Here is a 72,089-nt window from a genome sequence, read left to right on the forward strand (position 1 = left end):
TGTTGAGGAATCCCCTAAGCAGTGTTTTCATCCCGATGAAAATCCTTAGGCTAGGTCCCTTAATTTAGATGTTTTAGGGACAGAAAGTGAGGATAACGGGAATGAGTAATCAAGTTGATTGATTTGATGAAATTAATAAACTTAATTATTGTGGGTTGAAAACCCTATGTGCTTACCAAACTCTCAAGCCTGACCCACTCAGTTTTTTGTATTACAGGTAGTGGTACAAGAGCATAGATGCGATGATCTGATGAAAGATTATGGATTATAGGCCAATAGAAATAAATAGAATGTTGTAAGGTCTATGTTGTTTGTGTTCATGCTTTTGATCTGTATTGACAATGACATCCCAAAGTTTTTAATATAATGAAAATACACTTCTTCAAAAATGTTTTGATAAGTTCTTTATCATATTTTTTAGAACAAATTCTACAACATATTTCTTCAAAAGTATACTATGATTTTCAAATCAAGCATAAACAAATCAGTCTTTTCTGACCATGAAAATGGGGATGTCACACAAATCAACATCCTTACCACTAACTTGGAAGTTTTTTTGTGTTATATTTGTTCAAACATTATATATAATGTATAACACTGATGACAATTATTATTATTATTATTATTATTATTATTATTATTATTATTATTATTATTATCATCATCATCAATCAATATAGAGCATTAAGGTAAAATAATCATTTTGCATCAGTCAGCACATTCAGTCATATGTACAATCAAACAACATGTTTTCTTACTCGGTCAGAATTTATTACTCAAACAGACATCTCAGTAGCACTTTCTCAGTCAGCAACTATTAAACGAGACCTAAAACTGTTAAAAAGATCCTCAATTAATCTAAAAAATATTATATACGGTGATTTAAATATTTAGACAATTAAATATCCCAAAGTTTTATGGTTATTTATTTATTTTATTAGGATATAGATAAATATTTAATTTTTAAAAGATAGATTTTTTTTTACAATTAAGGGTCTCCGCCTAGGTGCCGATCAATCCGCACCTAGACTGATTAGTCACTTAACCTCAGTCGATCGTTCGACCACCGCCTAACGACTTTTACAATATTAAAGGTCATTGTCGTTTTCTTTTCATTTTTTGTTTTTCTTTTTAACATAAATATCACTACATATATCATTGGTATAAAAAACCATCACACCCTATTGTAAAGTGTGACAAAAACTGTAAAAACTTATGTGACATATATATATATATATATATATATATATATATATATATATATATATATATATATATATATATATATATATATATATATATATATATATATATATATATATATATATATATATATAACATCATTTTACCATTAACAAAAATATCACCGCAAACAAGAAAAACTTAAAACTATCAAAAACTTAAATTTAAAAAGCACTATATCAATTCAATATCATATAATAGTTATAAGCCTTCTGTAGCTTTAAATATAATGATTTGTGTTTTTTTATATTGGTTCCAATAGTCAAACTTGTGAACCCCTTTCTATTAAATGAGTTATAAATTATCATGTACAAATCTTTGTGCATAGAGTACACCTGCTTCTAAAAGGTTGCCAACTACTGTTCACATGGCGAATTATTAAGCACATGACATAAGCCTTACATTTGAATTGACATCACCAACACATTGGCCAAAATTTCACATTGGAAAATCAAATGCCCAATTTGCATCTTTATAGCTTTCGCTGTCTCTATATGTTTGTCTATTCAATATGGTGTGCATAGTTTTTCATATTTCTTATAAAATAATAAAATATTACTTGTGCATATTTCATGGGCCCTACGTGTTACCACGTATTATTTAATTATGTAGAATCCTTTGAATAACAACACGCGTTATACTTTTCATCACCAATTTGTTTCATATGTAGAATTTCCATTTATGCATGAGGTCTCTTATCGAAAGTATTTTGTTCTTATGGTTTTATTGAAACCGACAATATGTTGGTATTTGTTGTTTAGAAATCATCAATTTTTTGTATGAAATAAAATTAATGGACTAAAATAATAGAAATAAAATATAAAACGACTAATTAATTAAATATATTTTATGATTTAGGATATTCAGAACCTGTTTTTATCCATAACAAATGACAACAATATACTTTAACTTATCTATTTATTATAAAATATTACTTTGATTCGTTCTCAATTTCATATTTAAATACACTATAAAGTTATAACAATGAATAACCGATTAAATTATCATAAAGAAATAAAATAACAATATAATGAATAAATTGACAAATATTATTATTTATTGTGTTTATTTTGGTCTCATATGCACCACTTTCTTTCTCTTACAAAGAGAACACAAATTAAAACACCCTCTACCCATATTTGCTATATATATCACCATCTAACTTCATTCATCTTCCAACTTTTATCACTCACTTCTCTATCTGCACCCCCTAATCTGTCTGCAATGGAAAGAACGCCTCATATAGCCATTGTACCAAGTCCAGGCATGGGTCATTTGATCCCTTTGGTTGAGTTTGCAAAGAGACTGATGAATAACCATAACATCTCTGCAACTTTCATCATCCCAAACGATGGACCTTTATCCAAATCACAAACCGCTTTTCTTGATTCACTCCCAAATGGATTAAACTACCTTCTTCTTCCTCCTGTCAATTTCGATGACTTACCCCAAGATACCCAAATGGAAACCCGAATCAGTCTTATGGTTACACGGTCTCTACCTTCCCTTCGCCAAGTCTTCAAGTCGTTAGTTGCAGAAAAACACATGGTGGCTCTGTTTATTGATCTTTTTGGTACAGATGCTTTTGATGTTGCTATTGAATTTGGAGTTTCTCCTTATGTGTTCTTCCCTTCAACTGCTATGGCTTTGTCTTTGTTTCTTCATTTGCCGAAGCTTGATCAAGAGGTTTCATGTGAGTACAGGGACTTGCCTGAACCGGTTCAGATCCCTGGGTGCATACCGGTTCGTGGACAGGACCTCCTTGATCCGGTTCAGGACAGAAAGAATGATGCATACAAATGGGTGCTTCATAACGCAAAGAGGTATATGATGGCTGAGGGTATAGCGGTAAATAGCTTCAAGGAGTTGGAGGGTGGAGCCCTCAAAGTCTTGCTACAGGAGGAGCCAGGTAAGCCAAAGGTTTATCCGGTTGGGCCATTAATACAACAGACCGGTTCAAGTAGTGATCTGGATGGTTCAGAGTGTTTGAGGTGGTTAGATGGTCAGCCATGTGGTTCAGTTTTGTATATATCTTTTGGTAGCGGTGGAACCCTCTCATCTAGTCAACTCAATGAGTTAGCCATGGGTTTGGAGCTAAGTGAACAAAGGTTCCTATGGGTGGTTAGAAGTCCAAACGACCAACCCAACGCCACATACTTTAATTCTTACGGCCATAACGACCCTTTAGGCTTCTTACCTCAAGGGTTCTTGGAAAGAACCAAGAATATTGGGTTTGTGGTCCCTTCCTGGGCCCCACAGGCCCAAATCCTAAGCCACAGTTCCACAGGTGGGTTTTTAACCCACTGTGGCTGGAACTCGATTCTTGAGACTGTGGTCCATGGTGTGCCGGTAATTGCTTGGCCGCTTTATGCAGAACAAAAGATGAATGCGGTATCTTTAAACGAGGATATGAAAGTGGCATTAAGGCCCAAAGTTGGAGAAAATGGCATTGTGGGACGTGTTGAGATCGCGAGGGTTGTAAAGGGTTTGTTGGAGGGAGAGGAAGGGAAAGGGATTAGGAGCCGTATTCGGGATCTTAAAGATGCAGCTACTAATGTTCTTAGTAAGGATGGGTGTTCTACAAAAACCTTAGCTCAGTTGGCTTCCAAATTGAAAAACAAAAGTTAAGTCTTTAGATTGTCAAGTATGTAAACACTATTTCTATTTTTTATTTCCTTTTGTGTAATAATCTGTTTTGTGAATTTTATTTGATGTATGATAATAATTCAAGTCCATATTATATCATGTGTTCATGACAAGCATACGCTAAACGAGTCGACTTTGATTAGTATTAGATCATCTTTATTGGTTATCAAATAAAATGTATAATTTTGCTAAAAATATAAGATATTATAGATAAAATAGCAATAATGTAATTATGCAAACAAGATTGGAAATACCAAAATAGTCAAAACAACTTTTTTCCACTGTCAACTTTGTTTTATTTCCTTTTTATTTTACATTAAAAAGTGAGAAATAAAATAAAACAACTATTACACTAAACTCAAGACAAAAGTCTAAATAAATGATTAGAAACTAGAGTTGAGCACTGGGCCCGGGCTTTCGGACCCGACCCATCCCATGGATCAAGCTTCACGAGATTTGTACAGTAAACAAACAGGCAAGTCAAGAAAGGCTTTCGGGTCTGTGCAAGCAAATAATCCGAAGGCATGCACGAGCTTTTGCTTGCCTTAATCCCGACCAAGCTTGCGGGGTGGAGCCGGTAGCGTGAAAATGGTTAGGCATTTAGCATCAAGTTATTTTTATTAATGCACGACTAAATTGCAAAATTGGTCCCGCACCTTTGGTTCAAAATCGAATTCTTTTTGTGGTTTTGGTCCCTAGAAAAGTTGAAATAACTTTTTTGCCCTTTTAATTTTATTTTTGAATTTCTTTATTCTTTTTTAACATTTAAGAAAATGAAAAATAAAAAAGAAAATGGTCCACCCTCACCATATGTACCCTCCTCTCTCTCTCTCTCTCTCTCTCTCTATATATATATATATATATATATATATATATATATATATATATATAGAGAGAGAGAGAGAGAGAGAGAGAGAGAATATATATATCTCTCTCTCTCTCTCTCTCTCTCTCTCTCTATATATATATATATATATATATATATATATATATATATATATATATATATATATATATATATATATATATATACATCCATCTTCCCCATCTATCCCGTTTTGTCTGCCCTGAATCCCCAATTTGGAACATGATACCCCGTCGTTCACTTCACCACTTCTTCACCTAATCACAAACCAAAACACATTGAAATCAGAACCAATAAGAAAAGTCGAGATTCCAGCACAGACCTATTTCGTTGTCCCCAAGGGATGTACATGCTGTAAATAAGGGAAGAGTCGGTGGTGTTTCCAAGGAGCATATAACAGAGGCAATCAATCGAAAAGAATATGGATCAAATGACGACTGACGAGAGCACGCAACTAGTAGGTATGTAGAGGCCGAAAACAAAGATTGTTTGTACTTTAGGAACTGCATCTTGATCAGTTCCAATTGTTGAGAAGTTGTTGACAAAAAACCTAATTTTGCTATTTTGGGTTTCTTGATTATGTTCATCAGAAGTGGGGCTTGCTTCAACTATAATCTTCGTCGAATAAATCTCATTTTTACCTGATTAGGTTTGGTGTCACATCTTCAATTTAGGGATCCTGAGGAACCAATTCTCTTCAGTTGGTTGTTGGTGTTTGGGTAACCAACAGCGGGAGAGTGAAGGTGGGAATGGAGGAGGCAGAGACATGAACAAGTTGGGGGATGGGAATCAGTTTTTTACCTCTTCCCTATTGTTTTGATACATCTTATAGTTTTTTTATGCTTCATGTCTCAGAGATCGATTTCTACCATTTTCCGGAGATGATGGCTAACTCTGAAAAATGTTATAGGTTGGTTTCTAGCATAGATGGTTTAGATTAACCTCTCACCACTCCATGATATTTTTATGTAGTCCTCGATCAATTAAATGTGTTGTAAAAGGGATTTTGCAAATCTGAGAGATAGAGAGAGAGATACAGGGAGGGTGGGTTTTTTTGAGTTGAAAATGTTTTTTGAGTTGCAGGTAGGTGTATCTACATGTGAAGTGTTTTGTTGTGTTTTAATATTTGACCAGTGGTTGTGAAGAACATGATGAACATAGGTAAGTTTTGTAGGTTAATGTGTTTAACATAGAGAAAGCGAAGGGATGAAGACAACAATAGCGGTGGTGGGAAGGAGAAGGGGAGAGAGAATCAAATAGATGAAGAATGTAAAAAAGAGGGGGTGGGAGTTACGGGTGGGTAGAATATTATTTACAGGTGTGGGTGGGCCTATTTCTTTTTTTCATTTTTTTAATGTTAAAAAAATAGTAAAGAAATTCAAAAATAAAAGTAAAAGGGCAAAAATGTCATTTCAACTTTTCTAGGGACCAAAACCACAAAAAGAATTCAATTTTGGACCAATGGTGCAAGTTGAAAAGATTTTGGACTCTATCCACATTTTTTTGATAACCACAGGGACCAAATTTGCAGCTTAGTCTTAGTGCACTATAGTTCTAGTTTTTTCCGTTATTATAAAATTATATTTCTAGATTATTATATTTTCATATTAGAGCATTGTATTTTCTTTTGTCACTTGGTTTCACATGAACACGTGTGGTTACTGTTGGGGAGTAATAAACTATGTAGGGTAATGATAGAGAACCGGATTCTTTGTGGATTGTGTAAGTTTACTTTCCGAACTGATGTTTTCGTCCTATGTATTAGTTGCATGAAATCCAGTCTAAGATAAACTAAAAAGACATTTGTGTATCTAGGCACTGAAACATAAGCCAAATCGTTAGAGAGTTCTGAGTTCGTTTGAGAAGAAGAAGAAATAAGAAGGGTTCTATGCGGCTCAAAAGAAAAGTCGTATATATACATGACAAATTAGGGGTTTTATCTTTTAAATTAGATATGAGAATCTCGAATTTAATGGCATAATCAAAGGTTTCCAAAACTAACAAGATTTTTCAATCTTACCATAATTACCCACTAGGATTTAGTTTTTCCATAATGAAACTAATTCAACTTTCTGAAGACCTTTTGGGGCGCTGCCCTTCGACCCTATCCGCTGAAAAGGAGCACAACCCCATTGACCCCCGTCATTCTCTCGTACTGACTTATAATTCGATCTTATAAATGTATGCACTTCACATTCACCAAACATATAATATATAGTACAAAAATAAGCTTTTTAGCTCACATGTTAGATCCAATTACATAAAATACCTGGTGACACTAAAATCACAAACGATTAGAGTTAGAATGCACCTGGTTTATACCGTAAGATAACCTACTATCAAGTTTTTCTAGGTTTTTTCATGTGAAACCACATCCTTATTATAGCATCCTACTATCAAGTTCACTGATTCACTTCTGGCTATAGGTGCACATAGGATGCTATAACAGGATTGGACATGAAGCAAAGTAGAATGCTTTAAAAATATGATGCATTATACATATGTTGTTATTACTTGAAAAAACACGAAACCTGGAATTTTTCCACTTGAAATGAAAGTGTAATGAAATAAAAAAAAAATTATAAGTATCATGCTATAATTGGAAGAAATGAAAGTAGAATGCTATAATGAACAAACCAATAAAAATATGTTGTCACTTAAAAAACATGGGAAAAATGCCCGAAAAAGCACGGGCTTTGGCCACAGTACTGCCCGACGTGGAACCTATCAAGCCAGTTTTCCAACTATAAGACTTGAGTCGGGCTTAATTATCAATACTCTTTTTATTTCCCATTATCAATACTCTTTTTAGAGTTAAAGTCACATTTAGTCACTTGGTAGAGGAATTACGGAGATGGGGTATCACCAATCGTAGTTGTAATGTCCCGGTTTTTAACTTAAATTTTTCGTTTTTATTTATTCAAATATATCAGAGTATAATTACATTATGTGGAAACATGTTACGAATGCGCATGTGTACAGTCAAACCTTGCCCTTCACATGAGTACATGAAAAACATTTATATTCAACTGGGTAAGCATGAAGCTGGTCCGCCCTTTTTGCCTTTAGCATAAAGTTGGTCCGCACCTTGGCCTTCAACATAAAGTTGGTCCGCCCAAGTCTATTCGCCTTCAGCCTGAGGTTGGGCTGCCCTCAACTCCCCACATATTATGTCAACACATATAAACAATACAACAAGCAATAATTCAAGATTACAGGCAACTAACAGAACTGCCTAATGGCATACTACATGGCAACTATATTCAGTGTTGTAGAAATCGGTCTTAACGACCAATTTATCGGTGATTAATCGTTTAGAGGCCTTGAACCGATTGCGATTTGGGTGCTTGACGGAAATTGAACAAAATCGGTCAAACTCAGGCTTGATGGTCCTCGACGGTCATAGGCGGGAAATATTTAAAAAATTCAAATTTTTTAATTTTCAAATATTACACCAAAATTTTAATTTTTCATATTTTTAAGCTTCCATGTTTTAAAACATTATACTAAAATTTTTCAAATTTTAAATTTTCAAATACTTATTTTTTTAGGATATATTAATTTTTTAAAATAATTTTATTAATAATTTAGAGTCCTCGATTAATCCCTGTCGAGTTCGATTAATTGCTTAACGTCAGTCGACCGTCGAGCTACCGCCGAACGATTTTCACAACCTTGACTATATCCTAACATACAAAAAATATATACTAGAATACATAGTATAATGAAAAAAAACTCACATGGAAAATTACTCGGACAATTGACAGCTATCTTGGTGATCCAACTGGCAGGTAACACGCCTAACAAGTATTAACCTATAATACTATAATTTATTAATTTCTATGACAATTTGGTAATGAAAGCTAGATCTTTTACTAATCCCGTTCTCGATATGTCGTGACACTATCCAACTACTGGAATTTCGATGTCAGATTGCTCTTGTCATCATCCTCATCGGGCCTGAAGACTCACGATCGACCCTTCGGTGGTCTTGAAGACGCACAACCATTATCCGACTGTACTTAAAGGAACTCAATCTTCATTCTTCCTCGGTATCTACTTATCATAAGATCTTTTCTATTTAAACTTTTGAGACTACAACCGATTAGAGGTCCTTAATATATGTCGTCGAAACACTAAAGTCTATTTGTCGTCCTAAAGTATCCTACGAATGTTGAACCTTCATCCTAGTTTTATATTAATTCTTACGCTTATTGTCTAAAGGAATAACTAAACCAAATATGTAGCTCGCCATGAAGACCAATGACACATATGCAGTTGCACTCGATGATCTATATAACATGGCTCTTAATTGAATGAACGTGTCTAGGAATTTATACTAATCGCTTACGATCCTTTTGTTTTCCCTATTGCCAACTGAAACCTTGCATCCTAAAAAATTGAACAGCTCCTCAACAATATCCTATTGTTTTGTTGCAGTTAACCTCAGAGGAAATCCTTAGATCTTTTCCTTGCATGTCTATCTTTCATTGACATCTAACGAGGCATCTTTACAGTTGATTCTCCAAAAACTACTACTGCTTACACAGTTTTAACACTAAGTCACTCCTAGAATTGAACTCTTGCCAATTTATGATGGGGACTCTTAGTTAATCTTAACTGCTAATGACAACATCAAGATCGTTTGTTTGAACCTGGATCAACAACTTGATCTATCATTCCTATTATGTATACTGCAGATACATCTGCAACCCTTAGAAATCACATCTCGAGCGATGCTCTTCTAGGTGCCTCTATACGCATATTTAGATGATGACTTGAAACGTTCGTACTATAGAAATGCCTTCTCCTTTGACATCGATCCTACGGTTGTCATCTTTTAGCATAGGGCAACTAAGTTCTTACTACGAGTTTAACTAATTTTTCTAATTCTGATATATCTCTTAAGTACTCAATGCTCTCTATGGAAAACTACACCACCTATTAAATTCTTGATCCTTTGGTGCGATGATATATCCTTTATCCGTGAAGGTGCGAACTTAAATGGTCCTCTTAACTATCTGAGTCGTACCTGGGAATTGGGCTACTTCCTAAATCCTGTCAGTAGCTTGGGAGGAAAAAACAAACTTTCCTTAAGAAGTATTCCAAGAAACTCATAGCCTATGATTATTCTAATAGAAGACTTCTTTCATCTGTTACTCACACGACTAAATTGAACCTAACAACATCTGCTTACTCATGTTGCTACTCTCCTGGACCTTAACATCAAAATTGAAAGTCGAACTACTTTTTGCATTTTCTCCTTAAGGGTCGGTTCTCCCCCACTTGGTTTCGACCCATCATCTATTGCTGCTCGTAACCAGCTGAAGTCTAAGTTGGCCTTTCCTACGTGATTTGCTCCTTTTGACTTTGAAGAAACTCATGTTTGTCATATTTGATGACCTTCAACATTACCATCGTAGTACTACTAATTGTACCTACTGTAAGGTGTCTTCTTACATAACATGACCAAAATAGGATAAGGTTCTAACAAGAACAACGTTGTCTAGAAACACATTAACACACACATAAATCGTATAAGGGGCATTGCTAACATAGTCGAACTACTAGCAACAACGACGATTGTTGAATTCACTCCATTCTTCTCACTTTTCTAGGACGATCACCTTGTTGTGTTCCAATTTTCCTTCTTCATTCTCATGACTAAAGTCGGTACTACATTCTGCTTCTCAAAACCATCTCACTTATACAATTCTACTTTACTCGGACTCGATCTTCTATGGCCACTTGGGCCCGAAGTTAGAGTCACACCATACCACAAGTAATGGCGGAAATAACGCAAAACGAATTTATAGGGATAGCCACACTATTTACCTAACTACTAGTATATTAGTAGCTTTGTTACTTGTAACAACCCGAAAATTCGTATCATTGCTTGTAACCCTTTTCGTAACTCATTTCGATAACCCAATCGCCGTTTCCAATTTCGTTTCCGATTTCCGTCAATTAATTAAGTCATTAATGTGTAATTTATATTATGACTTAATGGGTATCCTAATACCTTTAGAAATCTTTCTAACACGTCGTATTAGTGATCGGAACATTTCTAGAATTCAACCATATCGAGTTACGGCAACTTGATCGGGTGCGACTAAAAGCCCCGTCTAAAGCCGGTATCGGGTAGAATTTCACCGTGTCCAAATCCCGAACACTATTTAAAGTGTTCTAAGCCTTCATTTGAAGCTTTTGCTTCATCTCACTACTCTCTCTCTAACCTCTCTCCTCAACCAAAGATTCAAGGTCCAAAACATTGAATTAAGGCTCCAAATCTTTGAGGTAACATCCCCAACTTATTGTTTAACCTCTTAGGCCTTCAAATTCGTGTTTAATTTATCATTTTGGACCTGGAACATGTGTTTACGGCCAAGGAGCATGCTTGGGCCGTAAACACATAAAAACATGGGTTTTTGAGCAATTTAACCCTTCCAAACCATCATTGGGACTTAGATATGACCTTAAGGCTTGCAAAACCGGACTTAGAACACCCTAGACATGGATTTTGAGGGAAAAATAAGAGTTTACGTCCAAGGAGCATGCTTGGGCCATAAACTCCTCATTCATGGGGAGTAAACTCATTTAAACATGTTAGAAAGCCATACAACTACACCAAAAGCCTTGGAATAAATCCTAGAATCATCTAAAAATAGTTTGGGGACCTTAAACATGTCAAACACCCTCCAATTAGGTGTTTACGGCCAAGGCACCCCAAGAACATGTTCATGGGCCGTAAACTCCTTTATACATGTCAAATGATACCCTAAATTCATACCAAGGCTTGTAAAAAATTATTAGAATCATATGTGATTAATTTAGGGCCATTAAATCATTCATTCAAAAAGAGCATAGGAGTTTACGGCCATAAGCTCCATGCTAGGGCTGTAAACTCCCTTAGATGGTGTTATTGGTGATTTAAATTTCATCTCATGCCTTAGATAAAATTGTTCCAACTCTTCCCAAGTGATATTGACCATTTTAGCACCATAAAGCACCCAAACATGAGTTCACGGCCGTGAACTCATGTGGGTATGGTTTAAGAGGCCGAAAACTCATTAGGGATTTTACTCTTGAAGAGTAAACTCAAATCCCAAGTCCCACGCATCAATACACGTCCGTAGATGTCACCCGGGTCACTCCAAACACTTGTTTTGAAGTGTTTTCGCTCATTGGAGTGTAGTATCATATCTAATTAGAGTTTATAAATCTAATTAGATATATTTGTATACCATTTCATATTACATAGGAACCTCGCTCGTATTCAAGCCTCGATTCGACGTTTAGCATCCTAGTCCTCACATTCCGCGTCCGGTGAGTTCATACCCCTACCCTTTTTCAATGGTTTTTAAATGTTTTCAGAGGGGAATACAAGCAAAAGTACAAGAATATCTTGTATTTAAATTCATTATTTTACTTAAATGGTTTCATAATTCGCACACTTTTAAGAATTGAAAACCTACTAACAAACTTTTTAACTTGCAGAGTTGTTGTTTAAACGATTTCAATTCTTATTATATACTGTTATGTTTCACAATTGATTGTTCACACTTATATTGATAGAGATCATAAAACCTTTGTAATGTCTGTAATAAAACACCCTAGGCTCGAGTGTAAAGGATAGACACCATTAGAAAACATGAAACATTTGTAATGTCCTTAATAAAACACCTAGGCTCGAGTGTAAAGGACAGGCACCATTAGAACTTAGTTAGTCGTAGATACTACTTCCCTAGACACGAGAGTAAAGAGTAATCTTAAAGATTGGAGACACGTCCTCGGTGAACACTCCACAGAGATACGTGAGTGGAGAACCGCACCTGTAACCAGAATCTCTTAGATAGGGAGCGTGACTTGAGTGTATAGATCTATACGGGACTAACAATCCCACACCTGGCTGCTAGCTACAGCCGAACCGAAAGGTTCAAGGGTGACGAAAGTCATAAAAAGGATACTGGCCCCGACCCGAGTCATATCTGGTCTGAAGTATGGTTATCGAACTCGCAATCAAGATTATGAACACTTCACACTTAATTATTAGTTTTATGTACGTAATAAAACTAATGTACATTTAAGGATAATCGGACCTTCAGGAGACTTCACACACAGAATTGGTAATAGTACACACACACACATTCAGGAAAACATGGGGTTTTCTCGGGGATAACATTGAACATATTCGGAATCGGTAATAATTCGCACACACAGAATTGGTAACAGTTCACACACACACATTCAGGAAAATATGGGGTTTTCCTGGGGATAACATTGAACATAATCGGAACCAATAACAGTTCGCACACACATAATCGGTAACAGTTCACACACACACACATGTAGGAAAATATAGGATTTTCCTGAGTAACAGTAGTACGTAACCAGAAAAGTGTAACAAGATAGATAACTAAACTTTACAATTCATAAGAATAATCATGTTTTCAGTATACATCTTTTCCATTACATTTTGGATTTTTGGTAACCAACTTTTAAGAAAATATGGGATTTTCTTGGATAACCACTTTTTCAGGAAACCAAAGGAACTCGTACATTTTTCACAAAACAAAACCGCTTATGAACTCACCAGCTTTATGTTGATTTTCAAACCGCTTGTATTCTCAGGTTCGCATTAGACAGGTACCCGACGATCTCTTTTGGCGAAGACGAAGAGAATCGTCACATTTTGTTCATATATACTATGTATCACATGTATAACTTTACTCTTGAAACAAATGTAAACTTTTATATATGTAATGTAATGGTTGTTTACTTTGCTTACTATGTGCATTGGATTTGAAACTCAATGTGGAGTCCGCCCCGGAAATGTTTCCGCCTTCGGTTTTCGGGGTGTGACTTTACTCTTCCTAATCCAAGTGCCAGTCCTATGCTTCGGTAAGTATAGACCTCTACTACCTTTCACATCTACTCATACTTGTCCCAAGAATTGTCTAGCAGTTTCCAAGACACTTACAATAATACACACAATGACCGCTAAACATATATATATGTATGTGTCCCATGAGCACATACAATAGGTTTTCCTAAACTCTACTAGGGATTTGCATCTTTATCGATGCTCTATCTACGAATATATGCCCTATCAAGCATGTATTAAACTTCCTAGACTCTTGTTCTAGTATTCTTTTCCACCCTACCATACCATACTATTAGTTGAGGAAGAATTTCTACCAACATTGACTAATCATCGAACGAATACAATTGCATGCCGCAAAATCAAACAATCTATCAACTGAGAGATCTGAAACTACAATGGTTGGACTCAGATACGAGATATGTGATAGCACCAAATCAGGCAATCCAGAACTATTTAATTTTAGGATCATGCAACCTGAAATATTTGTCGAATAACTAATTTATATTAATATAAGTTCTAAGCAGCAAATAAAAAGAAAACTCCTAGGCTATAAGGCATCTTAAGTATCAGGTGATTCTAACTGACAATTTTTGAAAGATCCCTACCCTACATACCAGTATGCATTTCTAACATTTCACATATCAGCAATCATAACGAATATGGATATTTTGGAAATAACTTTCCTTTTTGAGCTTTGGCTGACTGCACTTTTCGCGTTCTTTCATTTTGTATTATTCTTTTTATGAGAAGATTTATTAATTACTCAGATCTTTATTTTGAGTCTGGAATCACACAAGTGTTCATCCAGTTCACACACACCACGACTCTGATTCCAACTTGTAAGATCCCAACTTTCAAACCAAACTTTTCATTTTATTTATTCAAATATATCAGAGTAGGATTACATTATATGGAAATATGGTGTGAATGCGCTTGTCTACAGTATAACCTTGCTCTTCACATGAGTACCTGAAAAACATTTATATTAAACTAGGTAAGCATGTATATTACTGAGTTCCCCAAAATACCATATATCACAATACATATATGATGCATACACATAATGGCCTTCAGCATAAAGTTGATCCTCCCTTGGCCTTCAACACAAAGCTGGTCCGCCCTTTTTGCCTTCAGCATAAAGCTAGTCTGCACCTTGGCCTTCAGCATAAATTTGTTCCGCCTGAGTCTATTGGCCTTCAACCCAGGGTTAAGCCGCCCTCAACCCCCCATATAATATAACAACACATATAAACAGTACAATAGGCAATAATCCAATACTACATGCAACTAACAAAACTAGCCTAATGGCATACTATAGGAAAACTATATCCTAACATATAGAGGATATATACTAGAACGCATAATATAGTGAGAAAACTCACATGGACAATTACTCAGACGATTGACAGTTATCTGGGTGATCCTACTGGCGATCCAACTGGCAGGTAACATGCCTAACAAGTATTAACTTATAATACTATAAATTACTATTTTTTTTATGAAAATCTGGTAATAAAATCTAGATATTTCACTAATCTCAATGAATACTGAGAGTTCTATCAAATAAGGATCAGCCAGGCCGAACAATTGGGAGGCAGGACCATTTCGACATTTAGCCTTTTCTAAAACCCAACAACCAAACCAATGTGACCATTCTAGACACATCTTCCGTAAGTAGATCAATCAGTATAGTAACTGGAATTACTGATAAATCTTATTTATATATTCATAACAACAACTATGAATATAATTAAAAGTTACACTTAAAGCGTGGTAAGTTTAGCCGAACTTATAGATATTTTCTAGTGAAAATTTGGAAAAGTCGTGGGCAGGACCTCGATATCGAGCATTTCTTTATGTCTGGCCATCTGCCTCAAAGCCTTGCTAGAATGAGATTCCTCAGAACCCAAAAAAATTGGACCCAAAGAATCATAGAGAGAGAGAGAGAGATGAGAGGGAAGGGTTTTGGTGTGTGAAGAAAGGAGCCAAAACAGCAAATTATAGACTTTGTAGGGGCCACATGCCGCACAAGTTGTCTGGGCGCGTCGTGCCCTTGGTCGGCCGTGTTGGCTGGAGCCTCTCGTACGTTGCCATGTGTCGATGCCAGATGGAGCCATGTCACCTTCTTCTAGAACATGCCACATGTCATGTTTTTTGTGGCGCCACATGTCGTAACCGTGTGGTGCCACGCCACCATGTCGGGTAAAGAGTCTGGCACTTCTTCTGCCATGTGTCGCACTCCGGTGCCGCCATATTATCACATCAGGTATTTTCTTGAAATCTTCGGACGACCATATCTTTCGCATACAAACTCCGTTTTCGACATTTTTTATATCCCCGGAATCCTCTCGACGAGCTCTACAACTTTCCTTAAGGTCTCAACAACTAATTCCCTCTCTAACTAAAATTCATATTTTGATCGGTTTAGACTGTTAAAGTCTATAAATTTCATAACTTCTTCATATGAACTTCGTTCTCGACTGTCTTTATATAAACGGGTTCATATTCACGAGATCTTCAACGCTCATTTAGATTGTTTCGGCTAACAATCAATCGATTTGGATTTCGATTTTATGCTCACACTGCTGCCTTGAAACTTCTAAAAATCATAACTTCGTCATATGATGTTAGATTTAGACGTTCTCTACATGTACGCTCTCGGTTTGACAATTACTACGACTCTTGTTTAGATTACTTAGACTAATAAGTAATCTATCTCTGATTCGTATTTTACTCTGCGCATAGTCGTGTCAGTTTAATCACGAAACTTCGGAGAAGCCTAAGTTCTTCAAACGAAGTCGGACTAAGACATTCTATATATCTACGAAAATCGTATTGATGTTTTCTACATTTTTATGATGATTACTTTGGCTAAAAAGTAATATATCTACTTCGAATTTTATTAACAATGGTTTATATTGAATTCTACGGAAAAGTGAAAATAAGGTGTTACAGTAATTATCATATCGGACAAAACTATCAATTTAAGTGATCTAATGGGCACAAATTTAATAATTAATTGACCAAAAATGGCATTAACCATTGTTTTTATATATAAGTTTGTTTGTACAAGTATTGGTAGCATTTGCAAATTTCACTTGGATCATGGAAAACATAAAATTGTTTTGTTTTGCTATCTAATTTATTTATTGTATTTTGTTGATGCAAGTGGCATAAATGATCTTTAACCATATTGCATGTCCGTTTTGTTGTGGTTATTGATAAACATAAAGTTATTTGTTATTAAAAAAAAAGTATAATTTTTGTTTTCTAGTATATTCTCTATAAAATGATGTTACAACAAATCAAATATTTAAGATACGAGTTCGGACACCACATTAGGATTTGTGTCGCCACCTGACCTGGATGGATTTGCTATATAACGAACAATGGTTTGGAACTTAGTGAAGATTTAATCCAAGTGGAATTTGTCGTCAAAGGGAAATGTTATTAACTTATTTGTAAACATGTTTTTTTTTAGACGGATGATATTATAAAAACGTTTTTTTATTAATATATATATATATATATATATATATATATATATATATATATATATATATATATATATATATATATATATATATATATATATATATATGAGATTCTTTTGGATATTTCCAAATGTTAACCCATTTCGACCAATGCAATGAAATGGACTCGAATGTCGTCAGAGATGGAAGCAAGATTTCACAATAGGGGTGTCACGGGAAAGTCATGGGTTACGTGATAGTAGAAAAAATAAAAATTTTGAAAAATTTTTCACTGCGTCCGAAAAAGTCAGGGGTTGCTGGCGCTACCATGGACCCACCCTAAAACCGCCCCCGAATGTCCTAAAATGATTTGTGGGCTTAACTTAATCAAAAGTAACAAAACCTAGTCTTGTATATGCATTTTGATAGGTCCTCAAATACTACTTGTGTTTCTGGATATCAATTTGACATTGACTTGAGTGTGTTCAAGACACTTGCACATTTGAGACTATCATCCAAGATCGTCTTCATATTGTGCTTGTAACCAAAACCATAATCTTCAAGCTTCTTGGAGCCCCATTTGGTTTCTGTCTTATGTTCTTCAAAGTACCTGAAACAAGAACCTCGTTACAAATTTTGAAGTTAATGCATGTTAGTGTCCCACATCAGCTAGTTACAGTATTATTTGTTATATATATGTTAGTCTCTCTCTCAAGGCTCTTTTGGAGGGCGGATATCGGGAGCTCTATATATATCCTATAGTACCAATCTAACAATTTCAACCAAACTACAATACAATTCCAATTATGAAGATCAACTTACTCGTGTTTCAAATGAAGCTGTGGGTAGTTTTCCTGAAAATACTTGGCGATTTCTGCAGTTGATATGTAAGAGCTAGAGCATAAGAATCTTCCATTAACCAATGGAGTCTCAGCACAAAAGATATGTGCTCGACAAGTGTCCTCAATATGCAAAATCGGGATTTTTCCTAACAATTCTTCCAAGTACTTTAGTGACTGGTAATGAGTCGAAGGATTGATAATTTGTGATATCAACACCAACAAACTGTCTGGAGCATATGGTAGATGACCTCTCCCTCCCACCAATCCACAGCTTAATGTCACCACCTCTAGTTCACTTGCTTTCTCTTCCCCAATTTTCAACATCTCTTGCTCGGCTTTTGTTTTCGCTTCTGTGTACTCCTAAAGAGAATCCCACAAACAAATTGGAAACTTTGTAACATATAATATAACCCTAATCAATCAAAAAAATGTAAAGAAATTCCTAAAAACGACTTTTAATAAATGATTGCTGTAAGGGATATTGAGATGAAGGGGTGTCCAACAACTTTCATCTATGGTGATCTTATAACCACTCCCATCATCTTTCAAAGGTGAAGCTGCGACAACTGAGGCAGTGTAGATGAGACGCTTCACTGTCCTTGATCGTATGCAAATATCTGCGATCTTCACTGCACTAATTGTTGCTTCAACCGTATCATTGTACTGTAGATAATTAAGCAGCATATGTAATATCGTCATCAATAGTTTTAAGAATCTTGATTATTATTATTGGTCATGCATGATCTCAAGAATGTGATATATGTATATATACCTTGTAGCCAGTAGTGTGTAACAAGGGGGTTGCAACATGGAAAACAAAGACACAACCTTGTATTGCTTCTTCAAACTCTTCTGGTTTGTACATATCAGCTTCAAACAAATGAAGCTCGTCTTCAGCGTATGGGAAACCTCTCAAAAGCCCCACCTTGGATTCATCACCTGCAATACAATGTGCATGTATGTGTGTATGTATATATATATATATATATATATATATATATATATATATATATATATATATATATATATATATATATATATATATATATATATAATTAAAATGATGCATATTATATTGTGATGTAGAGGAATGAGCAGAGTGTTTGGGAGAAAAGAAAGGGTATGTAAGTACCAAGGTTTCTAAGAGTAGCATGGACAGTGTAGCCACTTTGTAGAAGTGAGTGAACCAAGGCTGACCCAATATAACCACCACCTCCGGTGACACAAACCCTGCTCCTGTTCTTACTCTCCATTTGCATATTCAAGAATACAAAACCCCTCAGCTTTTATTCTTCTCTTTTTCATTTTATCTCTTTTTATTCTGTGGTTTCAAATTCACTTCAAAAACTGATAATGAAATAAAACAACTTGTGGTACAGCTTAGAGACTACAAAAGCCTAATTGCATGTGCATTTGCTGACGTGCAACATGGACGTGTATTGATGTTAAAGACAGAAATATCCTTAAAAGATAGGATAAATTGCAGCCTTTAATATATATACTATATTAGACAATCGATTTGATTTCAAACAATCCATTTCTAACAATATTTACCGGCTACATTTTTACATTTACCTATTATAAATATAACCCATTCAAGTTTAGTTTTCACACTAATTTCATACTCTTGATATTATTTCTTCATATCTATTATTTCCTAATGGCAGGAATATCAAACTCCAACTTTGGTTCATCTTCTAACAGTTTGAAAGATTACACAATTATTTCAAATGGTATGAAATGAAAGTACATTGTTATTTATTATATATAAACTAAATTAAATACAAACAAAATGTTTCGACCCAGACTATAGATTTACCCTTTTTGACCTAGTACCTAACAATGATATACATAATTCTTTATAAACATCTACACCATAACCCATATGACAAGATCCTTCATTACTATGTAACATATCAAACATCTACAATTACCAATATATCAAGAACACAACATTGAAACCGTTAAACAAAAAGTTGATTGATTCTTTCCCTCAACCATGAAGAAGAGCTAAGCTAGCAGTATAATTGATAGCACGATACATACGAGGCAAACCACATGTCTTGAGATCAAACATCTCATTCTTGTTCACATCAAACAACATAAGCCTCCCATCATTTGTCACAATCAAAACCTCATTATCATTCTTCATCAACAATGGTGGAATTGATAACATAGGCTGTGAAATCACACAAACTTTCCTCCAAGAATCCACCACTCCATAATCACTCATCACCCACATATCCCATTTTTCTCCATTGAGCTCAAGATAATGAGCACAAAAGGTTAAAGAAGAAGACTCGCCATATGAAGCTAGGTGAACTTGATTATAAGAAGGCCTAATGTTCTTTGGTAATTCAAGAACATGAAAAATCTCATCCTCTAAATCAAACGCCATTATTTCATGCGATACACCCCTAATTTCTTGCTTACAAGCTAACCAATTTACAAAACCGTTGACAAACACATTATTAGACCAACCCCTCATCAAATAACATGGAGCGATATTGTCTTCCTTTTTCTTCCATGAATCGGTACCAAGAGAATAAACTGATACACTGTTGGTGTTGGAATTGTCCAGATAATAAACAATCACAACGATCTTAAACTCACAGGTCCTTGAAACAAAACCAAACCCAACAACAAAATGAGAAACTCTATCGAGAATATAACTAGGGTCGTCGATTTTCTTCAGCTTTTTAATACTAGGGTTCCAGAGAATTACCATACCGACGTTCGAGTAATAATTTGTATCGAAGAAACAGATTACACCCTTGTTTGATCCCACAATTCGGAGGTACCCATGAAGGTTTTTGTAGGGGATCTGAAGTTTAAGCGATTCTTGGAAGGTGATTGGGGATCTGAAGGAGTAGAATTGGTTGATGTAATCGGTGGATTCATAGTAGACGAGTAGGTGTTGGTCGTCGGCTGCGGCGGCGGAAGAAGAGAGGTGGAGTTTGGTGAAAGAAGGGTGGGAGATTAACGGTGGGGATGAAGTACATACAGAAGTGAACTGAATTAGGGATTTGGTGGGAAGACGAGAGAGGATGTCAAAGATGACATCTTGCGGGAGGTTGAAGATGGAGTGGGGAGATCTTGACATGATGAAGACTGTAGAGAGAGGGGAAAAATGTAGTACTTTGAATTTCAGTAAAATAATTTATATTTCAAAATTAAATACGAACAGGGTAAAGGTAATGGGATACTGGCTTCATTTGTGCTATCCGACTATTTTTTTAGTTTATTAGTTTATCAAGTATCAAGTATGAATAATAATCCATATTCTTTTATAAAATAATATGTTTAATCTCATATTGACAAGTGTCATGTAATTAGAAACCCTCATTAATGTTATATATCATTTATCATGTCACTTGTCAACCTATTAATTATTCATTTCAAATTTCAAATTTTAAATTTTCCACTCTAATTTTATTAAATTAATAATTGATAATTGATTCTTCATTTTAAATTTCAAAATTTAAAATTTCTCCCTTTAATTATATTAAATTAATAACATTAGATTAAAAAGTAAAATAAAATTAATATAATTATAAAATGATATAACTCCACGTATTTATTTAAATCAACGATTATAATTTTATATAACTAAAAAAAATATCTCTTAAGTAATAATTTATTTAAAATAATTCATTAATAATTTTGATTTTTTAATACGAAAGTTTAATTAATTTTATAACCGTGGTTATCACGGGTTATAAACTAGTCTACTATATAATCTACTATAATAAATGAAGGTTTTTTTTGTCACATGTCTTCTTCTCCTTCATTTGGACACATGACATTTTCTAACATTTTAAAATTTTCTATTTTCCACTTGTCATTTTATTGTATTTTTCATTTTATTAAATTAAAATTCCACATTTAATATGTAAGGTAATATATATGTAAGGTATTTATTAAAAAGGATTTATATATGTAATGTATCCAATACATTAAAGTTTTATTAATTTTAATAATTCAAAAGATTTCTCATTTTTTTTATAAATTCAAAATTTTCAAATTGTTAAAATTTTATATTTAATTTTTTTTTAAATAAACTCATGTAATACATGGGTCTCACACCTAGTGAATCTATTATGAAGTATGTATTTTAAAATCGTGACAAAATTCTTTCAGAAAGAAGATTGGCATACTTTATAAGTTTATATGAGTAAAATAAATAATCTCATTTATAAGTTTTTATTAGGAAAAGTTTTAAATTCATATTTTTAAATAAAATATAATAATTCATAATTTTTATTAAAAGCTAAAAAATTAAAAGTTTTCAAAATCTCATAAAGTTCTAATAATCTATCAATTAAAAAAGTTTTACATGACTGTAACTCAATCAAAATTGACGATATCAACTGGGATACATTAGGAAAAATGGTCACGAAGTGTTGTAATATCGAGAAGATCATTCTGGTGTCTAAGTTTTGAGGCATTTTTGGGAAGTAAAACCCTAACTATCATATTCTTTTTTCATGTGTTTAGAAATAAGACGGATAAAAATAAAAAAATGAAGAAGAAAAAACTAACCGACATAAAGATGGAAATGATGGAAGCGATGTATACAAAACCCCCTAGATGATGTATTGTTTGATAATTTACATAAAATTTTAAAATTGTTTTTTTTCACTATGGTAAATTCTACTATTATCATTTGGTTTGTTTTAGTTATTGTGTTTTTTTCACTATGGTAAAGTGTTGGATTCCGTATTGCCCCGCCAGGGAGCCATGTATGGATTAGCCCATGGGTATTGTTGCGTGTACGAATTGAATGGTTGTGTGGTTGTTGCGAAGGGATTGAATTCAGGTGCTATTGAGAACTGAACACCAGATCCGTAAGAACTGGATCCCTAGTTGGTCGAGGTATGCGTCGTTGTGGCTTGATGTTGAGATAGTGCAGGGATTGAACATGGGCTCTGTTGTACAAGCATATTGAAGATTGGTGGTTGTTGTACGAATAGCGGCACTTGAGGCAAACCTGCCATGGTGGTGTGTGGGTATACCATTGGGGAGTATTGTGGTTGTGGTTGAATGATGTGAGGGATCCAAGTCCTGATCCCTGAAGTATGTGGGAAGGATTGTTGTTGCGAAACAAGGATCACTGTTTTTTTTTTTGAAAAGAAAAACAACGATCACTGTTTGTTGTGTTGCGATGATTTGTGGAGTTGTGGTTACGATCGCTACTTGCGGGGCTGAGTTAGTTGTTGGGCGTGATAGGCTGGTTGTACAAGTTGCCGCCGTTTCAGCTGCAGAGTTGGATGGCGTCTGTGAAACTGGTGTATGGTTTGAAGCATGCTCTTCCTAAACGATATTCCCCCCCCCCCATCGAATTGTTGCATTGGACGCAACGGACTTCTCTCCGCTGCTCCTGACGCTACTGGGATTTCACCTACCATCGTTGCTCTTTTGGTTTGTTTCGTGGATGTATCGTTCTCTATATATACGCTCGGATGACACTAAATGTTGTGATATGGTAGAGATGGTTCGAATGAGGTTACAAATGGGCTTCGTGCAGGTTCTGTCTCCTGATATCACAGTGCAAAAGAGAAAGATGATCGTTAGCCGACGTCCAGGAGGAATTCCCGGGACGAAGCTCCGGCGATCAAGTTAGAATGAGATCTGAGAGAAGTAAGGGTAAATCACAGGAAAAAGAGTTCGTCCCCATCTTTGTGAAGAAAAAGGATCCTTTTATACCTGTTAGAGAAGCGTGTGCCCTCAACTGGTTCTGTTGAGCATTCCCTCGTGAGGTGCGACGTGGTGGACCCACATTAAAGGATCCTCAATCACGTCTTTTGTCTCATCCCCCCATTGGCTAGAGGGGAATCTGTGGATATTATGATGACCGTGACTATCTGTAACATACACGTTTTAAAATCGTGTACTGTAAATTATTAAAGAGAATAATATTATGAAATATTATGTGAAATTGACTCTTGAGTTCTAACGGAGAGTTTTTACTAGAAATGAAGTAAAACTATGTTTAGAATCACTCAGAAAATATTGGAAGTCTTATGAAATTCCAATTAAAAGTCAAATAGTGAAATTTAGCGAAGATATAAAATTTGAAATAAGTAAAATTTTATTATTGAAAGCTGTAGATAATCTCGTTAGAAACATGTAGGCGAAAACTTCGTCGAAATCCGAGTTATAACGAAGAAGTTATGACCAATCGAAGATCCGCGACAAAATCGGCACTATGCCGAATGACGTAAAAAGTAAATTTTTGATAAACTACTTTTTGGCCTTAGTGATCTAAATGAAAGTCGTAGTATTCGTTAAACCAAGAAGTTCGATAAAAAGAACGCCAAAATCTGACTTTGTATGAGGAAGTTATGATTTTTCTAAGTTTCAGCTTAGCAGTAGACAACTAAAAACTCGAATTTTAGATCGGGTGATTTTTAGCCGACACAACCTAAACGAGAATTGGAGATCTCATCAATAGTAGTACAACGGGAAAAAGTCTGACGAAAACGGATGTCGGATGAAGATGTTATGTATTTTTAACGGATTTACCAGTCCCGGTCTGTTAAAAATAATAATATTAAAAATAAAGTCAAAATTAGCCGACGAAGTCTAAACTAAAGTTGTAGATCATAATTTTACCTATGCGTGCATATAAAGAACGTCAAAAACGAAGCTCGTATGCGAAAGTTATGGTTTTTAGAAGATTTTGGCACAATTTTCGAGAATTTTCCCATGAATAGTATCGGCCACGTCACCGCTCTCGCGATCAGCCTCATGTCCGACGCGTGTCGCCTGCTGATTTGACCGAAGAGGTGGTCCAATGGCCTTCCGACGTGCCTCGCATCTTACTCCGCCCCGTGTCCGAAGCGTTGGACCAATCCGGTTCCGACGCGTGCCAAATTCGAGCCTCGCTGTCCTCCTTCCCTTCGCGTGTCCGAGCCTCGCACGAGCCACCTGGCCCTCGCATCTGCTGCCGCATTCAGCCTTCTCAGCCCTCGGATCCAAACCCTCTCACCCCTATAAATGGCATGCAAAACCTCCCGGGTAAGTTTGGATTTTTGCCACCTTTTCACCCTAAATTTCATATTTTAGCTATTTCCACTTCCCCCGAAGCCCAAGTATTATTTTTAACACTCGAAACACGCCCCGAAGTTCCCGAGAAGCCCGAAAAATTTATCTTTTCGGTTTTGAAGCTCTACCTTTACAGAGCCCAGTTTTTTAATAAATCTCCCGGTTTTCAACGAATAAAGTCATATTTGGAGCCGAAATGTTGCTCAAATTACTATTTTAACCCCCGGTTATTTCAAGGTGAGTTTAATATATAGGAACAATTGTATGTTATGTGTTATATGTGCTATGTGTTTTTCAGTGTTATTATTCCGGGTTATTTTCCCATGTTATTTTTATTCGCTATTTTTAATAGTAAAGAAATACCTTTGACCATGTGATCACTGAAAGGACTTAGATTCACATTGGTACTGGTATGTAGCCCCTGGCCATGTAGAACATGTCTCCGTAAGAGAATGATTTCTATTCTATAGTATTGGCAGAAGGTTAGACAGGGCTGAAAGCCTGAAATCTACCAAAATGTTTAATCAGAAAGTGTATGTCTTCTGTGCCATTTGGGCTGAAGCTTTATTGATGTATATCAAGTATGGAAATTGTTATGTCTCATTGATTGTATATCTTTGAATCAAATCAATGATTGATATGGAAAGTTTGTCACATGAGTCACATATGCCCTTGTTGTTCCTTGTTCCTTTTTGCTTCTGCCATATTGAAGTATATATATGACATAACGTTATATTGTATCTATTATTGAACTCACTAAGCATCACCGCTTACTTTCTCAATGTTTAACAAATTTGCAGGAGATAAGTAACCAGTATGATTATATACTGTCAGAAGATGTAGAATAGTTTTTACTATTATTTTTGTACTTCGGTTTATGTATGTATAAAATTACAATATCCTGGGTAGTTATGTAAAATATTAAAACATAGTCGGTTTGTATTCAATATTTTGTAATCACTTTATCAATGAAAAATATTATTTTATAAATATGCATGTAGCATGTTTTGGAGTAACTATATTGTCAAGTATGAAAGTTTGGGTCTTTCATAAATACGAAAGTGAGGGTCTTTCACTATCGTCAGATGGGCAAGTGGAACACTCTTATTGGTCCCACGTGTGTCGGGGTGTTATTCCTTGGAGAAGAGGTTAAGGCGTGGTTCTGCACCTTAACTGTCATGCCAGTGATCTTTGCATTGGCGAAGGCTCGGCCTTGGCCTCAGTCTAAATCTAACTGGGCTCTGACCTGGCCAAGCCTGGCTTTAGTTAGTCTTCCCTTTTTTGAGATTTATCCCTGAGGGATACGTTAACAACTGGCGTCACAAACCGTCTCATGACAGATCTAACACACATCGACGGTGTTGTCTAAAGTCTGTAAGATGTTAGAGATAATCTCCGACATACACGTGTTGTAATATAGGCTCGAACGGCGACGTTACCAAGCCAATGCATACGCCTATAAGCCTAAGGGACTTGTTAACGTATCCCTCAGGAAAAACATTTAAGAGGAAAAGTCAAACCAGTGCCAAGCCTAGCTTAGCTAGAGTTTGGTCATATCTAGTCCAAGGCCAAGGTCGGGCCTCCGCCTGCATGGACTCGCTGGTATGATGGTTAAGGGGCATAATTGTGCCTTATCCTCTTCTCCCCAAGAGAAATACCCCGACAAACGTGGATCCAATCAAAGAGCTCCACTTGCTCATCTGACGACAACCACAATCATCATAATATCGAAGATTCTCCTCCAACCAATGGGGTGATGAGATAGAAAGACATGATGGAGGATTCTTCAATACGGATCCGCTACGTCACATCTCACGAGGGAAGGCTCAACAGAATCAGTTAGGCGGTACGTCCCTCTCGATCAGGTACAAAAGAACCCTTCTTCCTCGCGGAGAAGGGGACTGGACTCTTTTTCAATCTCAGAATTTCCTTACCTTCTCTCATAATCAATTCTAACTTGATCGTCAGAGCTTCGTCTTGGGAGCCTCTCCCAGACATTGTCTAACGATCATATATTTTCTTTGTACTGTGATATCATGAGAAGGAACCTACACAACTTTCGCCCTTGATCTCAATCCAATCCTCTCCGACATATCACAACAAAAACCCTTGTATGTGTAAATATCACTTTTCCATAGTATTAATATAGTGTAAATAATTATATACTTTTATATAAGTATTCGTCTACTCCCAAAATTTTATAATAGTGTTAATCACTCATAAACTACACCTATTATAGTTTATTATAAATATTTCGTCGTACCTATACACACACACATACACACACACACACACACACACACACATATATATATATATATATATATATGTGTGTGTGTGTGTGTGTGTTAGCATGTTTAGATGTTCATAAATAACATACATTATACAGCTAATACAAGTATATGAACTTTTAGTATGATATAATCAATTTTCTTGTTTTTTACTTTCTTTGCGTCACCAATAGTAAATATTGAATTATAAACTTTGTAAAATCTATTTTTACCTTTTTGTGACGTTTAAGTCAATGTAACCTTATGTTTTTAAATCAACATATTTTAGGTCAAATCTCACAAAAATGGTATCATAACCTGATTATGTCCATTTTTGTTAGAAAACCCTAATTTTCTCATAACATGATAGATTTTTAGGTTTTCTTTTTATAAAACCAAATCCTTGGTATTTATAACTAGTTTTATAACATATGTCCAAAATAACATATTTTGATTTATATCCCACAAAAATGGTGTAATAACTTGGTTATAACCATTTTTGCTAGAAAAAAAATCATATTATGTTCATAAAAACCATAGTTTTTATAGTTTTTTTTTTTGACTTTTTCTTAAGAACATATGACATATTTATACTCATTTTTCATAAATTTGTATTTTAAACAACATACCACACGTAAATGTTCATAATATTAGTTAATAACATTATTTCATGTAGATAACATTTATACACAACATTAAAATAAAGCATGTATAACAACTTATACAATTATACAAGTTGACTTGGATTCTCCCCCTAAAACTTGGATAAAGATGGAAATGAAGGGTATGAACTCACCTTGAGTGTATTTCTTGGTGGATAAAGAGGTGAAGATGAGAAATTTCAAGCTAAGAACACTTGAAGATTGGAAGATCCCATGGATTTTAACACATATTAATGTGTGTAATTGTAACAAAAACTAGTATATATATGCATAGAATATTTAGATTAGTAAGGAAAAACTTACCAAAAGATCAAGAACCAACTTCTAAAAACTAGTCTTAAGGGAGAGGGCTTGTTCTTGAGGAAGGAAATGAACAAAACAATGAAGAAGATGGGATGGGGGAGGGTTTCGGCTGAAATAAAGGGAAGAGGGAGGGAGCATTGGGGGGGGGGGGGGGGGAGTGGTAGGGTGAGTATGGGAGCATGGAATGGTTTCTTTAATTTAATATTCAAGCATGACCATTTTAATTAAATAATAATATTTTTATAAAATGTAATAATCATATAAGACAAATGTGGTCTTTAGTTTATTTTTTATAAAAAAAAATGGGTAATTTTTATAAAAGTTTGTGATTTTTATAAAAAGTGTGGTAAAAAGGATGTATAATTATTTAATTTAAACCATATAAAGTGAAATTATTATTAAAAAATTATTATCATCAAAAATAATATAACATTACACGAAAGTTATGATGATTTCTAATTTTTTTCGTTAACGTTTGAGTGTTTAAATCGGGTAGAGAATTTGACGCATTTGGTGATGAATTCACCAAAAATCTGAATGTGTAACATTTGTTATGAATTTGTCATGTAGTATAAGGTTTATGAACTTTGTGCTATGAATATTATTTATACCTAAATAATATATGATTGAATTATCGAATTTTTACGTTATTAACCGTAATTAGGGTTTATATTCAATAATTGGTAAAAAAAGAGGTACTTTGAATTTATAACTTGTCAATAGTACATTAGTAACATTAGGGAATATCACATTTCTCCTAAAATTGTAATACGAGTTAAGCTGAACTGGTTGACTTTGTTTGACCAAAATTGACGGTGGTCACATTTATATCCACACATAGCTATTAATGAGATCTACAACTTTCATTTAGACTTTGTTGCTTAATTCTCACATTATTTATTATTTATTATTTATTAGAATGCTTACACTGCTACACTCCGTTTAAAAATTGTATCTCTTTCGTACGACATACGTTCGTGATTGTCTTCATATATTAACGGATAGGTATTGACAAGATCTTCAACTCTCGTTTAGATTGTTTTGCCTAATAATCAACCAATCTTAATTTCGGTTTCTATGTTGTATACTGCTGCGCTGAAACTTCAAAAAATCATAACTTTTGTTTAAGAAGTCAGATTTGGACGTTCTCTATATGTACGCTCTCACTTTTACGATTACTTTGACTTTCGTTTAGATTCCTCATGCTAATAAGTCATCTATCTCTGATTCGTATTTTACGACGCGCTTTGCCGTATAGGGATGAAAGCAAAATTTCAAACAATCATAACTTCTTCATACAAAATCAGATTTAAGCGTTCTATACATCTATGGAAATCGTATTGACGTTTCATACATGTTTATGTTGATTACTTTGGCTAAAAAGTAATATCCATCAAATTTGAATTTTTATAAATAAACGGTTTATATTACATCATATTGAAGAGTGAAAACGAGGTGTAACACCTACACTTCATTACTTTTCAGGAAGAAAGAGTCAAAATCATCGACTACCTCAAATTCAAGCGTTCTTTCTCCTCTTGGATTCCTTGAAAGAACTACTATTGTTTTCGTTGATTCTCCTTCACTCATCTACAACAATGTCACATACACATGGTCTGATAACGTTTGCCGCTGTCGACAATTAGCTTCATCCATCTCCGGTCTTGGCATGGGGAAGGCAATGCCGTGTCGGTTCCTATACCCAACATCACCACCAATTATGAGCTTCATGTCACTGCCACCATGACTGACATCGTCATCAAACACCATCGATATCGATTTAGATGCACATACTATCTCAACACCCATTTCTGATCAATCTAGGTCGTCACAATCAACCTTCAAACCTATCGGGGAAATCAATTAAAGCTTGTCGATCAGCTATCGTTAAACCTTCTCCAGAAACCAATTTCAAAGATCACTATCTCTTTCATCACCACATTAACCACTCGGGTTGATTAGCTTTAGTAATTTCCTACAATGAAAACGAGATTTAATGACATTGCTTCCATATAAACTATTGATTCTTAATCATGGCTTTCTTTGTTGATAAAAGTGATAGAAAGATAAATTTGTTTGAAGTCAAATGGATATAGATTTTTCTTTATTTTGCAATTAATGGGTTGAACCATATCTTGTACTTCGAGAATGGTGGGTGTGGAAATAGGATCGAACCTCGATTTTTGAGGTGTGTAAACGTAACAACGAAAATGGATGGGGGTCAATGAAAATATGAATAAAGGCCAACGATATCTTTTTGTGGAAACGATGAACAATGAATGCAACACTCAATTTTGGTTTGAAGCTCGATTTCTTCTTCCCCTGTTTTCTTCAACCATATACATATACTAGCACACATTAGGTTAGGCGGATAAGAAAAGAGGGAGAGAGCTGAGAGGATTGAGGGTACGGGTAGGGCAGGGGTGTTTTTTTTTAATTCATTTTATTTTTTAGGTGAAATTTAATTAAAGAAAAAGATAAAAAATATTAAAAGGGTAAAATGTCATTTTATGTGACTCAGGACAAACCTTGCGAGTGTTAGAAACCACATAAACCATACCTGTTATACAGTGACTAAACTTGTAAATATGAAAAACCACAAGGTCCATTTATGTAATTTTGTCAAAAGAAAACTATAGAAATGGTCGAAGACAATTTACAAATACGGTCCCAAAATTTTTCAAAATAGGTCCCTATGCAAAACTATTTTACAAGAATGGTTCTTATGTTTCAAAAAGTTACATAAATGACCCCTTCCTTATAACAAATTTACAAAAATGGTTCATATGTTTCTTAAAATTATAGACAGGGTCCCTACCTATTAGAAAATTTACATAAATGGTCCCTATGTTTCACAAAATTATAAAAATATTCTCTTCTTTTCACAAAACTACAAAAATAACCCATGCTAAAAGCAAAATTACAGAAATTGTCCCTACATTTTCACAAAACTAGAGAAATGGTCATTGTCTGATAACAAATTTATAGAAATGTTGCCTATGTAAGAAAACATTAGAAAAATTGGGTCATCTGTGTTGAAAGTATAAAATTAATAAATCTGACACAACACGGCCACCCACTGGTTATATAGTATGTTAGAGAAAAAAAAAAGGGTTAAACCCTTAAAATTGCTATAATTTTCACTTTGCATCCTTTGAGTTGTGGTTATTACCAATTACCAAACTAGTATCAAATATTTCTAATAAGCTCTTTTCAAGTTCATTGTGACTTGATGATATTAATGAGCATAAAGAAAAGTATACAACAGTAATATGATATTTTGAAAAGAGTAATATGATATTTTGAAGAGGCAGGAACTACAAATTCAATGAAAGAAAAAGAGAAGTTACAAACAATCTACCTGTTGTTAAGACTTAAGAATACACTTTGATAATCAAAAGGAAAATGGTTGTTATTGGGTTTTAAAATGTAATGTTTCAAACAGGCTCATAAAGACCCAACATGTGACCATCAATACACCGCATTGCAGCAACCTGCCAACAAAAGCAACAATCTTTTCAATCTTAAAATATTATTATAATTATTATTATTATTATTATTATCACCTTTCCATGGACCTCATATTTGATAGGCCCATCCATCTCTGCACCTAAAGCCATGAGTTTAGTCACCGTGCTGTTAATGTCGGTCACACTGAATGATAACAGTGATGAGTATCCCTTCTGAACCTCAATCTCACTGTAGTGTATATATACAGAAGAACTCATATCGCCATGTAGAATCAAAAGGGCGTGTGTGTGTGTGTGAGAGAGAGAGAGAGAGGATTGAAAGTGACCTGGAAGAATGCATGAGAGCGAGCTTGAGAGGGCCGGATTCAAGTTCAGCCCACCGGAGAGTACACACATTTATGGTGAAATCAAGGCCTTCTTTGTAAAATTTTGCAGCTTTTGGAACATCTTTATGCAGTTGCAGTATCCACCTGAAGGAGGCGGAAGCAGCCACCATGTTCTTTCTATATGTCCCAAGGAAGCTGCACCACACCTACCACATAAGGGGAAAAGGGGTTATATAGATTAGAAGTTGAAGATCAGAAGATGTAACTCTGTTATGTATATAAAAAGAGCATCTTTATGAATATGAATCAATACGCCACTATGTCATTTAGGGGACATTGTATATACTAATTGGGATACTTGAATGAGAACAAAAACTGTAAGAATTCACAAAAGTGCTTCCAACTAGAAGACTAGGCATGTTTGAGGATTAAGTAAGAGTAGTGGTGTTAAAAAAAGGAACAAAACATCAAACACCTGGTAGGCATTCATAAACTTGATTGAAAACAAAAAACTGTAACTGTAAGAGCCAAAACAACCGGATGCTAAAGAATATGGATCCCAACTTAAAAGGAAGGCAGAATCAGAAGTCGAAATTAATGGTGGTAAGCCACTCTGATAACATAAAGATAAAATATTTAGAAATGAGAAGCTATGTATTACAGCAAAACTATGAAGAATGCGGAATCAGAACTAGAAATTAACAAATGGTGAAACATACCCACCGCCTGATAATCAAAATTAAATTACGCATGCAGTTTTATCAATGAACTCGTATACGTAAACCTAAACCTAATTAACATACCTGGTTCAAAATCCGAGCCTGCTGAGCTGATCGGTGAAGAAGAAGAAGCAGCAGCCTGGTGATCGATGAAGAATCAATAATTCGATATAATTTATTTGGCCCAAAGCTCAAAACATTTAACTACATCTAACTTATGGGCTGTTTCATAATTCAAGTAAGTACTTATGTGAACCTGTTAACAAGTGAAATACGTGCGATTTAATTTAGGGCTGTTTGGCAGGATCTGAATTTTTAAGAGGTCTGAATTTCTAAGAGGGTCTGAATTTTTAAGATCTGAATTTTCAAATACTGTTTGGTTGAAACCTCTGAATTACAGTGTTGAATTATAAAAATGACAATTTTACCCTTCTGTGTTATTTTTTGTTGAATTTAACGTTTTTGTTTATAAAATAACCGAATCAACTGCTTTAATAATTATAAAAATATATATATAAAAACACCATATAAAATCTAAATTAAACATAAATGAAAATTAAACATTTATCCAAATCAAACATACCTCTATCATTACTTGATTATACTCAAAGCAACTAATTACAATAATACAAGAAAATCAAAGATTATACCACAAATAACAAACCTATTTCTTATTGTTGTACTCAAAACAATTAAAAGCTCCAAAACAATGATAACCTAAAACATATCTAAAAAAGTAAAAATCTTCTATTCTCTTGTTAATTTTCACTTATTCCCCAAAATACCCTTTCCGTGTAAACCATAATTTCTTTACTTCAATCCATAATAAATATGATGTTAATGAATGCTTGGTATGAATCTTCTCCACTAATAGACACCGCATGTTCAAGATATAGCATCATACTTTCATTTAGTGAATCCATAACATGTTAATAATCAATTTCACAGATTTCAGCATTGTTTCACAAGATTTCATAGATTTTTCAGAATTAATAAGCATACTTTCATAGCATCATTTCAAAAAAAACAACAAATCAAAAGAAAAAAAATACTTCATTTGTTGTTGTTGGAAACTAGAAAAACAAGAGAACAACAAAAATCAAGATTTCACAACAATGTTTTTCACATATTTCAGCAACATTTCACAATAAAAACGAAGAGAAACAAGAAATCAGCAAGATTTTCAGAAAACTTCAAGAAAAAACAAAAAGTAACAAGATTTCACAGCAAAAACGAAGGAAAAAAAAAACCCCGCGATTGCATAAAACTATATGCCATCTGATTTCAAAAAATAAATAAATAAAAGAGAAAAACAACAAATTTTCTATGAAATCACCCAATTCAGAGAAACAGCAAAACTATACGCCATCTGATTTCAGAAAAAATAAAAGAAAAAAACAACAATTTTTCTATGAAATCACCCAATTCAGGGAAACATAAACTTGCAAAAATCATCGGTATCAGAAAACGATAGCACATCTGAGTAATCACTGATTTCAGAAGTTATTTGTGTGTGTGTGTGTGTGTTGATGAGAATAAAAGACCGAAGGCATGATATTACCTGTAGAAGTCGTTGCACAAGTCGTCGGAGGTGGAGCCGGAGGTGCTGTGGCGTAGCAATTGGAGGTGGTGCCGGAGGTGCTGTGGCCTAGCAGTCGGAGCTGGAGACGGAGAGGAGGCCGACGACTGCGAAGACGGGGGAGGGAACACAACTTCGATAGATCGATGGACGTTTGTGTGTGCGTGTTGATGAGAAGAAAGGAGTGAGGCGTGATTTTGAGAAAAAAAAGAAAAAAAAGGGCAGCTGCGTTCTTTTTTTTTTTTTTTAGACGAGGGGTGAAATGTGATTTTTTAAGAGAAATTTAACAAATTCACATGTGTATTTTAAGAGGGTACCAAACAAACTATATGATTTTTTAAGAGACATTTAACAAATTCACATGTGTATTTTAAGAGGGTACCAAACAAATCATATCTGAATTTTTAAGAGGCTGTCTCTTAATTTTTTAATTAAGAGGCAAATAAATAGGGCCTTAATCGAAACAAAAGTTAATTTTACTTGTTAACTAGTACAGTAAAAGTGGAATTATTGAAAAAAAAAAAAAAGCTTTCATATGCAATTTCTACTCTTCCTGCATTCAAAATAAATGCAATAATATCATTTATGATATTTTACTTTAGGCGTGTTCGGCATGCAGTTTTTGGGAGCTTCTGGCTTCTATCTTTTAAGAAAACACTAGTAAAAAAGTAAAAGTTTTGTTCGGCGACGGGAGCGTTTAGCTTTTAGCCTACACAAAAGGCTCCAAAATCAAAATCAAAAGGCTCCAAAATCCAAAATCAAAAGCTACATGAATCAAATTATATAATATATGGTTTAATGATATTTACAGTTGTTGTTATGATTAATTAATTTTAAAAAATATATTTGTTTGTCATTTTAATTTCTATCATTGTAATTATTTGAAACATCAAATAATGTTTTTGTTTTTAAAGGTAACAATATAATTTTAGTATATAATGTTACATTTAACTATTGTTGTTATAAGCTATTTTAAATAATGTATTTCAAAACTCTTAATTATTTTAATTTGGTTTCAGAAATTTAATTTTTTTAAAATTTATTTGATGAATATTGTTAGCTTCTTTGATTGTAATTATTTAAAACAACAAATATTGTTTTTGTTTTTAAAGATAACATTATAATTTTTTATATAATACTATTTCTAACTATTCTTATTGTAAGTTATAGTTAAACTACTTATTTGAAAAATCTTAATGATTATAAAAAATAGTTTCATGGTGTAACACCATGTTCGGAGTCATCTCCTAATTTGGGGTCGTGACCCGTATTTTAGTTATCATAAGGCTATGGTCCTTGGGGTAAGAGAGATTTAGACCCCTTAGATGTAGATAATGTAGATTAGGTGATCTGAGAGCTCGATCTGTGTTTTGGAGCCTAAGGGTATAACCGTAAAGTGATAGTTTGGTCTTTTTATGAATTTTAGATTTAAGCCCGGAGAGCTTTAAGGCAAATGAGAGTTGATAAAATTGTAGAGCTTCTCATTATCTTTTCGTGGATATAAAGAACGTCGAAATCGGACATATAACAAAGAAGTTATGGCCTTCGGAAGTCTGGTGGTTTTAGTTCATGGCCGAGTACGCTAGGCGTACGCTATGAGTACACTAGAAAAACCCTAACCCTAGCATCTCCTTGTGATTCTAGAGCTTTTGGAGGAGTTGTGGTGGTTTGAAGAAGAATATATCACCATTGAAGCATAGATTCAACTAGGAAGTTCCATTTTCAACCTCGACCAACATCTCTGGACCGTTATGAGTAACCAAGATTCAAGCCTTTTGTTTCCTTGTCACTAAATATATGGTTTTATGCATGTTTATCCATGGTCATAAGAGTTAGAGTGTTGGGACTCCATAAAGTTAGCAACTTTATTGTCAGGGTCGAATGGCTATAGTGAGGAGCCGCATGTACTTTGAGTCTTTAAGGTGTCGAATGTTGTATAACTTCAACACTCTGTCTATTTTACAAGACATTGTTATTTCGATATTTTTATGTTTAGTCCTTGTAACTTTTTTTGAGTCTGATGTACCCTATAAATAGGGTAGGTGCATAAAGTAGAGTAACATTCTAACACAAGATGAATTCTCTCTTGTACTCTTGTTCGCTCTTGTACTCATTCAGACTAAATCGAGCCAAACAGATATTATTTACATCTTGTGTTCATTTACAACTTTGAATGTCTTAATCAATATCTAACACACTTCAATTGGTATCAGAGCAGGATTCACTAAATTGATTGTATTTTTCTCGTGTTTTTTTTAATCGTTCGTTCCGATTCAAAATTTTACGTAAATTGAATCAGGAGTCAATTGATTGTATTCAATTGATTATGCACCCTGTGTGTTAGATCAATTGATTACTGTTCAATCTTTGATTGATTTTTGTCTTAGATTTATTTTTGAGTCTAAAATCCTCGTTCTTCTAAATCCGTACAACAATGGCGAATTTCAATCTGAACACACTGACGAATTTCTCTTATTTGCTCGGATCGTCAACAAAGACTCTGATGCTAATTCTCGAGTATTATGAGCAACGGGTTGATAGGATGGAAGACTATGTGAATGAGATCGATGAGGATTTGTTGTGATCCATCAATAAAGGTCCATAGAGATGCTTGTTACTCTTGGAACTACTGCTACGAATGATGATATGATCACGCATGGAAACAAGATGAAGGCGAATGATAAGAAATGTCTACGTGAATTACGTGGTGCTCTTTCACCCGTAATTCACAACTATGCTCGTGGATGTTCTACAGCCAAGCAGATTTGGGATACCTTGAAGGAAAAGTATCAAGGTAATGAGAAGATGAAGAAGAGTTTTGTAAAACATTGCTCGCTAGAGTTTGGAGAATTCAACTGAATCAATCGAATCGTACTATGATCGATTTAATGAACTGATTTTCAAGTGTTCTCGATACAGAGTGACTCGTTCGTCCCTGGAGTTCAATCTTACTTTTCTTATGGGCTTACAAAAGGAATGGAGAAACATCAGTTTGATGATTAAGACTCAAGAAAAATTTGACGGTTACTCTCTTGTAAATCTGTATAATGTCCTGAAAGCACATGAAAGCGAGATCAATGACATTGTTGAAGAAAGTAAACTGAAACATCCCAAAAATACAGTCTAAAAATTTCATTTTAAGTCATTAATAAAACCATATCTATCATTCAACATATAGAAATCATGAATCGTGTATCCCAAGAATATCTTAATGTCTATCAAATATATATCAGAGTATAAACATCTCAGGCTGAATAAATGGTGTGTGCACTGCAATCATCCCGAGCTCCTCTTTTGAAAACCGAAGTACCTGAAACCAAAACTGAAAACCGTAAGCACGAAGCTTAGTGAGTCTCCCCAAACTACCACATATCATACACATAATCATACTACTGAGAGATACGGGCCCCGCCCACACTCCGCTAACTAGGAGATACGGGCCCCGCCCACACTCGGCTGCTTTGAGATACAGGCCCCGCCCACACTCAGCTACTATGAGATACGGGCCCCGCCCACACTTAGCTAGTCATAAAGATACATACAAGTACTCCACAAACAACAAGTATCACTAAGCATACACATCTGTACCATATCAGTCATCTATGAGATATAGGCCCCACCCACACTCAGCTACTATGAGATACGAGCCCAGCCCACACTCAGCTACTATGAAATACGGGCCCCGCCCACACTCACATTCCTAAAAACACATACATGTATCATACAGGCAACAAGTATAACAATCCATTAATCTGACTGCTATCTATACTCAGATAATAATAAGATACGGGCCTCGCCCACACTCAATTACTAACGTATCACATATACGGGTCGGCCTTGGTGCCTTAGACCCGTTCCTACTGGAAGAGGACTTACCTCACACTGCTAAAGTCCCGCTGACAAAATCATAACTGCTAAATGAAAGATTCATGATCTGTCAAATATCAAAATAACACCCAATTAATAATTGGGTTCCAACTCATGTCCATAAGTCCATACTTGGGGTAAAAGACTACTTTACCCCTATCTTAGCTTGATTCAAGCCCAAGGCCCAATCCAAAGGCCCAATAGTCTGATAATCAACTAAAGCCCAACTATGGCCCAATTTTCTAAATTGGGCCCAAATCCTTCACACGGTCTTACTTTAAAGGCCCAACCATTTAATTGATCCAAACACTTGGCAATCCAATAGTCCAATACCTCATAATCTTCAAGGCCCAAATATGGCCCATCTATGGCCCGATTTTCCCAATTGGGCCCAATCCTGCCCAATGGGCCTTATCTTAAAGCCCAGTCAAATACTCTAGTCCTTATACTTGTTCTTGGATGGTCCATCAATAGCCTAAAACATCTAGGCCCAACTCCAAACCCAACAAATTAGGGTTTTCACATGAAATGATAAGTTGGGTTAATTATAAACACTTAACTCATTAATGACTTAATCCATTAAGTTCATCAGTTTACTAGGTCATTCATACAGTGTAATTGGGCATAATTCATATTTCAATTCCAATGGTCCATAACGCGGGTCCCGATAGATCCAAACCAACAAACCCAAAATTAAGGTTTTCTAAACCCTAATTAGGGTTTCTAACCCAAACATGAGTCAACCAAGTCCAACATTAAGTTGTTAGGTCCATTAGGGTTCTACAAGGCCAGGCACCACCCACTGCCACCTCGGGCAGTGGTGGTCGACGACGGCTCACGGTGGCAGGCGGCGACAGCCACCATTTTCAATGGTGGTGGCTTATAATCTTGACTAAACTCCATCAAAACAACCTGGAAAACAACATACACCTTACTACACTCACACACACGCACACAGCCACCATCATAAGGTGGTTGGCGGTGGAAGAACGATGGCAGCCACCACCTTATGGTGGTGGCGGTGGATTTACGGCCAAATAAAACATCCACACACACTAATAGGCTTGTTACAGCATCATACAAACACTAGCACCATCAAAATCCAAGAAACATACCAACATGGCCACCCTTGAGGTGGCAGCGGCGGTCGGAGCTGCAACGACTCGCACCACAGTCGACGACATGGCTGAAGGCGGAACATAAGAAGAAGAATAAGAGGGAGGAGCGTCTGAGTGCACCATCAACACCGCCTGACGTCGCCTCCAGCAGCCTTGGCATCGCTGAGATTGGTCCTCTCGTCCGTGCATGACATCATCGGCATTAGGTGTCGCAGTAGCTGCTCGGTTGCTCCTGTCGCCACCAGCAGCGAGCTATGGTGGTCGATCTTTGCTAAGTGGCGGCTGGAGATACTACCCATGGTGGTGGCGGTTGGAGTATAGCGATTAGGGTTCGCTGATTCATTCCAAACGAGAGGGGAAAGAGATATGGGGTTAACCCGTGTCTCATTTCAAACTTTTGTACATTTTTCCAAAAACAACCCCTCCTCGCAAAACCTTTTTCAGTTTAAATCCAAACTTTACCCTTTAGCCCCCGACTTCAAAAATACTTTCATAATAAGTCCGAAATTTACCCTACAAACCCTAACTTCTAAAATCATCTTCAAGTTTGATCCATAATTTACTAAATAGCCCTTAATCTTCAAAATTCTTCACGAATTAATTCTGAAATTACATTTTAACCCCAAAACCAACACTTCATTGAATATTATGGATTTTAGGGCTACTATTCAGTCATCAATTTATCTATTTATCTAATAAATAAATGGGGTGTTACAGCTCTCCCCCACTTAAATTAGATTTTGTCCTCGAAATCATTCCTTACCATTTCTTATGCGCCAAACCACTTAAGTGACATGGTCACCATCCTGGGCATACCCTAGCCTTCCCAGGGTAACCGTGACCAACCTTCGCAAGGCCCTAAAATTCGTAGGCGAACTAATTTCCCGCAACAAGATCACATCTACTTAATCTGAATTATGCTGTCTCGAGATGGTCTAAATCCCTGACAAACCACTCTTACTGAATCATTATTGTCGAATCCATTCTACTTGTCTCTCAGTTGCCTACTCATTTCCTGATAACTTAATGCTCCCACTACAAAAACAAAATCACATATCCACTTATCCTTGTGATTCACTTATACTGGCCAAAACTCAGATAACCCTGTTGTAAGTGACTTAGCATATCCTAAGCTATCTGTGAATCTAACCATACATGAAATCCCATAATACCATTATTGCTTGAGACACTGAACTATCCAAAGCATTGAAATTCTTGAAACATTGAACTGTATGAAGCAGTAAGTTGCGCCTTGGCTACCTTCCAAAATCTACCAAGATCTCCTTAGTCTCAAATTGTTCATCAGTCATCTGAAATACCCGGTTCCAGTCGGGTTGCGGAGCCAAAGGACTCCATATTTAGGCGTCTCACCTGATCTCTTAACGAAATCCTCCTCTGGACTAGATGCTAATAGTTATCTTGTCACTGTGGCCCTAACGACCTTCTAATCTAACTGATTGGTTCCATGCGTCGAATCCTGATGTCACCAAACCCAAAGCTAAAAGTGATTGCTACATGACCATTGGTAGCCTTATGTCATAAATGACCTTAAGCAGCCCACTGCTTCCTTGCTCTCTTCTCTGTAGTGGCACTTCTACAGTCTTATCACTGGCTTAACCAGGTCTAATCCGTCTAGGAAACTCCGAAATCCAATCTGTGGATTTCCATAACCTCACTGCTACACCCGAACTGGTAGGTACTACTGTCCTTCCCGCATCCTAACAACGCACTCACGCAATCTACCAACCTAGTGAATGCTACAACTACACCTGCATACTTACAACACTCTATCACTATCTGTTGCCAGTGAATGTTACGACTACTCCCACAGACTTACAACACTCTAATACTATCTGGTTGCTAGTGAATGCTACGGCTACACCCGCAGACTTACAACACTCTAACACTATCTGACTGCTAGTGAATGCTACGGCTACACCCTCAGACTTACAACACTCTAACACTATATAGCTGCTAGTGAATGATACGGCTACACCCGCAGACTTACAAGACTTTAACACTATCTGTACTGGATCGAACACGCGCTTGACCTGCACTCAGCTAAACCCATGTCCTGACTGGAATCCCCAACCTGAGTCCCTAAGGCTTGCTAGCAACATTACGGGAACGCTATATCCTTATTGGCAAGTTTTTCCGAACTTCCATCTCACACTATCCCCAAACCATACAGTCACTTGGGTTGTCTTCCTTCCTGACAAGGATGCGAAACGTATCCCGGTTTCAAAACTGCTCCTACTTTTGAATCCTTGGATGATTCTCCCCCCACTTTGATTCAACTAACGTCTAACAACCCACAATACTGGAAGGATTCTCAATCCTTCTTACCATTCTATGCCCAATCTGCTGAAAACCACGCTTACCATTTCTAGAGATTCAATACTAGCCAATCCAAAAGATTACACCACCTCCAAGAACCCAAATAAATCTCTGGTAATAACCCGCTAAACCCAGGAAGCTCTGAATCTCAATTGGAGACCTTGGAATCTCCCACTGCATCATGGCCTCTATCTTGGTCGGATCGACTAGAATACCCTTATGATTGACAAGGTACCTAAGAAATTGCACCCCGCGCAACCAGAACTCACAATTGGAGAACATTGCGAAAGTTCTCTCCCTTCTCAAAGTCTCTAGCACCTCCCTCAGGTGCTTCTCGTACTGCTCCTCAGTCTTAGAATAAACCAAGATGATGTTGTACTTTCCCAATCTCGTAATCTGGGGAATTGCTCTATCACCATATCACGATTCGCTAATGCTTCTTGGTATGCAATTGGCATATGACATCTCTTGAAATATAATTCAGACACAAACCGAGGATAACTTCGAATTACACTTACTCAAACCCTTGGATCTAAAGGCTCTACCGTGCAGCTTCCTGCACGTATTGTACCGAATCTGACCCTGTGGTCTCTCAAAAGTTGTTCCAAAATCTTGGGTCTCTTCCCGAGACCCTTCTATATAATTAACTGATCTGATTCCCACTTACCAATGTGCTCCAAGTCATATCACTCAGGGTCTTGCACCCTGAGATACTCACGATCTTCCTTCTATCATCCTGCAGTAAGTCAAGATACCTTAACTTCTTCGTTTCCTCATCTATTGCATATTGTGTAACCAACTAAACTCTCTCTCCCAAACTTGGCAGTGATCTCTGCCACCGTCACCATAGTCTAGCGGAGATCTAACAACTCTTGCGCCAACTACTGTGCCTCAATCACCTGGGCACACTTTGCCCAGGATCTAGTCTAAAAGTCATCCCATGACATAGCTTCAACCGCATCATCACTTAAACTTCTACGAACCTATTTCCATCCATCATGTGCCCTGTCCTTCAGGAGGCAGGAAGCAAGTCGGTCCTTGTCCCATTTAGAGACTACGGCTGGTACGAACATATTGGCGACATCTGCTAATCACCTACTGCTAGCAATGGGGTCCCTAGTCCCATTATAATCTGGGGCTTCACAAGCTCTGAAATCCTGAATCATCAACGTACGCGTCCCTATCATGGCTACTATCTCAGTGCAGAATGCACTCACCCACTCATCACAAATCTCTAAAATACCCTCCTTGATCATACCGAAGATCATAAGAGTCTGGTCAATGATACTGCTCGTACTCTCAGATGGAATGAACTCCCTCTTCTGATCATCGAGCTGCCCGGCTATAGAGTCCGAGCCTGATCCCTCATCGACACCAGAACTACCATCTGGTCTACCATGTAGCGTCACTATACTCGGAAATATACCCTCACCATCACCAATAACACTCGTCAAAACTCGAGGAATCTCACACACTACAAGTTCCCTGGTCTTATCTCAGCCTTCCTTGATTCGAGTACAGATCCTCTACTTTTAGTAGTATGGGCCCCTACTACCTTCCATATGTATTCGTACTTTCCTCAAGAACTGCCTCGACTCCACCAAGTCCCTTCTACTACTACTGCTGATCTCATGCTAATCTCATCATAGGCTTGCCCTAGGGTAATCACCAACCCACTCTCTGCCATTAGCTGCATAAGAAGTCCCTGCTTTCTTCCCCTAACTAGCTCGCAAATACTATTACATATTACTCATACTAGATAATTCTTCGAATGAGAGATCCTACCTTACAACAATTGTACTCAAACAAGAGCTACGAAATAGAGCTAGACCCAACCTTCTGAAAGTATTTAGTCCTTGCAATATGTAACTTAACATATTCGTTTACTAGTTAGTGAAGGACAACTAGAACACCTAAAAGCACAAAGCAATCAACATTCGGGCATTGAGTACACATAATCAAGCATATACTACTCTGGCTATCATACTGACTAATATGTAGTAGCATGCAGTTCCCAATAAGCTAGTACACCAATAACAAGCATACAAGGCATCCTTCCTAGATCCTTAGCCCTAAACTAGCATGCAGGTCTCATAAAGCTGATACACATATAATAGGCACGTAAGGCATCCTTCCTAGATCCTTAGTCCTAATCTAGCAATCAGTTCTCATAAAGATGATAATCATATCATAACATGAACTTGTATGGGTAATTTGGGAATACTTACTTGAGCTCGGCTGATTGCATGCACCACACCCTTTTCTCTTTTCAAAGTTCTTTTCTTTCTAAAATTTCTTTTCGCTTTTTCTAAAACTCTTTTCTTTCCTCAAAATCATTCTTACAAAAATTGGTTTTCTTTTTGAAAACTTCTATACCAATCCTTAGTTTGAGTTCAGACATACCCAAAGCGTGCCTAAATCCCTCAAACCAAGGTTCTGATACCAACCTGAAACATCCCAAAAATACAGTCTAAAATTTTCGTTTTAAGTCATTAATAAAACCATATCTATCATTCAACATATAGAAATCATGAATCGTGTATCCTAAGAATATCTTAATGTCTGTCAAATATATATCAGAGTATAAACATCCCAGGCTGAATAAATGGTGTGTGCACTGCAATTATCCCGAGCTCCTCTTTTGAAAACCGAAGTACCTGAAACCAAAACTAAAAACCGTAAGCACGAAGCTTAGTGAGTCTCCCCAAACCACCACATACCATACACATAATCATACTACTGAGAGATACGGGCCCCGTCCACACTCAAGGAGATACGGGCCCCGCCCACACTCCGCTGGCTCTTAGATATGGGCCCTACCCACACTCAACTACTTTGAGATACGGGCCTCGCCCACACTCGGCTGCTTTGAGATACGGGCCCCGCCCACACTTAGCTACTATAAGATACGATCCCCGCCCACACTCAGCTAGTCATAAAGATACATACAAGTACTCCACAAACAATAAGTATCACTAAGCATACACATCTGTACCATGTCAGTCATCTATAAGATACGGATCCCACCCACACTCATCTACTATGGGATACGGGCCCAACCCACACTCAGCTACTATGAGATATGGGCCCGCCCACACTCACAGTCCTAACAACACATACATGTATCACACAGACAACAAGTATAGCAATCTAATAATCTGACTGCTATATATACTCAGATAATAATGAGATACGGGCCCCGCCCACACTCAACTACTAACATATCACATATACGGGCCGACCTTGGTGCCTTAGACCCGTTCTTACTAGAAGAGGACTCACCTCACACTGCTGAAGTCCCGTTGACAAAATCATAACTGCTAAATGACAGATTCCCGATCTGTCAAAAATCAAAATAACACCCAATTAATAGTTGGGTTCCAACTCATGTCCATAAGTCCATACTTGGGGTAAAAGACTACTTTACCCCTATCTTAGCTTCATTCAAGCCCAAGGCCCAATCCAAAGGCCCAATAGTCTGATAAACAACTAAAGCCCAACTATGGCCCAATTTTCTAAATTGGGACCAAATCCTTCACACGGTCTTACTTTAAAGGCCCAACCATTTAATTGATCCAAACACTTGGCAATCCAATAGTCCAATACCTCATAATCTTCAAGGCCCAAATATGGCCCATCTATGGCCCGATTTTCCCAATTAGGCCCAATCTTGCCCAATGGGCCTTATCTAAAGCCCAGTCAAATACTCTAGTCCTTATACTTGTTCTTGGATGGTCCATCAATAGCCCAAAACATCTAGGCCCAAAAGGAGGCCCAACTCCAAACCCAACAAGTTAGGGTTTTCACATAAAATGATGATTAGGGTTAATTATAAACACTTAACCCATTAAGAACTTAACCCATTAAGTTCATTAGTTTACTAGGTCATTCATACAGTGTAATTGGGCATAATTCATATTTCAATTCCAATGGCCTATAACGCGGGTCCCGATAGGTCCAAACCAACAAACCCAAAATTAGGGTTTTTTAAACCCTAATTAGGGTTTCTAACCCAAACACGAGCCAAGCTAGTCCAACATTAAGTTTTTAGGTCCATTAGGGTTCTACTAGGCCGGGACCACCCACTGCCACCTCGGGCAGTGTTGGTCGACGACGGCTCAAGGCGGCAGGCGGCGGCAGCCACCATTTTCAATGGTGGTGGCTTATAATCTTGACTAAAATCCATTAAAACAACCTGGAAAACAACATACACATTACTACACTCACACACACGCACACAAACACCATCATAAGGTGGCTGACGGTGGTAAAACGATGGCAGCCACCACCTTATGGTGGTGACGGTGGATTTCCAGCCAAATAAAACATCCACACACACTAATAGGCTTGTTACAGCATCATACGAACACTAGCACCATCAAAATCCAAGAAACATACCAACATGGCCGCCCATGAGGTGGCAGCGGCGGTCGGAGCTGCAACGACTCGCACCACATTCGGCGACATGGCCGAAGGTGGAACAGAAGAAGAAGAAGAAGAAGAAGAGGGAGGAGCGTCTGAGTGCGCCATCAACACCGCCTGACGTCACCTACGACAACCTTGGCGTCACTGAGGTTGGTCCTCTCGTCCGTGCATGACATCGTCGGCATCAGGTGTCGCAGTAGCTGCTCGGTTGCTCCTGGCGCCACCAGCAGCGAGCTATGGCAGTCGATCTTTGCTAGGCGGCGACTGAAGATACTACCCATGGTGGTGGCGGCTGGAGTATAGCGATCAGGGTTCGCTGATTCATTCCAAACGAGAAGGAAAAGAGATACGGGGTTAAACCCGTGTCTCATTTCAAACTTTTGTACATTTTTCCAAAAAACAACCCCTCCTCACAAAACCTTTTTCAGTTTAAATCCAAACTTTACCCTTTAGCCCATGCCTTCAAAAATACTTTCATAATAAGATCGAAATTTACCCTACAAACCCTGACTTCTAAAATCCTCTTCAAGTTTGATCCATAATTTACTAAATACCCCTTAATCGTCAAAATTCTTCACGAATTAATTCCGAAATTACATTTTAACCCCAAAACCAACACCCCACTGAGTATTATGGATTTTAGGGCTATTATTCAATCATCAATTTATCTATTTATCTAATAAATAAACGGGGTGTTACATAAACTGAGTCTTGGAGGACCATTAGCTTTGGTATCGAAAGTTGATGGTAAGGAGTCTGAGTCTGAAGAAAAAGCCAAGGATAGCGAAGAGGGATTCCTATTCAACTCTAATGATGAAGCAGTCGCATACTACTCGAACAACAAAGTGAAGAAATTTTTCAAGAAGCATTTCAATGGAAAGTTTAAGAACAATTCTGAGAACAAAAGCATGATTTCTATTAGACAAAGTGTGAAGGATGAGTCAGAAGTGGAGAAGAAAGATGTTCAGAGTTTGTATGAGAAGAAGAAGGAGTTAAAACTAAAATGAGACTCGGGTTATGATTGTAACTACTGTAATGGGTCAAATCATTTGGAAAAAGATTGCATGCTCAGGAAGAAAGAAAATAATAAGGAGAAAGTTAAGGACGAAGCTTATTATGCGGAGAAGATTGTGGATATTAGAGCTTGAACTAAGGGTGTCTCTCTGATTGCTAGAGGGGATGACAAATTAGAGGGAACTTATCATATATGGTCTTCTGGATCGAATGATGATGATATGAGAAATCCAACTCATGGGGAAATGTATGCGAAATTGGTGGAATATGAAGAAGAGAAAGAAGTTTCGGATGATGAAGATCAGATTACTGGTCGGTGTTTTGTGTCCACTGACTCGACTAAATCACCAATGACTAGTAAGGTACGTGACCTTCTTAAGTCATTTAAAATTCCTCCATCTTCTTATAATGATATCTTGTCTAAGTTTGATAATATGTGTGTTTATCTTAGTGACATGTTAATCTCCAACAGTAGTGAAGCAGAAAAGTCCAAGTCTCAATTATATGAAGCTAGAAATAGACTCGAAGAGAAGAAGGGACTAGTGGAATATCGTGATCTTAGAATAACTAATCTTTTAATAGATAAAGATTCACTTAGAATGGACAATTCGATGCTTATTAAAAAAAGAGGCATATATTGTAATTCAACTAAGCATATGTATGGTAAACTAGTATAATTTTATCACTCAGTTGACATATACGAGGAACATCATTGGAAATTGCTTCCTTTTCTTTCATATAAAAGAGAAAAAATTAATGAATCTACATATGCCTGTGATAGTAATAATGTTGATTATGATAAAATTCCAATTGATTCATATGCATACGGTATAGTAAATATAAATAATTGTTTGAATGTTAATGATCTTGTGCATATTATGAATGAGACCTTAATTAAAAACAAACAAGTCAAGATTTTGAACATAACCAAGAAGTCGGCTCTTGTATCTCAACAAAATTTTGCTGACATCGAAGATAATTCTGACAATATCAGTGAAATTGAGGAAGATAATGTGTCGATTGCTCACGATTGTCTGTCATTAATGTTAATTCATTAGTTAAAGGCAAAGAGAAATGTAATGATTCAATGTCGAAAGTAAACAATGATCAACCTTCAACATCCATAGCCTGTGTTCCTCATGATAATGTTATGGTTGAAGATTATGTGAGTGATGAGGATGAAGTTCCGAATGAGAAACCGATTCCAAGAGTTGTGGTCGATCAAGTATTCGCTGACTCTAAGGAGTATTCGAATGTGTTGAAAAATAAAGTAAAACATTGTCTTGAATCGAATTCAGTGGTTTATCCTAGGTTCAAGGATTCAAAAGAAGTTGTAGTTTTTGTCACCAAAGGAAACGGTGATAATGTGGCTCCGAAATTGAACAAATTGGTAAAATAAGACATTGAAGGTATGTAGAAAAGATGGGTTCTATTCAAATCAAAACACAATCGAAAATGGTTTAAACAAAAAAATCAAAAACTTTTCAACAACAAAATAGGCCAAAACATGTTTGGGTTGTGAAAACAGAAAAATCAATTGTTGCTAATAAAAACAAAGAAAATGTTGTTGATTCTTTAACCAATGATCCAAAACGTCAAATTGTGAAAACACAAACATTCAAAGAAAAAGTTGAAAATTTGGCTTGTGATGAAGGAATTTCGAAATCAAAAGCACAAATAAAGCCTATTGGAAAAATGTAAAAGCTTTTCACAACCAAAAGGGTTTTCAACAGAAATCCACTAAATCAGCCAAGAAGTTTTCACAAAATGCAAAAAAAATTCAAAACAAACAATCTCAAAAACAAAATGGTTTTCAAAAGAGTCAAAAGTATGTCCAAAATCATTTTCGACCAAATAAAATTCAAAGCAATGTTTAAAATATTGGACAAAGGAGTTTTGTCCAAAACCATGATCAAAGGAGTTTTGGTCAACGTCATGGAAATTGAAATTTTGCTCAAAATAATGGACAAAGGAATTTTTTTCAAAATCATGGACGAAGGAATTTTGGTCCAAATCATGTACAAAGAAGTTTTGCTCAAAATAGAAAAGTTTTTCAACAAATGGTATTGGTTATCAAAATCGTTTCCAAAATCATCCAAAAGGGTCATTTCCAAAAAGAGAATTTGAAAGTTTGGAATTTAAAGGAAATAAAAATGAACCATTCAAACCAAAAAAGTCCATATTTTCCATATCCCAATTCGAAACAAAAGATGAAAGCATATTTCGCAAAAGGTAGAAGTGATGTTAAGAACATCAATCATTGGCTTGAGGGAAAAGGAAAACAATATCAACCAGGAAAGTATTCTCAAGAGAAAATTTAATCTGCTTACAATAAGTACTTGAATGATTTGATGAGTGAAAGTACTTCCTCTCAAGAGTCTTCACCATTGGTGTGAAAGTGGAACAAAATTACAAAGAAGAAAAGTGATGCATTTCAGAAAAAGGATGAAACAGTGAAAATCAATGTTGAACCTTCCCTATTTCATGATGACATTTCAATCCCTAAATCAAATGAAATTGACTTAATTAATAGTTTCAAATCGAAAGTTCATAATTGGGTGTTAGGTTCTTCGTTGCATAATGTGTTCTAAACTAATGTCCAAGGACCCAAAAAATCTTGGAGACCTAAATTCTTCTAACTGACCGCAAGTTCTATGTGACGAGCAATATGATGAAAACTGATATATCGATAGTGGATGCTCGTGTCACATGACTGGAAGGAAGGAGAATTTGTGAGATTTTCGAAACTAGGACAATGTTGGAGTTTTTAATTTTGGAAACAACAAAAAGTGTAAAGTCAAAGGTTATGGAAAAGTAACGAATGGGAAATTCACAGTGAATAGATTAGCTTATGTTGAAGGACTAAAGCGCAATTTGATTAGTGTTTCTCAGTTAGTTTTTGGTTCTCTTTGATGAGGAAGGAAATATTATCTCCAACAAGGAAACAAAGGAGCTTCTACTGAAATCGAAACGAAAGAGATACATGTTCAATCTTGACTTGCAACCAAGGTGTTCCCTCAGTGTGCTATCGAAAGCATCCTCCGATCTCAGCTGGTTATGGCATCGACATCTTTCTCATCTTAACTTCAAAAATCTAAAAAAAACTTGTTCTTAATGATCTTGTTCGTGGTTTACCTGTTTTAAAATTTCACAATGACTCATTTTGTGCTACATGTGAACAGGGAAAACAACATTGTCAAGGTCATCCGATCATAATTGATTCAAAAATTAGCGAATCTCTGGAACTTCTTCACATCGACTTGTGTGGACCTTCGACTGCTCAAACTCTCAATAAGAAGAAGTACATACTAGTTATTGTTAACGATTTTTCCAGGTTTACTTCGGTTTTCTTTCTTCGACAGAAGCCTGAAACCGCTCACCTGATGATTGATTTTATAAAGAATATCGAATTGAGCTTAAAAAGAAAAGTTTAAAAGATAAAGAGTGATAATGTAATGGAGTTCAAAAGATGAATTCTAGATTCATTTTTTACTGAACTAGGCATAACTCATAATTTTTCGTCTCCATACACATCGCAGCAAAATGGTTTGGTTGAAAGGAGAAATCATTCCTTGTGTGAAGCGGCGAAAACAATGCTTTCATATGCGAATTTGTCACGATACTTTTGGGCAGAAGTGGTTTCAACTGCTTGCTTTATGCAAAATCGATTTTTCATTCATTGTTGTTTTAACATAACACCTTATGAAATTATAAACAAAAGGAAACATAATATCAAATTTTTCCATGTTTTTGGATGCACGTGTTTCATTATGAATCTCAAGGATACACTTTCTAAGTTTCAGTCGAAAGCTAATGATGGGATTTTCCTGGGATATTCTCGAAATTTTGTAGCCTATAGGGTGTACTAGTTAAGTGTCCCTAGAAGCATGTTGTTGCATGTTGTCATCTAAGACTCAAAGACTCTATGTGTTTGAAGCCTCAATGAAATCTTTCACATGAATTTTTCTTCCCAATCAGGCAATATTCACATTAGTCAATGAGCTACCTTACTCTTCTCATGATAAGTCGGGAATTTTCTACTTAATCCAACTTTTTCGCAGGTGTACAATGAGTTCTTTCATTAAATCTTTTTCATCAAAATTTCTTTCACGATCACACATAACACTACATATCCTCGCCATCTCTGGTCAAAACCTACCAAAATGTAGACATGTCAAAAATCTATGTGTATGATCCCGAGTCATTCTTCTGCGATGATGGTGAAACCCAACGAACCTAACAATCAAAAGATTGACGGTGAACACATTGTTCAAGATTACAATTGTTTCCTTATACCATATCGATATTCAAAATCTCATTTTATTCGAATTGTGTGATATTGATAAAATGTTCTAACACCAAGACATTTTTGCCCAAAAAGATCCAGTATATAATTTTTTTTTTGGAATGAGATTTCCATCTGAATATCTTTTCTAAACTTTTGTCAGTAAAACTCATCACCAACCATACTTGTTCTTGACTACACTGGTCATCCAATTAATTTTGCTCAATTGAATCACACTTATTTTAAGTTGTATCATTGTGTAAAATTGAAGCCGCCTTCAAAACCAAAGAAAAAGAAGCCCTTCGATGTTCATCAACGAGTGGTCGATTATAATTCATGGGATACCACACAAGCAATTCTTCATCTCTCTTGATGTTGAATGAAGCAATCTTTTCCTGGGATCATTTTGCTTTCATATCAAATGGAATATGATATCAATATATCCACATTTTGTTTTAATTGCTTCTATCTTATTCTTTGGTACATGAACGCACTGATATCCTTGAGGTTTTGGGTATTACCAACTCGAAACTTAGATTTCGCAAAGTCTGACATATGATTTCACTTTCACATCCCAAAAGCGAATGAGCCTAGCCTCCATGTCGAAAGACTCATCTTATCTTGGTGTTGAATTATGTGGTGTATTTGTTTGAGGAATGAAACTTGTGATGGTTCTTATCCAATTGGCAATAACAAAAGATCTGATGGACGTGACGGTTCAAGATTTTCATGGGAATCAAGGAGAACATGATGATCACTTTTATGGTGTGGAGCTTTTTACAGTGCCAATTAAGTAACCAACACAATAAGTGGCATTGTCTTATTGGATACCAGTTCAAATTCAAATATACCACCAATTATAAAAGGAACAAGATAACTTCCTTATCAAATTTATGCTCTCTGATCAAACCTCCAAGAACCCTAATGGCTACTCCCAATCACAATGTTGATCCAACAACTACTAATGATGAAGAAGTTTTGCAACTAATGATGAAGATCCAAACCACTAATATTCGTCTAGTTTTATCCCTTGATCAATACCCAGAGGCATTACGGATGCTTGTTAAAACTTTGAACAAATATATTCTATCAATTGCACTTTCCTCATCGTTTGCAATTCCAATGAAATGGATTTCACTTGATGCTTCAACTATAGTGTTCAACAAAACTAATAAGGTGGTTATGTTTCAGCTCTTGAATTCAAAGACCAAGAAGCTCACTCGGAAGCAATTTGCCCAAATTCTAAGGTTACCAGTTTCAGGTACATTCTATGAATTCACGGATGACCAGGTGTTTCATGTGTTTAACAAAAAGGGCATCAACCTATCCTTACTGGTAAGAAGCTCTAGGCTCGACAAAGCTAATCTTGAAGTTTATTCAATCATAGCACGAATGTATTATGGTCTGAATGTGGATTATGATGTGTGTGGAATGCACTAGTTTTAAGCATACTAACTTAAACACAAATACAAACACACGAAAGGCGGTGTACCTATCGATTAGCAGTTTAGTTCAGGTAAGTAGGGTAACGAACACAGGAAACAATAAACAATTAAAATAAATGCTAATATTATCTAAATAAAACAAGTAAAAAGAAGTGTTTTTCTCTAGTTTTACAATACTAGAAACTTAAGCAACTACTTAAACACTTAAACAAAGGACAATTAACAACTAAGGAGAAACAAAAGACAACTAGATTCAATCAATTTAAAGAGACTATTGACTTTCATTGACCGTTGACTTTTTGACCAGTTTAACCTTGGGTCAGACTTGAAGGATTTGAGCTGTTGGTTAAGGTTCTTCCATGATTTGGTAATAGAGGGCTCGTGGGAGCAAGCGGTGCAAAAAGGGAGCGTGTCACAATGTTTTTGGGTTCTTTGATTAAGTTGAGTTTCTCCTCACAGTACCTGTGGTTAGAAGGAACCAATGTTGGCCCACTAGTTTTGGTTATCATTTATTATAAGGGTGTCCTAGGGACTGCATGTAGTCACGTAGGATAGACTAATGACTTTTGCTATAGGCTTTCTTGCACGTTCCTTGTTTGGTTGTCACTCTAGAGTAGGATCATTTGTCCAGGTGTCTATCTCACCACTGGTTACATATGGTTACACATTCCTTGTAGAGTTAGTCATGTATGCTTATGTATAGGATGTTGTTATGTTGTAGTGATTTGTTATATCTATATATACATATCTTCGTGAGATAGGATGCAGAAGTAGTGGTATACTAGTTAGAGTACCAATACGCAAATTATCGTCTAGTAGAGTGTCCTAGGGACTTTACGTAGTAATGTAGGATAGCCTGAGAACTCTTGATCTAGGCTTTCTTGCATGTTCCTTGTTTAGTTGTGGCTGTAGAGTAGGATCATCTATTTGGGTGGCTATCTCACCTCTGGTTACTGATAGTTATGCATTCCATGGAGGTTAGCTTGTAGCAGAGTAGTGTACTATGAGAGATTTAGTAGGAGGTAGTGAGTTTTCTGATTGATAATTGCATGTATTATATGCCTACTTGATCCCTAATTGTTTGTATGTCGACATATGGTAATGGGTACGGTTGAGGCTATCATGTTGTGTGTTGTAGGCCAAGATACCAGGTGTCATCTGGTTGTAAGTCATAGTGTAACGACCCAAAAATCCTGACTAAAAAAATTTTGTTTTAATATTACTAAAAATCGCAACATCAACTATTAGACAATAAAACCATGAATCATATGTCTCAAAATACCATAGTAAATGTATCAATTCATAACTAAAGTTAATATCATATCAGAATATCTAAATAAAACTCCCAGGAATAAACTGCAACTGTAGTGTGTGCCATGCCATCAATCCGAGCTCTTCCCCTTGCTTGCGGAAGTACCTGAAACCAAAACTGAAACTTTAAGCACAAAGCTTAGTGAGCTCCCCAACTACCACATACCATACAATAACATATAAAGCACATACTGGGCCTTGCCCACTACATCGGACCAAAGTCCTAACTAACCGGGGCCTTGTCCCCTGCATCGGACCGAAGTCCGAAAACTGCATCGGGCCGAAGCCCGGACTGACTGGGCCTATCCCCCTGCATCGGACCGAAGTCCGGCTAACTGCATTGGACTAAATTCCGGCTAACTGCATCGGACCGTAGTCCGGACTAACTGGCTGAACATGGCATAGCATAATCATAACTACTAGCATAAACACATATACTGCCTACTGCATCGGACCGAAGTCCGAAACACATAACACAAAACATGCTTGAATCACAAAGACATCAAGCACACTGAACTACTGCATCGAACCGAACTCCGGACCAACCACTGCTAACTAGACGGGGCGACATTGTGGCCGTAGACCCGTTCCTACTGGAAGGAAAACTCACCTGAACTGCTGAACTCGGCCGATAACCCTCTGGCTGCTATCCGACGACTCTCCGAACTGCTGCTCCTCTAGCTCCCTGATCTACCAATACTAACAATAACACTTAGCCTAAGTTGAACTCTAGAAGTCAAACTAAGTCAACTCTGGTCAAAGTCAAAGTCCTGGTCAAAGTCAACCTTCCAGTTGACTTTACTCGCCGAACCAACCCGTAAACTCGTCGAGTTCTTAAACTCATAATCCTTCAAAATACCACTCAACGGGCCCATACTACCTTCCACATCTATCCATACTTTCCTCAAGAGTTACCTTAACTCAACCAAGTCCCTTCTACTGCTACTAATCTCTGCTATACTCATCATAGGCTTGCCCTAGGGAAATATTTGACTCTATCCAAACCAGTCCTCAGCTGCTGAAGGCCTCCTTGTAATGCCAATTAGCCATCACCTGAATACCATCACAGGTAGAGAGGCTCGGATAATCCTCGAGTAAGGGACTCATCCCTACAACGGTTCGACTCAAACGAGAGCTGCACAATAGGGTCAAATCTCATACTCTAAGATTATTCAACCCTGATTACATGTGACTTGTCATCTTCACCTAATGGCTAACTCCCATAACTCGGAGCCCCACAAGCACAAAGCAAGAAGCATTCAGACATAGGAAACTACTCAAGCAATTTTATCCTCATATCAAGAAACTGTACTAGCCTACAATGCTAAGCTCATAATATCAGGCGTCACCTAAACAGGCTATCCTACTGCTGTCTACTTAATACTAGCATGCAATTCTCATAAAACTGAAACACATATATAGCAGGCACATAACGCATCCTCCTAGATCCTTAGTCCTATTCTAGAATGATGTTCTACTGAAACTGAAACTGATAATCATAACATAAACTTTTATGGGTAATTTGGGAGTATTTACTTGAGCTTGGTTGATCGCATGCACCACACCCTTTTCACTTTTTCAAAACTCTTTCCTCTTTTTAAGTTTCTTTTTCAAAATTCTTTTCAAAAATATTTTTCTTTTGAAAACCTTATACAATTTCCTTAGTTTGAGTTCAGACACACCCGAGAGTGTGCCTAAATCTCTCAAACCAAGGCTCTGATACCAACTTATAATGACCCAAAAATATTGACTAAAATTTTTTGTTTTAATATTACTAAAAACCGCAACATCAATTATTAGATAATAAAACCATGAATCGTATGTCTCAAAATGCCATGGTATGAGCTTCATACCTTCAAATGATCTGACACATCACACCAACTCAGAATCTACTGCCAATTCTTGAATAACCAAAGGTTCCTTTCTTCATTCTAGCTTCAAAGCACCCAAAAATGGCAAAGAAGGCTTGAGAGCACTACAATGGAGGCTTAGGGTTTCAAGAGTAGGTAAAGGGAGTGATGGAGGCTGGGGTGGAGGCCTGAAATGATGCTTAAATAGGGAACCAAGTCCGGAAATTAGGGTTTCCCAACCCAGACCAGACTCACCGAGTCGGTCACTTAATTCGCGACACGGGTCACGCTCCGACTCGCCGAGTTCCTCCTTGGACTCGACGAGTTGCCTCTTTTGACTTAGGGATTTTCTTTCCTTTCCTGGTCTTCCTGATTCTGGGTGTTACAACTATGCCCCACTTAAACTAGACTTCGTCCTCGAAGTCCGTTACGGCCAACTGTCCTACGATCCGTTCGCATCACCCTTTCCTGATGAATATAACTTCGGCCGACCACCGGCCTCAATGTCAACACATAACAACCAAGTATCACCCGGTGATACTATCCCCTTCCTGGCAGGAACACGCTTTCATGACTTGCGAAAGTTACATACTACAAAATTCATTGGGTCCTCTCCCAGTGCCAAACTATCCTCCCTTTTTTCCATATATGACGATAACACGAGCAACTCGCATGGTTGGAACTCATGCTACCCTCTTCTTGAATCCGTTCCTTTCATACTAACTACCCCAGGTCCCTACTAGAACCACATAATTCACAAATCCAATTATCCCTATGATTCACTTATACTTGGCTATAACTCGGACAATCGTGCTATGATTGACTTGCCACTCCACAAGCTATCCATGAAAATCCAAAATACCATTACTACTTGAGACCCAAGACTGTCTGAAAACACTGAACTGCCTGAAACACTGACTGTCTAAAACATTGAACTTCCTAAAACACTGACTATCCGAAACACTGACTGTCTGGAATATTGAACTGCCTGAAACACTGACTGTCTGAAACACTAACTGTCTGAAACACTGAACTGCCTGAAACACTGAACTGCCTGAAACAACATGCTGCTACATGGCTGCTTTCCAACATCTCTCGAGACCTTCCTGGTCTCAATTCATTTGTTAGCCATCTAAGATATCGGGTTCCAACCCGACTGCGGAGCCAAAGGACTCCCTATTTTTGTCGTTGCACACGACTTCCGAACAAAATCCTTCTCTGGAACTAGTTACCACTAGTTATCATGTTACTGAGACTCTAACATACTCCTTATCCAACCGATCGGGTCGAGCATCGAAACCTGATGTTACCAAATTGTGGCTAAACGTGGTGGCTACCAGACCAATTGTAGCCTTATATAACAAGTAACCTGAAGCAATCCAATGTTTCTCCGATCTCAGAACTTCAGTGACATGCCTACAGTCTTATCTCTGGCTCAACTAGGTCTAATCCATCCAGATAATCCCGAAATCCAATTCGTGGATTTCCACATCCTCACTGCTACGCCCGATCTGGGAGCTAATGTTCCTTCCACGTCCTAACAACGTGCTCATGCTATCTACCAACCTGGTGGATGTTACGGCTACACCCGTAGACTTACAACACTCTTATACTATCTGGCTGCTAGTGAATGCTACGGCTACACCCACAGACTTACAACACTCTAATACTATCTGGCTGCTAGTGAATGCTACGGCTACACCCGCAGACTTACAACACTCTAATACTATCTGGCTGCTAGTGAATGCTACGGCTACACCCGCAGACTTACAACACTCTAATACTATTTGGCTGCTAGTGAATGCTACGGCTACACCCGCAGACTTACAACACTCTAATACTATTTGGCTGCTAGTGAATGCTACGGCTACACCCGCAAACTTACAACACTCTCCCTGTTGACTCTATCACTAACTACTATTTTGAGGGCACCCTGACTCACCCGAGTCCTGCTAGCGGATTCCCCCAATCTGATTTCCAAAACCAGCCCTCAGTCACCAAATGTTACGGCTATCTTGTAGTCTTACATCCTTTTTACACTTGCTTTCCGACGAGAAATTCTTCAGCTTGATTTTACAATCCAAACGTCTACTAATCCTTAATACATGAAACCGACATTGGGAAGTTTTCCAAACTCCTAACTCCTGAACCCACTAGACCCTTCGGGCTGCTTTTCCTTCCCACACAAGATTACCAACCCTTTCGAAGTTTAGCATACCACTGCCCATGAATCTATGAAAGATTCTCCCCCACTTTTGTCCCGCTAATTCTTACAACTCACAACTTGAAAAGGATTCCCCATCCTTCCTATCATCTAAAGGGGTCGATCTGCTGACAACCCACGTTTATCTCTGTTTTCGCTTTAACTAACCCTTCATCAGACCTACCAATCTTGTTGACGAATCGAGCACCCTTAAAATCCCCGATTGTTCCTGCTTCAGTGATTGCATCCTGAGGACCTGCTCTTAAAAGGGGGAGGGGGACCTCTTCGGACTACTATCCTATTGTCCTCTGGTTACTCCACTGGGAACTCAAACTTACCACTACTGAAAATATAACTGGTCTATACACAACTAACACCTTCCCGAAAATAGTGGGACACCACCAAGTCTCACTCACACTTTGCTATAATTACTGCATCCGAAGTGACCTGTTTACGGGGAATGTCCTCAACTATTATTCTAGATTCCAAGGTATGCATATGGCATATGACTCAATCCCAAATAGGTAATATAATATTCCAATATAAGTACTTACTAAATCGGTGCAGTAAAATAACAACCACATCATAAATCATAATTGACAGGAAGGTAAAAGATACGTACCCCCAACATCCAGTGCTGCTCGAATCCTTGTTGAAATTAATCGGAATACTCTGCTCCGAGCCATGGGCGCCCTTTCCCGACCCTGATGTCTGCTGGCAGGTCTCGAAGTCCCAAGGGCAGGAGCTAGCACCTGCCCTGCTGTATACAAACTCGGACAGTGGGCCTTCATATGGCCCGTCTGACTACAACGAAAACATATCGGATCAAGCCCCTGAGCGATGGTAGTAGTACAATCTCTGCTAAAATGACCAGTCTTGCTGCACTTGAAACAGCCAGGATCGCCACCTCTACTACTCCTACACGTACCCCCATGCGTCCTGCCACACTTACCGCATCGGCTGCGGCCCTGGAATTCTCTCAATCTCGAACTCGGCCCTTTGGTTCTTTTTCCCGAACCTGTGGGCCACTGAACCTCATCTGGTTTCCTCTTCCTTTCTGACTCCCGGTCAATCTCTCGCTCCTACGCTACCCTGTCGTCCCCATCAATCGTCTGAACAACCGTTGTTCGATCCTGAAGCTTCTCGGTCAACATATCACTGACCCTCTTAACGATGTCGGGTAGCTCTTTGCGAACGACTCGTGAAACCTCCGCAACGACCAAATCATACAGGGGACTCCCCTGGGGACAGGGTGCCCCACTCACTCCCGACCCCTGATGGAAAGAGCTAAAAATAGGATCTCCCTCCCTGATGGATCCCTGGGATCCATAAGAATCGGGCTCTAGACAAGCCCCAAACTTCCATGAAACTATCCCGTCCCTAAAGGCCTCAAGATGACTGTCCAAAAGCTCCATGATAGCCTCCCTAACTGAACTAAATATCACAAAGGAGTCTGTTCAATGATGTTGCGCACAATCTCTGCGAAAATGGCATCTCCTGTCTGATCATCAAACTGTCCGACCCTAGAGCCTGATCCAGATCCCTCCCCGGCACCTGAACTGCCAACTGATATCTCGCGTAACGTCACCATGCTGAAAACATATCACAATAACTGTCAGAGTACTCATTGCTACTGAGGGATCTCACACATACTCCCACCATTCCCTGGTTTCGTCTTGGCCCCTCTTGAATCGAGTATGGATCCTCTGATTTCGGTAGTACGGGCCCATACTACCTTCCACATCTATCCGTACTTTCCTCAAGAGTTACCTTAACTCAACCAAGTCCCTTCTACTGCTACTAATATCTGCTACACTCATCATAGGCTTGCCCTAGGGAAATCTCTGACTCTATCCAAACCAGTCCTCAGCTGCTGAAGGCCTCCTTGTAATGCCAATTAGCCATCACCTGAATACCATCACAGGTAGAGAGGCTCGGATAATCCTTCGAGTAAGGGACTCATCCCTACAACGGTTAGACTCAAACGAGAGCTGCACAATAGGGTCAAATCCCATACTCTAAGATTATTCAACCCTGATTACATGTGACTTGTCGTATTCACCTAATGGCTAACTCCCATAACTCGGAGCCCCACAAGCACAAACAAGTAGCATTCAGACATAGGAAACTAGTCAAGCAATTCTATCCTCATATCAAGAAACTATACTAGCCTACAATGCTAAGCTCATAATATTAGGCGTCACCTAAACAGGCTATCTTACTGTTGTCTACTCAATACTAGCATGCAATTCTCGTAAAACTAAAACACATATATAGCAGGCACATAAGGCATCCTCCTAGATCCTTAGTCCTATTCTAGCATGATGTTCTACTGAAACTGAAACTGATAATCATAACATAAACTTTTATGGGTAATTTGGGAGTATTTACTTGAGCTCGATTGATCGCATGCACCACACCCTTTTCACTTTTTCAAAACTCTTTCCTCTTTTTAAGTTTCTTTTTCAAAATTCTTTTGGAAAATATTTTTCTTTTGAAAACCTTATACCATTTCCTTAGTTTGAGTTCAGACACACCCGAGAGTGTGCCTGAATCCCTCAAACCAAGACTCTGATACAAACTTGTAACGACCCAAAAATCCTGACTAAATTTTTTTTTAATATTACTAAAAATCGCAACATCAATTATTAGATAATAAAACCATGAATCATATGTCTCAAAATGCCATAGTAAATGTATCAATTGACAACTGAAGTTAATATCATATCAGAATATCTAAATAAAACTCCTAGGAATAAACTGCAACTGTGGTGTGTGTCATGCCATCAATCCGAGCTCTTCCCCTTGCTTGCGGAAGTACCTGAAACCAAAACTGAAACTGTAACCACAAATCTTAGTAAGCTCCCCCAACTACCACATACCATGCAATAACATATAAAGCACATACTGGGCCTTGCCCACTGCATCGGACCAAAGTCCGGACTAACCGGGGCCTTGCCACCTGCATCGGAGCGAAGTCCGGAAACTGCATCGGTCCGAAGCCCGGACTAACTAGGGCCTTGCTCCATGTATCGGACCGAAGTCCGGACTAATTGGGGCCTTTCCCCCTGCATCGAGGCGAAGTCCGGCTAACTGCATCGGACCGAAGTCCAAACTAATTGGGGCCTTGCCCCCTGCATCAGACCGAAGTCCGACTAACTGCATCAGACCGAAGTCCGGACTAACTGGGGCCTTGCCACCTGCATCGGACCGAAGTCCGGCTAACTGCATCAGACTGAAGTCCGGACTAACTGGCTGAACATGGCATAGCATAACCATAACTACTAGCATAAACACATATACTGCCTACTGCATCGGCCCGAAGTCCGGAACACTTAACACAAAACATGCTTGAATCACAAAAACATCAAACACACTCAACTACTGCATCGGACCGAAGTCCGGACTAACCACTGCTAACTAGACGGGTCGGCATTGTGGCCGTAGACCCGTTCCTACTGGAAGGAAAACTCACCTGAACTGCTGAACTCGGCCGATAACCCTCTGGCTGCTATCCGACGACTCTCCAAACTGCTGCTCCTCTAGCTCCATGAGCTACCAATACCAATAATAACACTTAGCCTAAGCTGAACTCTAGAAGTCAAACTAAGTCAACTCTGGTCAAAGTCAACCTTCCAGTTGACTTTACTCGCCGAGCCAACCCGAAAACTCGCAGAGTTCTTAAACTCATAATCCTTCAAAATACCACTAAACTTGCCGAGTCACCCCAAGACTCGTCGAGTTCAATGATCTCCAAGACCCATCCCGACCAAACCCACCGAGTCACCACTCAACTCACTGATCTGCGTCTTAACCAGAGAAGATTGGGGTTCTGCGACCAGACTCGCCGAGTCCAAGAACAGACTCGTTGAGTCCAAGGCAATCTTCAACAAACTCGTCGAGTTGTTCTTCCACTTCGTCGAGTTCCTGTCCATCTTCGCACAACTCGCCGAGTCCACCCATGTGACTCACCGAGTCGCTTTAGTTCTTAATCCATACAGTGACTTTTCGAGCCATGCAGGGGCTCCAAACTGTAGATCCACACTTCTAAGGCCCACCCTTCACGTAAAGTTGCAAACTTTACGTGAAACCAAGGAGTTATAAGCTTGAAACACTCTAGGGCTAGGGTTTGAGACAAATATGCTTCACTAATACACCAAAGACTGATACTTTATGGGCTTCTGGGCCAGGACAAACCTAGATATGAAGTTCTCTTTGCTCACCAAGGCGCAATACACGAATTGGCCTTGGAAATGGCACCAAAATGATAAAATCTAACTAGGAAAAGGGATCTAAATGAATAACAGTCAAGGTATGAGCTTCATACCTTCAAATGATCTGACACATCACACCAACTCAAAATCTACTGCCAAATCTTGAATAACCAAAGGTTCCTTTCTTCATTCTAGCTTCAAAGCACCCAAAAATGGCAAGGAAGGCTTGAGAGCACTACAATGTAGGCTTAGGGTTTCAAGAGTAGGTAAAGGGAGTGATGGAGGCTGGGGTGGAGGCCTGAAATGATGCTTAAATAGGGTACCAAGTCCGGAAATTAGGGTTTCCCAACCAAGACCAGACTCGCCGAGTCGGTCACTTAATCCGCGACACGGGTCACGCTCCGACTCGTCGAGTTCCTCCTTGGACTCGACGAGTTGCCTCTTTTGACTTAGGGCTTTTCTTTCCTTTCCTGGTCTTCCTGATTTTGGGTGTTACAACTCTGCCCCACTTAAACTAGACTTCGTCCTCGAAGTCTGCTATGGCCAACTGTCCTGCAATCCGTTCGCATCACCCTTTCCTGATGAATATAACTTCGGCCGACCACCGGCCTCAATGTCAACACATAACAACCAAGTATCACCCGGTGATACTATCCCCTTCCTGGCAGGAACACGCTTTCGTGACTTGCGAAAGTTACATACTACAAAATTCACTGGGTCCTCTCCCAGTGCCAAACTATCCTCCCTTTTTCCATATATGATGATAACCCGAGCAACTCGCATGGTTGGAACTCATTCCGCCCTCTTCTTGAATCCGTTCCTTTCATACTAACTACCCCAGGTCCCCACTAGAACCACAGAATTTACAAATCCAATTATCCCTATGATTCACTTATACTTGGCTATAACTCGAACAATCGTGCTTTGAGTGACTTGCTACTCCACAAGCTATCCATGAAAATCCAAAATACCATTACTGCTTGAGATCCAAGACTGTCTGAAAACAATGAACTGCCTGAAACACTGACTGCCTGAAACACTGAACTTCCTAAAACACTGAATGTCCGAAACACTGACTGTCTGGAACATTGAACTGCCTGAAACACTGACTGTCCGAAAACTGACTGTCTAAAACACTAAACTGCCTGAGACACTGAACTGTCTGAAACAGCATGCTGCTACACGGCTGCAGCTTTCCAACATCTCTCGAGACCTTCCTGGTCTCTATTCATTTGTCAACCATCTAAGATATCGGCTTCCAACCCGACTGCGGAGCCAAAGGACTCCCTATTTTTGTCATCCCACACGACTTCCGAACAAAATCCTTCTCTGGAACTAGTTACCACTAGTTATCATGTTACTGAGGCTCTAACATACTCCTGATCCAACCGATCGGGTCCGAGTGTAACACCGTGAATTTCAAAATAATTTTTCACAAATGATAAAAACATTTCTCATTTAATTTCATAAAAACATTAAGTTTAAAAATCCCAAATCACATCATACAAAATCCCAAGATCATATATATATCAAAAATTCCATGCGTGTGTACAGATCAAGTCGGCGCCTTCCCACGGTCCTCGCTAGTACCTGAAACAACAACACTAACACTGTAAGCACAAAGCTTAGTGAGTTCCCCAAAATACCATACACGTAACACATAATAGCCACTCGAGGCTATAACTTTATGGGTCCGTGCACCCAAACTCTGTGAACCCTCAGGTTCTAACTCTATGAACCTTCCGGTTCCAACTCTAAAACATGCACAACATAAATCACATAGAAATAATGCAGTACAACACAACACATACATATAGCATACAAATACTCTGTTCACATAACTCTGGTTACCTACTCAAGGTAAAGTATAGTGAGAAGACTCACCTCGCGTATCTCGATAACTCGTGAATCCTAAAATCACTCGTGCTCGACCCTCCGAGCTATAATCCTCCTATAACATCATATGTCTCTTAATTAACACTTTTACCACTAAGGTTGACTACCCCTATCAAGTCAACACTGGTCAACGGTCAACTTTGACCAGACTCGGCGAGTGCACTAGGGCGACTCGGAGAGTCTAAGCGTTTTCACCAACTCTCTAGGATCCCCTTTTTGACACGTCGAGTATTCCCCTGACTCGACGAGTTCCACCTGGTATGAATCGCGAGGCCACCCCGACTCAACTCGTCGAGTCTCAAGAACAACTCGGCGAGTTCCAGTTCGACTCAGTCCACCTGTCAACCCTCTCTAACTCTCCCTGACTCACTGAGTCAACTCATAACTCGGCTGGACCACTCACTGAGTGGTCAAGGACAATCTTCATGCTACTCGCCGAGTCTGTTCTTCAGACTCGGCGAGTCCATGCCATGCATCAACTCAAACTTGCTTCTGAGGTCATATCCGCTCCAACAACTCATAGATCTGGCCCTCCTAAGTTAATTCATCACGTAAAGTCCATAACTTGGTGCTCATAACACACCCCATGACTCATAAATGGTGTTTTGACCTAAAGCACAAAGACCCCAATCCAAAACCCTCATGGATTCATAAAAAGCTTGGGCAAAGGGACACTCTGGACCTCCAAAGGTCCAGATCTATAACCTAACTCACTTAAGGGACCAAGGAAGCACTAGATCTAACCACAAAAGGGCTCAATAAGCCCTAAACCAACATAAACATCAACATAACAGAGAATAGCTCGAAAGTAGTACCTCAAATGTGATGTTTTGGCCTCAAATCTTTCAGGAAGTGGCTCCTCTTGTTTCCCCTTAGCTATTGCTTCCTTTCCCTTGCAATATAACACCTCCAAGGTCAATAATGGCTCCTTACTTTGCTCCAAACGCTCAAACTCGCTAGGGTTTCACTCAGGGGTCTGGTGAGCACAAATGATGGCCTTAAGGCCCTTTAAATAGGTCCTAAACCCAAGAAATTAGGGTTTCATTAAACACCGCGGACTCACCGAGTCCAGGCGCAAACCTGCGTCCAGAACCGCGATCCTAATCGGCGAGTCTGAGCTCCAACTCGCCAAGTCCCCTCACAAAACACCAAAAACATAAGCATAAAAGATACCTGGAAATCCGAGCTGTTACAACTCTCCCCCACTAGAACTAGACTTCGCCCTCGAAGTCTCACTCTGGAAATCGGTCCGGATGCTGCTCACGCATCTCACACTCCGGCTCCCAGGTCATCTCTGATCCCTTCCGATGTTGCCACTGAACCAACACCAGGGGTACCTCCTTGTTCCTCAGAACCTTGATTTTCCGACCTCTGATGGCCACTGGTCTCTCGGCATAATTCAGGCTCGCATCCACCTGAATATCCTCTAATGGAACCACTGCCGACTCATCGGCTATACACTTCCTCAACTGCGACACATGAAAAATGTCGTGAATCTGCCCCAACTCTGCTGGCAAATCCAAACGATAGGCTACCCGGCCTACCCTCGTAATCACACGGAATGGACCAATATACCGGGGCCCCAACTTGCCCCTCTTCCTGAATCGAATCACTCCTTTCCAAGGAGAGACCTTCAGGAGAACAAAGTCGCCGACCTGGAACTCAAGCTCGGACCGGCGTCTGTCTGCATAACTCTTCTGTCGGCTCTGAGCGGTCAACAACCTCTGTCTGACCTGCTGAATCTGCTCTGTCGTCTGAAGCACGATCTCTATACTGCCCATCACTCGCTGCCCAACCTCTCCCCAACAAATGGGGGTCCGACACCTCCTCCCATACAACAGCTCAAAGGGTGGCATACCAATGCTCGAATGATGGCTGTTGTTATAGGAAAACTTTGCCAAGGGTAAATACGTATCCCAGCTACCTCCGAAATCCAACACACATGCCCGGAGCATGTCCTCAAGCGTCTGAATCGTCCGCTCACTCTGACCGTCTGTCTGGGGATGATATGCGGTACTAAAATGCAGTCTAGTACCCAACTCCTCATGAAATTTCTTCCAGAATCTGGAAGTGAAACGCACATCACGGTCTGAAACAATCGAGATCGGCACCCCATGCCGAGATACCACTTCCCTCACATACACCTCCGCCAATTTCTCTGCTGAAGAACTCTCACTGATGGCAAGGAAGTGAGCACTCTTCGTCAACCTGTCCACAATCACCCAAATTGCATCAACTCCTCTGGCAGTCCTCGGTAATTTGGTGATGAAATCCATAGTGATCTGTTCCCACTTCCACTCGGGAACCTCCAATGGCTGCAACTTGCCATGCGGCCTCTGGTGCTCGGCCTTAACCCTACGGCAGGTCAAGCACCTCTCAACAAACCACGCGATGTCCCTCTTCATACAGGGCCACCAATACTCCTTTCTCAAATCCAAATACATCTTAGTGGCCCCTGGATGGATCGAAAATTTCGACCGATGAGCCTCCTCCATCAAAGTGCTACGCGTTCCTCCCACAAACGGCACCCAGATACGCCCCTGAAATGTCATAAGCCCCGACCATCGGTAATGAACTCTGAAACCAAACCAACAACCCGTTCCCTTTTCTGCATCTCAGGTTGCACAGCCTCGGCCTGTGCCCCGCGAATGGCGTCCAATACCGGAGCTATCACGGTCAATCTCAAACATACATCTCGCAGTGGAGTGCCCTCCACCCTGCGGCTCAACGCATCGGCTACCACATTAGCCTTGCCTGGGTGGTACAGGATCTCACAATCATAATCCTTGACCACATCCAACCACGTTCTCTGTCGCATATTTAGGTTGGGCTGATCCATCAAGTACCTCAAACTCTTATGGTCCGTGTATATCGTACACCGAACCCCATACAAGTAGTGACGCCAAATCTTGAGGGCGAACACTACTGCCCCCAACTCTAGATCATGGGTGGGATATCTCGTCTCATGAGGCTTCAGCTGCCTCGATGCATATGCTATCACATGCCCTCTCTGCATCAGCACCGCTCCCAGCCCCAAAATCGATGCATCACAATATACCACAAAGTCCTCCATCCCTTCCGGGATAGCTAATACCGGGGCTTCGCACAACCTTTGGCGAAGTGTCTCAAAGGAGGCTTGCTGCTCAGGACCCCATGAGAAAACAACACCCTTCCGGGTCAATCTGGTGAGTGGCACTGCGATCTTGGAGAAATCCTTGATAAATCTCCGATAATACCCTGCCAACCCTAGGAAACTCCTGATCTCGGAGGGTGACTTCGGCACCTCCCAACTCATCACTGCCTCAACCTTGGCCGGATCGACCAATATCCCTTCCTGGTTAACGAGATGTCCTAAGAACCGAACCTCCCGCAACCGGAAATCACACTTGGAGAATTTGGCATAAAGCCTCTTCGATCTCAGAACTCCGAGAACCTCTCTCAGATGCTCCTCATGCTTCTCTCTAGATCTCGAATATACCAGAATGTCGTCGATAAACACAATCACCGACCGATCCAGCATCGGCCTACACACTCGGTTCATGAGATCCATGAACACCGTCGGGGCATTGGTGAGCCCAAAAGGCATCACCACAAACTCATAATGCCCATAACGCGTCCTGAACGCTGTCTTCGGGACATCCTCATCCCGCACCCTCACCTGATGATATCCAGACCTCAAATCGATCTTGGAGAACCAAGATGCTCCCCGCAACTGATCGAACAAATCGTCGATCCTCAGCAATGGGTAACGGTTCTTGACCGTCAGCTTGTTCAACTCCCGGTAATCAATGCACATCCGGTGTGAACCATCCTTCTTCTTGACGAACAGGATAGGCGCTCCCCACGGCGAGCTGCTCGGCCGAATAAACCCCTTCCCCAGCAGCTCCTGAAACTGTGAGGATAACTCTTGCATCTCTGGAGGTGCAAGGCGATAAGGCACCTTAGCGATAGGCGCAGCCCCCGGAACCAAATCGATACTGAACTCCACTTGCCTCACAGGAGGCACACCCGGCAACTCCTCGGGAAATACATCCGGGAACTCACGCACTACTGGAACCTCCTCAACTGAACTCGGCCTCTCGGAAACCACCCGCGTATCCATCACATACGCCCAAAACCCTTACAGCCCTGCTGTAGACACTGCCTCGCCCTAGCAGCCGAACAAAACGCTGATCCTGAACGTGTACCCTCGCCGTACACCGAAAGAACTCCCCCACTAGGGTCTCGTATGGTCACCAGTTGACGCTCGCAGTCGATAACCGCACCGAATCTGCTCAACCAGTCCATGCCCACAATGACACAGACATCACCCATCGCAATAGGAACCAAATCAATCAGGAACTCAACACCAAAAATCTCGACTACGCAACCTCGGAGAACCTCCGTGGCATATATCACTCTCTCATCAGCTATGGAAACTCTCAGAGGCCGACTCAACGCCTCACGACTAACACTGATATGCTGACTAAAAGCCAAAGATACAAAAGATCGACTCGCACCCGAGTCAAATAACACCAAGGCAGGTACATAATTCACAAGAAAAGTACCTACGCATAACATAACATAAGAATAATATCTCAACATCAAAATAAATACATGAAAGAATACATACCAACCACGACATCGGGCGCTACGCGGACCTCCTCCGCGGTCAGCTGAAAAGCTCTCCCTCATGTCCTCGGCGCCCCGGCCTTCACCGGCCGACTCTCTGTAGCTCTGATGGCGGCAGGGGCAAATCCCTGAGGTGCACCCTGAGCTGATCCTCGTAACTGCGGACACTCCACCTTTCGGTGTCCGGTCTGGTTTCAGTGAAAACACACCGCAAACCCCTTGGGGCAGTCCTTGGCCATATGCCCCTCCTTGCCACACTTGTAGCAAGATCCCGCTCGGCAGACTCCATCATGACCCTTGCCGCACTTCCCACAAGTGCGGCCCTTCTGGCTCCCTGGTTTGGGATTAGCGGGCTTGGCCCGCTTGGCTGCCGGCTGAGACTGTTCCGGTCGCCGATCCCTCCCCTGAGACTCCGCCTCCTCCCTGGCCTGAGTCTCTAGCTTAATCTCCCTCTTCCAGGCATTTTCCTGAAGCTCAGCAAATGTCCGGTACAAGGAGTTCGCCGCGAACTCCCGAATATGTCGCCTCAAAATGCTCAAATAACGGCTCATACGTGCCTGCTCAGTGGACACGTGCTCAGGGCAGAACATCGCCCTCTCATGGAACATCCTGGTAATCGCTGTAACTGACTCAGTACCCTGCTTGAGGGTCAGAAAATCCTGGGCCAAACACTCCCTCTCCACCTGGGGAACGTACTCATCTCGAAACATGGCAGTGAACCTCTCCCAGGTCACTGCCGCAAGCTCAGCAGGTGTGAAATGCGCCGTCACAAACTTCCACCAGTCCTTCGCTCCCAAGCAAAGTTGGTTCAGCGCGAACCGAACCTTCAAATGCTCAGGAGTTGAGCAAGTGAAGAAACACTCCTCTATATCAGATATCCACCTCATAGCTGCCATCGGATCCTGGGTCCCATCAAACTCTGGTGGTTTTGTGTTACTGAACTCCCGGAACAGCAACGCATCACCACCTTGCGGCCTCGCGGCAGCAACAGCCACAGTGGCCACTGCAACAGCAGCCTCAAAAAGAGCGGCATAACGCTCGTCAAAGGTCTCAATCAGCGTGGTATTTATAGACCCAAACATCTCCGGTATCTCTGCCCTGATGGCCGCAGCCACCTCCTCTTGGATGATCCGGCGGATCTCCTCATCACTGGTACCACTGCTCTCGGGCATCAAGCGTGTCCTCACCATGATCTACCTCTGAAATACAACATACGATAAATTAGAATCCATACGAGCATACTCACACTCGTCAACTCTTTCCTCCTTGATCCTTGGTATTCCAAAGATTCTTACTTGGGCTGTACACCGCTCCGGTGCTTTCAATAGTACGGGCCCAATACTACTGTCCACACCGTATCAGAATACACCCCAAGTCCTCCTCTTCGGATCCCAAATTCCAAGTACTCTATCATGCATAGACCTCCCTCTAATAGATCTCTCATAAGCCCCTCGCTGCTACCTACTCACTCTCAAGCATCTCATAGCAGCTCACCTCTTCCTAGGCTAAGGCATCACAAATCAGGCCACTCTAGTCCTAATAGGAATACCTAGCCTACTCTAGCATGCGAATACATCATATCAGTATCAATATCACATAACATAAGGGTATTTTAGGAAATCACCGTTCGGGCGCGGACTGATCGTACACACAACTCTACTCTGCATTTTCAAAATCTTTTATTCTTTTTGAAAATACTTCTCAAATCCTCAGTTTGAGTTCAAATACGCCCGAAGGTGTACTCGAATCCCTCAAACCAAGGCTCTGATACCAACTTGTAACACCGTGAATTTCAAAATATTTTTTCACAAATTATAAAAACATTTCTCATTTAATTTCATAAAAACATTAAGTTTAAAAATCCCAAATCACATCATACAAAATCCCAAGATCATATATATATCAAAAATCCCATGCGTGTGTACAGATCAAGCCGGCGCCTTCCCATGGTCCTCGCTAGTACCTGAAACAACAACACTAACACTGTAAGCACAAAGCTTAGTGAGTTCCCCAAAATACCATACACGTAACACATAATAGCCACTCGAGGCTATAACTTTATGGCTCCGTGCACCCAAACTCTGTGAACCTTCCGGTTCCAACTCTAAAACATGCACAGCATAAATCACATAGAAATAATGCAGTACAACACAACACATACATATAGCATACAAATACTCTGTTCACGTAACTCTGGTTACCTACTCAAGGTAAAGTATAGTGAGAAGACTCACCTCGCGTATCTCGATAACTCGTGAATCTTGAAATCACTCGTGCTCGACCCTCCGAGCTATAATCCTCCTATGACATCATATGTCTCTTAATTAACACTTTTACCACTAAGGTTGACTACCCCTATCAAGTCAACACTGGTCAACGGTCAACTTTGACCGGACTCGGCGAGTGCACTAGGGAGACTCGGAGAGTCTAAGCGTTTTCACCAACTCTCTAGGATTCCCTTTTTGACACGTCGAGTATTCCCCTGACTCGACGAGTTCCACCTGGTATGAATCGCGGGGCCACCCCAACTCAACTCGTCGAGTCTCAAGAACAACTCGGCGAGTTCCAGTTCGACTCAGTCCACCTGTCAACCCTCTCTAACTCTCCCTGACTCACTGAGTCAACTCATAACTCGGCTGGACCACTCACTGAGTGGTCAAGGACAATCTTCATGCTACTCGCCGAGTCTGTTCTTCAGACTCGGCGAGTCCATGCCATGCATCAACTCAAACTTGCTTCTGAGGTCATATCCGCTCCAACAACTCATAGATCTGGCCCTCCTAAGTTAATTCATCACGTAAAGTCCATAACTTGGTGCTCATAACACACCCCATGACTCATAAATGGTGTTTTGACCTAAAGCACAAAGACCCCAATCCAAAACCCTCATGGATTCATAAAAAGCTTGGGCAAAGGGACACTCTGGACCTCCAAAGGTCCAGATCTATAACCTAACTCACTTAAGGGACCAAGGAAGCACTAGATCTAACCACAAAAGGGCTCAATAAGCCCTAAACCAACATAAACATCAACATAACAGAGAATAGCTCGAAAGTAGTACCTCAAATGTGATGTTCTGGCCTCAAATCTTTCAGGAAGTGGCTCCTCTTGTTTCGCCTTAGCTATTGCTTCCTTTCCCTTGCAATATAACACCTCCAAGGTCAATAATGGCTCCTTACTTTGCT

At 38.7% G+C, this 72,089-nt stretch overlaps 4 protein-coding genes and 2 long non-coding RNA genes across 8 annotated transcripts; 1 reads left to right on the plus strand and 5 right to left on the minus strand.

Annotated features, from left to right (window-relative positions):
- The first annotated feature begins 2,354 nt into the window (after positions 1–2,354).
- On the plus strand, positions 2,355–3,982 carry LOC111894557 (hydroquinone glucosyltransferase). The gene has a single exon (XM_023890627.3). The coding sequence runs from the start codon at positions 2,467–2,469 to the stop codon at positions 3,868–3,870; it is 1,404 nt and encodes a 467-aa protein (XP_023746395.1). The 5' UTR covers positions 2,355–2,466; the 3' UTR covers positions 3,871–3,982.
- A 13,385-nt stretch (positions 3,983–17,367) lies between these two features.
- On the minus strand, positions 17,368–19,242 carry LOC111894600 (bifunctional dihydroflavonol 4-reductase/flavanone 4-reductase). Of its 2 annotated transcripts, XM_023890677.3 has the most exons (5): positions 19,085–19,242; positions 18,725–18,891; positions 18,406–18,615; positions 17,933–18,312; positions 17,368–17,720 (listed from the first exon to the last, which is right to left on the minus strand). In XM_023890677.3, the coding sequence occupies exons 1-5, from the start codon at positions 19,209–19,211 to the stop codon at positions 17,570–17,572; spliced, it is 1,035 nt and encodes a 344-aa protein (XP_023746445.1). In that variant the 5' UTR covers positions 19,212–19,242; the 3' UTR covers positions 17,368–17,569. The 2 variants fall into 2 exon arrangements, with proteins under 2 accessions (XP_023746445.1, XP_042752136.1); XM_042896202.2 differs by lacking the exon at positions 18,406–18,615.
- A 446-nt stretch (positions 19,243–19,688) lies between these two features.
- On the minus strand, positions 19,689–21,145 carry LOC111894599 (F-box/kelch-repeat protein At3g06240). Its single transcript, XM_023890676.3, has one exon. It carries the CDS (start codon positions 21,053–21,055, stop codon positions 19,946–19,948), a length of 1,110 nt encoding a protein of 369 aa, XP_023746444.1. The 5' UTR covers positions 21,056–21,145; the 3' UTR covers positions 19,689–19,945.
- Positions 21,146–31,510: 10,365 nt separating this feature from the next.
- Positions 31,511–34,449, minus strand: LOC111894612 (uncharacterized). Of its 2 annotated transcripts, none has more exons than XM_023890694.3 (4): positions 34,311–34,449; positions 32,031–32,236; positions 31,801–31,933; positions 31,511–31,728 (listed from the first exon to the last, which is right to left on the minus strand). In XM_023890694.3, exons 2-4 carry the CDS (start codon positions 32,198–32,200, stop codon positions 31,672–31,674), a joined length of 360 nt encoding a protein of 119 aa, XP_023746462.1. In that variant the 5' UTR covers positions 32,201–32,236; positions 34,311–34,449; the 3' UTR covers positions 31,511–31,671. The 2 variants fall into 2 exon arrangements, with proteins under 2 accessions (XP_023746462.1, XP_042752391.1); XM_042896457.2 differs by lacking the exon at positions 34,311–34,449 and adding an exon at positions 32,834–32,908.
- A 2,996-nt stretch (positions 34,450–37,445) lies between these two features.
- On the minus strand, positions 37,446–39,706 carry LOC111894542 (uncharacterized). The gene is made up of 2 exons (XR_002851268.3): positions 39,311–39,706; positions 37,446–37,638 (listed from the first exon to the last, which is right to left on the minus strand). It is a non-coding gene; the product is annotated as an uncharacterized LOC111894542 (long non-coding RNA).
- A 4,413-nt stretch (positions 39,707–44,119) lies between these two features.
- LOC122195129 (uncharacterized) lies at positions 44,120–46,154 on the minus strand. Its single transcript, XR_006185146.2, has 3 exons — positions 46,049–46,154; positions 44,933–44,990; positions 44,120–44,307 (listed from the first exon to the last, which is right to left on the minus strand). It is a non-coding gene; the product is annotated as an uncharacterized LOC122195129 (long non-coding RNA).
- Positions 46,155–72,089: the final 25,935 nt, after the last annotated feature.

Source organism: Lactuca sativa, chromosome 7 (genome assembly GCF_002870075.4).
Source record: "Lactuca sativa cultivar Salinas chromosome 7, Lsat_Salinas_v11, whole genome shotgun sequence".
Lineage (NCBI taxonomy): Eukaryota > Viridiplantae > Streptophyta > Magnoliopsida > Asterales > Asteraceae > Lactuca > Lactuca sativa.

Coding starts and splice junctions, on each gene's coding strand:
- LOC111894600 (XM_023890677.3), bottom strand. CDS start 19,211: ATGCAAATGGAGAGTAAGAACAGGAGCAGGGTTTGTGTCACCGGAGGT. Junction 18,616..18,724: donor TACACACTACTGGCTACAAG/GTATATATACAT, acceptor AATTATCTACAG/TACAATGATACGGTTGAAGC. Junction 17,721..17,932: donor CAGCTTCATTTGAAACACGA/GTAAGTTGATCT, acceptor TTCTTGTTTCAG/GTACTTTGAAGAACATAAGA.
- LOC111894612 (XM_023890694.3), bottom strand. CDS start 32,200: ATGGTGGCTGCTTCCGCCTCCTTCAGGTGGATACTGCAACTGCATAAA. Junction 31,934..32,030: donor GCTCTCATGCATTCTTCCAG/GTCACTTTCAAT, acceptor TATACACTACAG/TGAGATTGAGGTTCAGAAGG. Junction 31,729..31,800: donor AATATGAGGTCCATGGAAAG/GTGATAATAATA, acceptor TTTTGTTGGCAG/GTTGCTGCAATGCGGTGTAT.
- LOC111894557 (XM_023890627.3), top strand. CDS start 2,467: ATGGAAAGAACGCCTCATATAGCCATTGTACCAAGTCCAGGCATGGGT.
- LOC111894599 (XM_023890676.3), bottom strand. CDS start 21,055: ATGTCAAGATCTCCCCACTCCATCTTCAACCTCCCGCAAGATGTCATC.